Source organism: Armigeres subalbatus, chromosome 3 (assembly GCF_024139115.2).
Source record: "Armigeres subalbatus isolate Guangzhou_Male chromosome 3, GZ_Asu_2, whole genome shotgun sequence".
NCBI classification, from domain to species: Eukaryota; Metazoa; Arthropoda; class Insecta; order Diptera; family Culicidae; genus Armigeres; species Armigeres subalbatus.
In genome coordinates, this window is record NC_085141.1 from 76538806 (window position 1) to 76610894 (window position 72089).

General features: G+C 39.4%; 2 protein-coding genes across 2 annotated transcripts; one reads left to right on the top strand and one right to left on the bottom strand.

Annotated features, from left to right (window-relative positions):
- Window positions 1-13251: 13251 nt before the first annotated feature.
- Window positions 13252-18997, bottom strand: LOC134225511 (protein DDB_G0276689). The gene is made up of 2 exons (XM_062705672.1): window positions 17256-18997; window positions 13252-16713 (listed from the first exon to the last, which is right to left on the bottom strand). Exons 1-2 carry the CDS (start codon window positions 17558-17560, stop codon window positions 15915-15917), a joined length of 1104 nt encoding a protein of 367 aa, XP_062561656.1. The 5' UTR covers window positions 17561-18997; the 3' UTR covers window positions 13252-15914.
- Window positions 18998-40559: 21562 nt separating this feature from the next.
- LOC134221744 (uncharacterized) lies at window positions 40560-45478 on the top strand. The gene is made up of 2 exons (XM_062700930.1): window positions 40560-44207; window positions 44390-45478. The coding sequence occupies exons 1-2, from the start codon at window positions 40560-40562 to the stop codon at window positions 45476-45478; spliced, it is 4737 nt and encodes a 1578-aa protein (XP_062556914.1).
- The last annotated feature ends 26611 nt before the right edge of the window (window positions 45479-72089 follow it).

The window sequence follows — 72089 nt, forward strand, 5'->3', positions numbered from 1 at the left end:
CCAGAAAACGCGAAAATCTGACACCCTCCGTATGCTGCCAATGCACTTTTTTGGCCAACGACACTTTTTTCGTGGTTCTTGTGACGACCACCAGATGTCAAAATGATCGATGAGCTTTACTCAAATTCGCCTATTGAGCACGTGAAAGAATAACATCAATAATGAGCCGTTTTATTTTCTTTATAACTTTGCTTACGAAAATCCGATCGGTTCGCAACAACAATCGTCTTACAGATTTAGAAATATTCTACGAAGTCTTTGGGTTGATTATATTTAGGGGGAGATCCTCCAGTGCCGGACACATAAGCCATTAAACAAAAAAAACTTTAACTATCCGGATTATATTTCCTTTTATACCATACTTGCAGAACGTACCCTGCGTTGCTCGGGTATTTTCGTTTAACGTTCGAAATGTCATTTTCTGCGTTGATTGCGACGACGCCGCACTCTAGATCATTTTTCGAGTGATCGCATTAGGTTTTCTCCAAACTCGCCTATTGTATTTTGACAATTCTCCCAACTTTTCCTTTAAAATTTACTAACCTTATGCATATAGAAACACAGCTGATCCCAATATAAGGCTATCTGACGTTTAATCATCTATCTCTTGCACGCGCACGGGAAGGATAGGATTTGTTTTCATACGGAAACGCTTCGGAAGCGTTTCCGTATGAAAACAAACCGTATCCCGTCTTTGCGCTTGCAAGAGAAAGATGATAAACGTCAGATAGCCTTATGAATCAATTAGTGAGGAAATCTCGCAAATCGGTCATCCTCTTCGTGAGTTATATTGCCTCAAAGGAAGAATAGATAGAAGAAAGAAACACAAAATATGACTATTGACCATTGATGATTCATACAAACTATATTTGATCATTTGAACACGTTTTTCGACGATGAATTTTGGTGAAAAATTTTACGATTCAGAAAAATGTCTCCTAGTGCCGGACACTATTGCATCATGTTCAAATGTGACTAAGTTCCTGTAACATGAGTAAAGACATAATTCAGAATAGTAATATTATTCACATGCTTTAAGTTGTAAATATTAAAAATTGTTAGTGGAGCTTATTTGACTCTTCAGCTAAATTTTTTACATCCTAATCCAAATTCCCACCTTTTTCAATGTCCTCTTCAATTTTTGTTTCTGCTAATTTCTGTGGCTTTTCAGCAAGAAGAAACAATTGAATTGAAGTAAGTGTAGTTTTGTACAAAGTTTATCACATGAAGATATGATATTCCTTGCCGTTAGAAGCCTGTTCAATAGCTTCCTTTTGTACTTAATAAGATGAAAGAGGGACTTCTGCAAGTAGTGTCGTTTTAAGAAGTGTCCGGTATTGGGAGGTGTCCGGCGCTGGGAGATCTTCCCCTAAATAGTTAGTGATCCGCCTCACGTAACGATCTCTCACATACGGGGCGTTTTCTATAGTAATTTCCATACAAACTTCAAACTGCTCGTACTCAGTTATATTATAACCAATTCAGTTGAAAATTTAGGATGTTAACCAATTGCTGTTTTTCAATTGCTTGTTATCGTTCAAGCATAAGGGAGCGCAAAAGTCAAAACTTCAATCACTCTAGGCTCTAACCAAAATAATTATCTTATGTTTTACGTAGTTTACGTTGGGCGGTCGTATCTTGTATATAACCCTTCTGATTTTAACACTAAACGAAAGCTATGACTTTATCATTGTACGAGTTCAATTTTTTTTGCAATCGGACATTTGGTTCCAGAGATATGTGAGAAATACGAACATGAAGTGCATTTTCAGAAAACTAACAAAATAATGTCACATGAATATCTCAGCCGTCTGTAAACCAATTTGCATGATTTTATCTTTAAACGAAAGCTATGACTTTGCCATTGAACCCATTGTATTTTGTTTTTGCAATTAGACATTGGGTTCCGGAGATATCTCTGAAATACGAACATAAAGCATTAGACGTATCAACTTCACACATTGGTAAAATATGTCCCATCAAGATCTCAGTCGTCCTTGGACCGATTTGTGCGATTTTATCTTTAAACGAAAGCTATGTTTTTGTCATTGGACCCATTCATTTTTTTCTGCAATTGGAAATTCGGTTTCAGAGATATCTGTGAAATACGAATATGAGATATATTTTCAGACTACTAATGAAGAATTGTCACACCAATATCTCAGCCGTCTATGACCCGATTTGAACTCTTTTGGGCTTAAACAGAAGCTGTAATATTGCCATTTAAGGCGGCAAATCAAATCTGCAGCCTTTTTGTATTTTTTAAAAATTGTTAAATTTCCAGAAATATCCCTTTTTTTATTTTGAAATCGTTAAAAGCATGATAATATCAGTTATTTTACATTCAATTGAAGGTCATATGCATAGAAATTGTAATATGCAATGGGCACACACAACCATTCAAAAGTGTAAGAAGGGTTGCGTTCACTGTAAGTGGATTAAGTCGGGTTTTATTAAAATGGTTAGACTTTTTCTCACTAGTTAGCGCTACTGACAGAAAAAAATGTTCGCTAATGACTCGTATGGGATTTGCAAGAGTGGACTATCTTGTACTTTACTATCTTTGCTACCACGTACAGTAGGATGAAGGGGTGTCACCGATATACAAACTCTATGTGTTTCTCAAATCCAGCAGTTGCGGAGATGCTTCATGGAGAGCCAAAACCACCACGACATCTATCGCGCTGTATGTGAAGCTGTCCACGAATTCAGTGCCCTGCATCTGGTGCAGAGAGACTATCACCTGAATTGCGACATCAAAACTGTCGACGAGATGATCACATCGAGAAAGCAAAAGGAGTTGCATGGGATGCACCCCCATCAACTGGAGAGACGATCGGGCATATCGTATCCGGGTGTTCAACCATAACAAAGTAGCCAAGATTGTGCACCAACAGCTAGCTTTAAAGCACAACTTGGTTAACCAGTTTGTCGCCTACTACAAATATGTGCCTGACCCGGTTCTGGAAAATAGTGTCGTGATGCTGTACTGGGATCGGATGTCCTCATTCGTGCCAATCAGCCCGATATTGTGGTCTACGACAAAAGGATGAAGCGGGTAACCCTCATCGAAATTGCTGTACCACTAGACCATAATGTTCAAACAACATTCTCCAACAAGATAACGAAGTACCACGACTTGGCGGAGGAATTGAAGCAGATGTGGCACCTGGAGGACGTGTGCGTATAATACCGTTTGTTATCTCAGCAACCGGAATCGTCCCAAAATCTCTTCTAAGATCCTTAGGATAGCTGGATCTATCTCATAACCTCCATAGCATCCAAAAGATAGTGGTTCTTCGAACATGCAGCAATGCAGCATCGTTAGAAGATTCCTGAACCACCACAACTAATACATCCGGGGCAAACGGTTATTATAGGATTTTAAGTCAACCGGCAAATGAGATCCACAGAGCCTAATCCCCTTTGGCATTCAGATTGTCCGGGGTAGGTAAAAATTCCCAGCACGCTTGCTGAGGAAGCGGTGGAGGAAGTGCCAAAACTCTAAAACAATAATAATAAGGCCGTTACAAATATTTAATTGACTTTTTGTCCTACTAGTCTCCAAAAGGTCAAGGGGGGGCATAATCTTATATATAAAAATGAAATGGTCTGTGTTCGTATCCGCATAACTCGAAAACGACTGGATGGATTTTATTCATTCCTTCAGCAGATATTTTCGTTATCGTTTCCGACGGGTTTATATGATATTTCCCCATGCGAAAATCACGGGTAAGATGGAGTAAATCGTGAAAAACTAAAATTAAGAATCGTATTTCCCATTTTGCATGGGAAGTTCACAACGCGCATTTTCGCCTACTATGCAGGACAACGTCTGCCGGGTCAACTAGTGAAAAATAAATATTAACATGAAAAAAATCAAAAAACTCCTCGGATTTGTTAAAGAATGTTTTGAAAATCCTCAAAATTATCCGAATTTTATTTTGTTGCCCCCTCAAAATATCATTTTTTGTCAAAAAAAAATCCGAGGGGAGTGAGACAAAATGGATTTTAAATATTTGTATCGGCCTAATGAAGGAACAATAATAATTAAGGAATTAGGAAATTGAGGAAATAAGGAATTAAAATATGAAATTAAAAAATTAAGAAATTGAGAAAGTAGGAAATACAGAAATTATGAAATTAGGGATTAAGTAATTGAGCAATTAGGGATTAAAGAACCAGGGAAATAAGAAATATAAGAATTAAGAAATTGAGAAATTAAGAAATGAGGAAATTAAGGAATTAAGGAATTAAGGAAATAAGGAATCAAGGAATTAAGGAATTGAGGATTAAGGAATTAAGGAATTGAGGAATTAAGGAATTAAGGAATAAAGAAATTCAGGATTTAAGGAATTAACGAATTAACGAATTAAAGAATTAAGGAATTAAGATTCCTAATTTCCTAAGGAATTAAGAGAATAAAGAATTAAGGAATTTGGGAATTGAGGAATTAAGGAATTAAGGAATTAACGAATTAACGAATTAAAGAATTAAGGAATTAAGATTCCTAATTTCCTAAGGAATTAGGAAATTGAGAAATTAAGGAATTAAAGAATTAAGGAAATAAAAAATTAAGGAATTTAGGAATTGAGGAATTAAGGAATTAAGGAATTAAGGAATTAGGGAATTAAGGAATTAAAGAATTAAGGAATTAGGGAACTAAGGACTTAAGGAATTAAGGTATTGAGGAATGAAGAAATTGAGAAATTAAGGAATTAAATTAAGGAATTAAGGAAATAAATAATTAAGGAGTTTATGAATTGAGGTATTAAGGAATTAAGGAATTAAGGAATTAAGGAATTAGCGAATTAAGGAATTAAGGAATTAAGGAATTAAAGAATTAAGGAATTCAGGAATTAAGGAATTAGGGATCTAAGGACTTAAGGAATTAAGGTATTGAGGAATTAAGAAATTGAGAAATTAAGGAATTAAGGAAATAAATAATTAAGGAGTTTAGAAATTGAGGTATTAAGGAATTAAGGAATTAAGAAATTGAGAAAATAAGGAATTAAGGAAATAAATAATTAAGGAATTAAGGAATTTAGGAATTAGGGAATTGAGAAATTAAGGAGATAAGGAATGAAGGAAATGAAGAATTAAGGAATTTAGGAATTGAGGAATTAAGGAATTAAGGAGTTAAGAAATTAAGGAATTAAGGAATTTAGGGAATTAAAGAATTAAGGAATTAAGGAATTTATGAGTTAAGGAGCTAAGGAATTAAGGAATTAAGTAATTAAGAAATTAAAGAATTAAGGAATTAAGGAATTGATACTTTTTATACCGGAAATTTCGAATTAGAGGGATCTGGACTAACAGGTCGGCAGATTAGCGTGGTCCGGATAAGCGGAGGGATACTGCTTACTTGTTCCGAAGTAATTTCCTTTAGGAAAGCAGTCAAAGATTCCTACGAAAATTACTGAAATTTTGTACTAGAATTTTTTCCGTCTCTGTCCAGAACATCTTTTGCTGGGAATAGGGTACTAAATGTCAATGAAGGAAAAATATACTCACTCCAGTTGAAACCCGAAATTGGGTGCTAGCGAAGTTGGATTTTTCTCACGATCCTTACGTTAAACCTAACTTCGGAAGTGGTGCGCTGAATAGCGCTTCGCGATATGAAAACAGCGCACCACTTCCGAAGTTAGGTTTAACGTACGGATTGTGAGAAAAATCCAACTTCGCTATCCCCCAATTCCGGTTTTCTACTGGATTGAGAATATATACGATTCGGTACCCAACATGCTCCGGACAGCAGAACAAAGGGAACCGAAGCGACAATCTTTATCTTGTAACTAAAATATCTTTTATTCAAACCCATAGAATTTTGAAAGAAATTGCCGGAAGAATGACTGACTCAAGGGGTTTCATAGGGTTTACTTGAAGAAAAATCCGAAGGAATTCGCGAAGGAAGATCCGAAGAAATTCCCGAGAGAAATTTCAAAGACATTTTATGGAGACATTCTTGAAGGAATTTTTGGATTCATGTACGTAGGATTTTTTGAAGGAATTCTTGGGAGAATTTTAGATTAAATTACTGGAGGATTTTTTGATGGAAAATCTGAAAAAAATATCTAGAAAGAATTTTTGAAGATATACCTAAAGATATTTCCTAAACAATTATTTAATGTGTTTACAAAAAATGTCCGAAATTTTAAACGAATAAATTTATGAAATAACACTTGAATGAATATTTCAAGAAACTTTTGGAGAAATATCAGAATATATCCCTGAAGTAAATTCTCTAAGAATTATCGAGCATATCCGAGGAAGTATGGTATTCGATCGACTGATATTTTGGGTTCTTTTTTGCCAGCAGTCCTAACTGCAGAGTCAAAACAGGATGTTGTTTTACTATTATCTTGGACAGTACTAAAATCCTGTTTTGATTCTGGAATTGAGACTGTATCCCCGAAAAATCCTACAAGAATATAGATAACATTTGATTCATTATCATACGTTCCAGGATATTATTAGGAGTTCCAGGTTTTGGAAGTTTTTGGATAAACATTTCAAAGAATTCCTTAATGCTTGTTTAATGAATTACTCAACGACTTCTAGACGATAAAATACAATGAAAATTTCATAATATTTAAAACCACCTGACATTTAAAAAATAGCATAGAGAAACGGACGTCTCACTTAGAACAAAATGCAATCAAAATCAACATTACAGCAGCTGGAAGTGGCACTCCCAACCGAAGAGCGGCTAGGCGCAGCGTCTCTTGAAGATGGCTGGAGAGATATTCGATCCGCCATTGGTAGCACCGCAACCGCTGCACTTGGCACGGTGCCCCCGGATCAGAGAAACGACTGGTATGACGGCGAATGTGAGCAGTTAGTAGAAGAGAAGAATGCAGCATGGGCGAGATTGCTGCAACACCGCACGAGGGCGAACGAGGCACGATATAAACGGGCGCGGAACAGACAAAACTCGATTTTCCGGAGGAAAAAGCGTCAGCAGGAAGATCGAGACCGTGAAGAGACGGAGAAACTGTACCGCGCTAATAACACACGGAAGTTCTATGAGAAGTTGAACCGTTTACGCAATGGCCACGTTCCACAGCCTGATATGTGTAAGGACATAAACGGGAACCTTCTTACGAACGAGTGTGAGGTGATCCAAAGGTGGCGGCAGTACGAAGAGCACCTGAATGGCGATGTGGTAGACGAAGATGGCGGTATGGTGGTGGACCTGGGGGAACGCGCGCAGGACATAATTCTACCGGCTCCGGATTTCCAGGAAATCCAGGAGGAGATTGGCCGGCTGAAAAACAACAGAGCCCCTGGGGTTGACCAACTACCAGGAGAGCTATTTAAACACCTTGGTGAGGCACTGGCTAGAGCGCTGCACTGGGTGATTACCAAGATTTGGGAGGAGGAAGTTTTGCCGCAGGAGTGGATGGAAGGTGTCGTGTGTCCCATCTACAAAAAGGGTGATAAGCTGGATTGTAGCAACTACCGCACAATCACATTGCTGAACGCGGACGGACACGGGCCAGGTGTTCGCCATTCGCCAAGTACTGCAGAAATGCCGCGAATACAACGTGCCCACTAGAGTGATTCAAATTTTGACTTTTTTGCTCCCCGGTGCTTAAACGATTGCATTTGCCTTTTTATTAACCCACCCAAATTTTTAGCTAATTAGGATGTAAATTGAGTGAGCACGCGCGGTTTGAAGTTTGTATGAAAATCACTATGAAAACAGTAACTTTCATGGAAAACCGTTTCCCAACGCTTCCCTTTAAGCTCTAAAAATATATGAGTACATCGGCAACATAAGAAATTTTACAAGGAAAGAGGCCGTCTTTGTTGCGAAACGATTTGATGCTCGCAATAAAAGTTATTAAGGAAATACTGAATCGTGGAAATTCAATTTAACACGTAAAAGAATAACATCAATATCAATAATGAGCATTTTTTATTTCTTCATAACTTTGCTTCCAAACGAGAAATCGTTTCGCAACAACAACTGCCTTTCAGCTTGAGAAGTATTCTGTGTAGGCAATTTGTTGATTATATTAAAATAGTTCATGGGCCACCACACGGAACGGTCTTCCACATAAGGGTCAGTTTTCATAGTAATTTCCATACAAACTTCAAATGACGTGTGCACAGTCAAATTACATCCAAAATTGCTAAAAATTTGGGGGGATTTTTAAAATGGCAAATGCAATCGTTTAAGCATGGGGGGCAAAAAAGTCAAAATTTGAATCACTCTAGTGCCCACACATCATCTATTCATCGACTTCAAAGCCGCATATGATACAATCGATCGGGACCAGCTATGGCAGCTAATGCACGAAAACGGATTTTCGGATAAACTGACACGGTTGATCAAAGCGACGATGGATCGGGTGATGTGCGTAGTTCGAGTTTCAGGGGCATTCTCGAGTCCCTTCGAGGGTTACGACAAGGGGTTACGCAGGGGTTACGGCAAGGTGATGGTCTTTCGTGTCTACTATTCAACATCGGTTTGGAAGGGGTAATACGAAGAGCAGGGATTAACACGAGTGGTACAATTTTCAATAAGACCGTCCAGCTATTTGGCTTCGCCGACGACATAGATATTATGGCACGTAACTTTGAGAAGATGGAGGAAGCCTACATCAGACTGAAGAGGGAAGCCAAGCGGATCGGACTAGTAGAGTAGGAAGAGGTTCAAGAGAAGACAATGTGAGCCACCCACCGCGAGTTAGTATTGGTGGTGGCGAAATCGAGGTGGTAGAAGAATTTGTGTACTTGGGCTCACTGGTGACTGCCGAAAATGTTACCAGCAGAGAAATTCGGAAACGCATAGTGGCTGGAAATCGTACGTACTTTGGACTCCGCAAGACGCTCCGATCGAATAGAGTTCACCGCCGTACCAAACTGACAATCTACAAAACGCTCATTAGACCGGTAGTCCTCTACGGACAGGAGACCTGGACGATGCTCGTGGAAGACCAACGCGCACTCGGAGTTTTCGAAAGGAAAGTGCTGCGTACCATTTATGGTGGGGTGCAGATGGCGGACGGTACGTGGAGGAGGCGAATGAACCACGAGTTGCATCAGCTGTTGGGAGAACCATCCATCGTTCACACCGTTAAAATCGGACGACTGCGGTGGACCGGGATAGTAGCCAGAATGTCGGACAATAACCCGGTGAAAATGGTTCTCGACAACGATCCGACGGGCGCAAGAAGGCGAGGTGCGCAGCGGGAAAGGTGGATCGATCAGGTGGAAGATGACTTGCGGACCCTCCGTAGACTGCGTGGTTGGCGACGTGTAGCAATGAACCGAGCCGAATGGAGAAGACTCTTATATACCGCACAGGCCACTTCGGCCTTAGTTTGAATAAATGAATAAAATAACCATTACCAAAGTCACTTTAAATGTTTTCTAACCAACCTGAAAAAATAAGAGTCAACCCAATTGATTAGTTAAGTTAGCCAAATGGTCATTTTTTTAGGAATATTAGAAAGGTTTCTAAGAATCTTTGATACTATCTTCACAGTCTATATGTTGCTCTGAGGCTAAATAGTAGTGAATTGCGCTCTCGTCTGAGTCCATGAGGAAGAAAGCAAACAATTTGACTACTCTAAGGCACGGTTGGTCATTTCTTTTTTTTTTATCTATTGTGTTTATTTGACAAGCGCAAGCCAAGAGCAATACGCAAACAACGATATTGAATTCGTTCCAGTTTGATTAGGTGGCACTCGGCTGCTGAGAGGAAGCAGAAAGAGCCATACTCTAAAACAGAGAGAATAGTCGTTATATAGAGTTTGATGAGGTCTTCCGGGTGAGCACCCCACCAGGTTCCGGAGATAAAACGTAGAAAATGGATCCTTTTCCGGCATTTTTTTTATCAAATACTCAAAATGGAGTTTCCAAGTACATTTAGAATTAAACACGACCCCAAGGTATTTAGAAGATAAAGATTGGTTGATGTCATCATTCAACAGTTTGAGTTTCAGTTGAGAAGGATACCGCTTCTTAGTAAACACAACCAACTGAGTTTTTTGCGGTGAAAACTCGAACCCTAAATGTCTGGCCCAAACAGTCAGATTATCCAGGGTACTTTGCAATGGTCCTTGCAAGACAGCTGCACATGGACCTCTTAGAGAGACCACGGCATCATCTGCAAGTTGTCTGAGCGTGCAGTGTCCTTCCAAACAATTGTCAATATGTTTAACATAGAAATTATAAAGCAAGGGACTTAAACATGATCCTTGGGGAAGGCCCATGTAACTAGTTCTGGAAGTTGTCAGAGTGCCGAGAGTAAAGTTCATGTGTTTTACTGACAGCAAATTGTACAAGAAATTATTCAAAATAACGGGTAATCCACTACTGTGCAGATTTTCCGACAGTACTTCTATGGAAACAGAATCAAAAGCGCCCTTAATATCCAAGAAAACTGAAGCCAGTTGCTCCTTGTGCACATAGGTCAGCTGTATATCTGAAGAGAGCAACGCTAGACAATCATTTGTTCCTTTACCTTTTCGGAAACCGAATTGAGTATTTGACAGTAATGCATTTTGCTCGACCCAATGGTCAATTCTTGAAAGGATCATTTTCTCCAATAATTTCCTCATGCACGATAGCATGGCAATCGGTCGGTATGAATTGTGATTGGACGCTGGTTTCCCAGGCTTTTGAATAGCTATTACTTTGATCTGTCGCGATGTTGTACTCCATGAAGCAGTTGTACAGGTCAAGTAATCGTCTTTTTGCGATATCTGGAAGATTTTTAAGAAGATTGAATTTGATGTTATCGCATCCCGGAGCAGAGTTGTTCGATGAAAGAAGAGACATAGAAAGTTCCAGCATAGAGAATGGTCCACCCAAAGAACCGGGATCATGAATTGATTCTCGGAATAGCGGTTCAGCTGGTACGGAATCTAGACAGACCTTTTTTGCGAAGTTGAATATCCATCGATTGGAGTATTCTTCACTCTCGTTCGTTGACATGCGATTCCGCATGTTGCGGGCCGTTTTCCAAAGTGTTGTCATTGAGGTTTCTCGTGATAGTCCCTCGACAAAACATCGCCAGTAGCCACGTTTTTTAGCCTTGAGGAGATTTTTGAGCTTTCTTTCAAGCTTCAAATACTCTTTGAAAAGTTCAGATCTTCCGTGTTTACGAAAGGCCTTGAAAGCATTAGATTTCTCAAAATACAACTTAGTACATTCATCATCCCATCCAGGAGTGGCTGGTCTTCTTATGACAGATGTACTTGGAACGCGTCGTTTTTGAGCTTCTAGTGCGCTTTTATGAATCAATTCGGTAAGGAATCGATATTCATCCAGTGGTGGAAGAATATCAGTTGATTCAATACCAATTTTTACCGCCAATGCAAATTTTTGCCAGTCAATGTTCCTCGTTAGGTCAAAAGGAACCTGTACTGGTTCTGATCGTTGATAGCCATTTTTGATTGTGGTGACTATCGGCATGTGGTCACTACCATGGGGATCTTGGATTACCTTCCACGTACAATCTAACGATAGTGAATTTGAACATAAAGACAGATCAATACGGCTTTGTTGACCATTTGGTCCTATTCGAGTTACTTCACCTTGGTCATTTCTCATACTTCCTCTTAAAATGTGTAGAGATGAAATGAAAAAATGAAAAAAGTGAATTTAACATGAATGCTAAAATAGTGTAATTGTTATTCGATCATCTAATGTGCGATAATAGGTAAGTCCATTACAAAAAACTACTTTATTGGGCAAAAGAAAAATCTCTTGCACTGCCTGCCTACTTAAGTAGTTGCAACAAACCGAGTCAAAGCATTTTTCCACGTAGATTTATTGCGTTTATCAATTGGAGAAGTGCATAAATCTTGCGTATTATGAATAAAGTCGGCTTGATACTCTTTTTCAAAGAAGCATTGATAAACATCTCTCTACAAAACGATGTGTTGTTGTTGATTTAATGATTAATTTGCATGATGAGCCAACGTTGCATCCAGGCCTAGCATTACCTTCCGTTACCCTATTTGAATAAATTGTAGCCGTGGACTGTTAATTAGTTTTTCTTGATTTAAATACCGGAAAAATCTGAAAATATTTGAAATTCAAAAAAATTGCCGCATCAGAACTAAAATTAGAGTCAATTTAGGAAAACATGTATAAAAAGCGTCACTCTTCATTCTTGTCAATTAGACTAATTGGCAATCAAGAACTTATTTTTCACCAAACTATTGACATACCAAGTATTTTATTAGATTATTAAGGTTTCGGAAAATATGGAAATCATATAGTGTCAAAAATTAGGTACATGAAAAATTGGTGCTCTGGTGGGCCTACCCGATAAAAGTGTCTACATGTTCAAGTAGGACGTCTTAGAACTTCTGAAGCTTCTTGAATCCGATGAGAACGTCCTGGCAACTGATACTGAAGTTCATGAATAGGTATCTTGATTTACAAGACCAAAATTAAAATATTTTATAATTTATATAGTTCGGCTCTTCTCCCTAAAATAAAATTTCATGGCATTAAAGTGTGGTTGTAAAGAGAGTAGAGTAGGAAAGGCCTGAAAAAATCTATCATGCAAAATATATCCATTCAAATAAATAATCTTACAGATTACAATTCGTCGTCAACAAAGACAACATTAAAATTGAAAGAGAAAAATCAAGACACGATAGAAAGAGAACACTTCTACTTCAAGGTGCTAAAAATATCTAACCAACGGAATCACCACCAAGCGCTACCCCACATGAGAAAGATTTCTCTCTCTCTCTCTTCCTCGGCTGTATAGGTATAGCCCGTTGTTAAATAAGCACATGCGCAGATATATTTTTATCCAATTATTTTTAGCTAAACGTCACTCTTCTTTCTCTGCTTTGCTCCTATAAATAGCAGGATCGGCTAAGCAGTGCAGAGAAGTTATTCTCGGTGGATTAATTTTACCCGCAACCTTCGAGTAGAAACATGCGTTTGGATGTGTGCGTGAGAGAGATGACTGGCGGTACATTCGCCTGGAAAATATACCCACTTTGTTGTATTATGCCCACCGTGCTGCTATGGAAATGCACCGAGAGAGTGGTAGTAAGCTATTTATAGCTGGAATAATTTTTACGACCGTGAGCGGCAGAGACGAATATAACCAGATCGGTAAAGAAGATGTGTCGTTTTACGTTTATGGAATAAGGCGAAGTTTTACTGAAAATGTGCAGAAGTGGAGCGTGAACCAAGGGAGAGATTATTGCCTAATTGGGATGAGTTCTTTTAAGTTCTAGTGGCAAATCAAGCCAACAATCGATGATATTAAGATTTTCCCAGGTACATTTATTGTGAAGATAAAATTCTACTACAACAATAAGTGTCCTTATGAGTGTATATTGTTATTTATTTACTTTTTCAATAGGTTTTATTTTCGTAAATTTACTTTAGATCAATGTAAACGGTTTGCCCGTCTGCATTTGCATTTGTTCAACACTACTAACGTATCGTATTTGTATAATAATGTAATTTTCATAAATTAACTCGTTTTAAAATTACTATAACTAATAGGAAGATGAGGAAAAATTGAACTAAAGTCAGTAAAACAAATAACAGACTAAAGAAGAGAAACAATAGAGCTAAAAACCTAAAACATTGAGTTTTTGTTTGACTTGCTGCTATCGTTGTGATGAACAGCCTTGAAAGAAAGTTTAAGTTTACCGGAGGAATTCCGTTGTACAATGTAAGTTTTGTTTTTTTTGGAAGATGGTTTTTGGTGTGGTTAACCTTATAAACAAATCCGAGAATTCGTACAACGTGAACAATGAACTAATAATAATAATCAAAAAGAAATAGCAGTTAATAGCAACAGAAGTGACACTTAAATGGCTTGGTAAACTTTGATTCCTTCGTCAACTCTCCTTTTAAGAGATGTTGCATGATGCTTATCTTGTTTCTTACAAATATAGTTTGTTTATAGTTTAGTTGTGTGTATTTTGTTTCTTTTTTCTCTTACCAGGTAAAACGGGTAATTTCAATTCAACAAATTCAAGCACTTTGGGTTTTTTTTATACATTGTTTGATGGTTCTCGCTTTGCTGATGTTGTTAGTTCTAATTCACCGATCGTACTGAGTAGATTTTTGACATTTAGAACGCGTGGCGTTATTTTGGTCCAAAAAATTGGCAAAAGTTGTTTTTTTTTAATTATCTCATTCACTTAAGTACCGATTGCGATTTAGATGCAATTTGCTACGCAAATCTGTTGCATATTTGTTGTTAATCGTCGGAATGTTTACACTTTAGCAGAGGAAAACAACAGATATCAACATATTAGAATACAGTATCGCCATGAAGCAATGCCAACTTTCACTCAATACGGTAACAAATACGAGAAAGGCTAAACTTAAAGCAATTGTCGTTTGTCATTTTCCACCAATATATTTATTTGGTTAATTTGTAATGCCTGTGTGAAGTTCTATCTAAATGGGAATTGTCATTCGATCGACTGGAAGGGTTGTTTAAACAAATTTGCTTTGGTCTTTACGTACATTTAAGCACATGTCCACTGCAGATGAAACTGTGGATGCTTTGAAACCTGACAGTTTACATGCTTGTTTTAATTGTTGATCTACACTTGGTCTTTCACTTGGCATTTCGTTATGAAATAGTTGAAATTCTACGAAATTATTATTTTGTCTTCTCCAACTAAAAAAAAATATTCAAGGAACGCGCTAATAGAACTTGCGCTTGATTTTCTCTCTTAATCTTGGAATAGTTTGATTTTTAGTTATGCACTTTGAGGTGTTCGAGAAGAAAAATAAATTCTTCATTTATTTATCACGCATCTTATTCTCTTTCAGTGTCGGACTATTGCATCTGCTTTGCGATTTTTTCATCTGCTTTGAAATTGCAATTGATTCATTTTATCTATAATGTTATTTAATTTTAAATGTGTCTGCATTAGCTTATACGCACCTTACACGACTAATATCACAGATTTTGTTTACTATTAATTTTTCTTCTTCTATTCGGGTTTAGTGTTGCGTTCATTCGGATTGTTTCCGATTTGTTGGAACATGAAAACAATCTGGTTTAAGGTCAACGTAAAAAAGAACGAACAATTCGAATGTAAGCGGTTTGTAGGTGCTCCATGAGTCTAAACGAAAGAAGTATGCGAGTTTTGCTTGCTTTTTATTTATAAATTAAAAACGTGTTAATTTTGGCAACGAGTTGATTTGAATTTGACGCGTGACGTTCAATTGACACCTCCACAAGCACTCACACAGGAACAGTTGAAATGAAGGCTCGTTCGCAACGATTACTCAACCGTGCTTTGCCAGCTGCAGGGCTGCCACTATATTCAACTGATAGTTTCTTTTATTCATTGCTGTCGCGCTTAGAAATATATGCCAAAACATCCATGATCATCACCATCGGGCAGCAATAAACCGTGCACGACGACGACGATGACGATCATGGAGTTTTTCTTGCACTTTCACTTACATTTTTCCTCATTTTTGTTGTTTTTGTTTAGCGTGGCACGCGCGTTTCTTTGGCGATCGACGCAAAATATCGACACCTACTGCGTTGCGCTGCACAGCGATGACGCCTACTATGTATGGATTTGTTTGTCTGAGTGAGCTAGTGTTGAACTGCGATTTATTAGCGTTTTTTCTCCTTTTCATCGTGATTTAAAGAATTTCATAAATATTTTCCTATATCGCTAATGTGCTATTGAAAAATTGCGTTTTTTGCGTATGAGTTTTTAAATAATGAAGCGATACGCCCAAATAAGTTAGAATCAATGCGAAGTTTTCCCTTTCCAAGCCCTCGCTATGAGAAGGTTTTTCTTTAGTACTATTGAGGATATTGCAGATCCCTATCGATCTCACCGATGTTTCGTATTGCCGTGTTGCACCAGCGAGATGCAATGGCGACAGCGTGAACGGTACTGATAGGGAATGTGTGCAGTGGCGCTGGCCTACTTTCAAGTTTCCAGTGAAGTAACCACCAGGTTGTGGAACACGCTACCAGTATCGCCGCTCATCATCATTGCTGCTTGACCGCAGGAGTCGATGTTACCGACGAGATTACAGCCGTTAGTGGTCGCACCGGTCATGGCGCTTCCAGCACCTATCCTCAGCGCATCCATGATCACTTCAAAGTCCTTTTGATGCTGATGGCTGTGGTGTGAGAGTTCGAGGGCTGCATTCAGGTCCGGCAGTGAGTGAAAGGGGTGATGATGATGATGATGGTGATGATGGATGCTGTTATCCAGGAGATCAACTTTGGTGCGCTTAACATCAATCGAAGGCGAGGAGTTGGAACCAAGTAGGTGCGAGGGACAATCATCGATACCAGACAGCAGTCTGTTGCTCGGCAGGTAGAACTGAGATAGCGCCTCTCGTACCAGGCGATCGTTGTCTTCGTCTTCCATTTGGGAGTACTTGCGTTTCCTGGACACCATGGCCTGTTCGAGCTGTTCGGCGCCTTGGGTAATTTCCGGATCCACCAGTGGCATTGCGGCATCTAATGCACACAGCTCTCGGTCTAGCGTTTCCAAGTCAGTCTCCACCGAGGAGGATTTTTGTTTTGGTATTTTTGATTCTTCGACTGCACTTGACTTGTTGCTGTTAATACTGCTGTCACTGTTGTTGCGCTTGTTCGAAAACTCATCTGGTCGCAGTTGGTGATTGCTGCTGTTAAGATTTTCATTGTTTTTGTTGTTGACACTGAGATTGTTGTTATTTGTGCTGTCACTGTTTGTCTTTCCATGGGTGTCAGATCTGAGAACAAAACAAAAAACAGAGAATAAACAAAATTAGTATGAGTATATTTTTTTTATAAAATGTAAAAACATTTTGCATTTTGCTTGTTAGAATTAAGAACGCACAGAAATGCAATAAAACGTGTAACCAGTGTGATGTGTAATCACTAAATCCCAAATCAAGTATCATATTTATCACTGGAAATTGTGTGTGACGTCAATGGCCCATATGGACGTCACAGTGATAAGGCGAATCGTTTCATTATTACGTACATGATGCCATCCCACACAAGTATTCCAGTGTTCGACAAATCGTGAGCCCCTTCCTCGCAAAATACCATTGAGAGTACTCGGTACGCTATTTTTAAATCATCTTTACTCACTTTCGCCGCTATTTATAGCGACCAGTTAATTCAAATTTTCCTCTTCCTACTGCCCACATTCATTATACACTATTTTAGTACGGCACACTCTCACTCTCACTGGTCCACACGCCTTATGCTCCAATTTCCTCGCGCCACCCTAATTCATTCCACACCCATTCGCTGAAACAATACTTACTTGGTCATTTGATTCAGCGTCATGTATTTTTGTTGCTTCTCCCGCCGGATGTCGTCCGTCAGCCGGGAGTAAGTGTTGTTGATGCAAACCGATCGTCGCAAATTCCGTTCCGAGTTCTTGATCCTTTCCAGCTTGTGGACGCACAGCTGAAGAATTCGCTTGCGTACCTCACGCATTCGCAACTGGGCCGAAATCATTGGCACCTTCGGCCGATTCCGTCGGATCGGCGGCGATGTGTGTGGTGGTCCAAACATGTCCGAATCGTCTTCGGCAATGTTCGAAGTATTGTTGCACGGCAGGGTCATAATTTGGTTTGTGGTTTTGCCCCTTTGAACTTGTTGAACAAATGCACTAATTTCCAAAAAAAATGGTTCGGTTGTCTTTGCGATTTTTTTAAAAGAATGTTTGCTCAATTTTTGCCTTTACACTCCCTACGCTGCAAGCTCGAATCACTTGCCTATTTCATATCTTCTCGTCGGCACTGCTTCTTTACTTTCGATTGGCACCGTGCGTGCACCGTACCCGTAAATAGTTTCTCTTTTGTAAAATCACAGTCTTTTGCGCGACGAGCTTCACACAAGTCTCTGGTTATTTTGATTGCGGGTCGATCCGGATAATCTTCACGAAAGATACGCCGAAAACCTCACAGCACACTTTGTAGTCCCCGTTCCAAATTAATTTGCTAGCACTTTTTCGATCATTTTTTTTTGCCAGTCAGAGTGTAGTTTCCTAATCACAATCCAATGGAAGGGAACGCAGGAGGGGCTAGTCTGTTTCGTCGCCGTTTCCTCTACACTACTTCGACTCTCCTCTCTGGTTGCTGAACGGCAATTTTCGTCTTTCCTTCACTTTTGCGCGTGCTGCTCCGCTTCGTTTCTTCTCACCGTCACCGCGAAGCAACACAGTGTGGCGAGATACGACCTTGCCGTTAGCTGTTTCTTATTAACCGTTTTAAGACACAAGATTTGCTGCTTCGGCTGCTATTACTCCTTCACTTTTCCTTGCGTTGTCTATGCTCGCTCTCGGTCTTCTCTCACTACACTCCACTTCACGCTTGGCGCACGTTTACACACTTGCTGCTGCGTGTGCCTCAGCGCCTAGGATTTGGGGCTGTTTTTCGCTCACACTTTTATTCGTTTTCAGACCATTCACTCTATTTTCTCTATTTTCGGGGAGAGCTATTTAATATTTTGCTTGATTGAGATGTTCCACCGGGAGGCTTCCGGATGATAGTTTTCACTTTCACTGACTGTTCAATATTCGTCACAATTCTGATTACTCTCCCTCTTGCGTTTTTAACTAAGGGATGAAGTCCCACACTCGGCCGGCGCGGAAATGTCACCAAAAATACTATCCTTTGTAGCCGTTGTATCAGGACATCCCTTAACCACTGACAGGATCCTCTTCCAAAAACAGACTTCCACTGTCCACACACAGTCTTTAAATATTCTAATTAATTGTTGTTGTAGTCCACTACTCTCTTGTATCAAGTTGTATATTTGAATTGACACGCGACCTCGATTGACGGAAGAACACCGCTTTTGCGTGCTGTTCGTAGATAGGCTGTTCAGAGACTGACCGACCGAGCGACTGACGAAGACGACAACACCAGTCGTTGTGCCAGAGCTAACAACATACCTATCGTGACGACCTCCATGCCAAGTGAGTGCACAAACGCTGGCACTCACAGCTTATTCGCTCAGTTCCGATAGGTACATCGATTAGTTGGCTACCCATGTCTGCCGTACGTGATTCCTTTCTTGCCCGTCAAACTAATGTTGCTTTGTCTTCATCGTCGTCAACCGCATTGCAATAGGTACGAGCGAAGCACTCACTCTCATCGTACTTGCTACGTTCTTCGCACTCCGGATGGTTTCGTATTCCTTCATTTTATTGTGTTTACGAGAGTTGCGATTGAGTTACCACTTGGCCGAACTAGCTAGCGCACAGATGGGCAACGGGAAATCGTATCCGTCGTGTCGGTCGGTACCATCATCATCAATCAGCTGAGAAGCCGACAAGTTTTCTTTTGTTTGGTTATGTAAAGTCTGTTGCTCTGTTTCATGCCGTGTTCTTCTTGCTTCTGTTGTTTGCAGCCCGTATGGTGATTCTCTCGCGCACTCATTGGCGAACGGTTTTTAATGATGTCGACGTGCTCGCGCTTAACTCGCCGACCGTAGATAGGGCACTCACATTTTATTGGGTGCCACTGCCGTCGCACAGCAGTAAAAAGGAATCGTAATAAAATTTGTGCGGAGGGGGGAATACCGTTTCGCAGCTGCTGGGAGCCAGTGTGTGAGAATTTCTATGCCACTTGGCGTTAAAGTGGAAATTTAAACGATTGGTTTCCTGATACGTTTGCGGCACCTGTGGTTGCGAATCGGAAAATGACGCTTTATTTTTTTTGTCCAGATTTAACTTTGCTTGAGGCTGCTCCAAATCGAAATCAATGGAATTTCGATAAAAATCAAAATCGCCTCGGAGCACATACACCTATTTTTCAAATAATGCAGATTAAACAAAAAATAACCAGCCGTGTCTTCGTCGATCCGGTCGGCCACCAATGCCACTAAGCAGAGTGCACTGTTGCCGTTGCTCTTGTTGTTGCTGCTATTGTTATGCATGTATAGATTGCTATTGCTATTTGCCTGTTACCTCCTTCTGGCTGTATTGACGGCGACGACAACGGGTGCGCATGGTGTTAGTATGTGCAGGTTAGGTAGGTTCGTATGTTCAATGCTGACGGCGGCTCCGACGTCGACGACAACCAGCCAGCGCGTAGTTGGATGATAGACCACTGACTTCTAGCCGCATAACGATAGGAAAATTTATGTTTTGGCATTTTTCGGCACCATGATACTAATCGAAACGTCGAGTAACTAGCTCATGGTTTCTCTTTTGCCCGCACTGCACGTCCATGTTTCCAAATAGATATTTATATCAAGTTTCAATGGAATGACTCCAGATATTTAGTTAGATTTTCAAACATCTTTGATCTAGATTTTCTATGATGAGGGAGGTGTCAAACTAAATATTGCTATACAATAATAGTTTTATCCTCAATTATTTTATAACTGGAGAATAAGAATAGACTGTTCGTACCAAGTCAAAATACAAAAGAAAACATGAATGAAAGCCGATGAACTGGCATTAAGCGCCTTAGGTGCCTGCCAGAGTAAACGCGACGAGCGATGCGACGCAACGCGACTCACGTAAAAGAATAATGCTACGTTTTGACAGGGCAAGTGAATTGAACAACTCAGTTGAATTCAATTGACTTGCCAAAAGTTGAACATGTTCAACTTTCTTTTTGTTCAAGTGAATTGAATTAAGGTGTTTACACGTTCAATTCGCGTTCGATTCAAGCGACTTGCTCAATTCACTTGCCTTGTCTAAACGTAGCATAACAATCATTATCAACAGGCTGTCAAATTGCACTGTCGCGTCGCGTCGCATCGCACGTCGCGTTTACTCTGGCTTGCCCCTTAAGGTCCACTTGCGACAATACTCATATTGGAAAATAAAATAAATATGCAGCACGATGTGGTCTGTCACTAAATCGAGCTTATTTTTTTCACTAGTGCTGTCCAATGAGAGCTTGAAGTAGCTCGAAGTTTCTCCCTGTCCTGCTCATGCCCATTTGTTGACAAAAAAGAACGAGCAGGACGGGAACAACTTCGAGCTACTTCGAGCTGCTCATTGGACAGCACTACTGACTACGTTGCTACCAGTAAAGCCCCAAACGCAATACAACGGAACGGCGACGGAAACGGCAAATTTGACAGAAAATATATGGGCTAACTGTCAAATTTTCCGTTTCCGTCGCCGTTCCGTTGTATTGCGTTTGGGGCTTAACTTGAAGTTTGGAAGTAAATTTCCATACTTTTGAACGCCGACAATGCGTTGGTGTCAAACTCAAATTTTGTTCGGAAAGTCATGATGTCGGAAGTAATCGGAAATCATTTTATCGGAAGTCGGAAATCAATTTAGTACTGAAATAAACTGTTACAAATATTATCTTACCGAACAGAAACATCATACAAAAACAAATAATCAGAACGCCGCGAAACGTATCAAAAACCTCATAAAAATATTTTAATTGGAATACCATTTGTTCCTGAAATACACCAAATAGTTTACATACTTACGTAGGGGTGGCGCAGAGGACTGACTTGAAAGATCTTTATCCTGCCTGGGTGACTAATCACTGTCGCTTTTTATTCTTCATGGAGACTATTCAAACGGACATTGCCCAGTCAAGTGAATCATTGAAAGCTTGTGAATACATCCAAGTTCAACGATCAAACAAGGAGGTAGGCTTCGGAGGAGGTAGCATTGAAGGAATGCGAGGACATGTGAATGAACTGGAATTATATTGCTATTTTTTGGTTTGGCAAAGAAGTAATATCCAATCATTTACAACAGCACTCGAACTATTATTTCTCGTCAAATTCGTTCCAGGACCTCCTTCAGAAAACAGTTATGGATTCCAAGATTTTGAATAAACATAATAATTGGTTGGAACTGTCAGAAGCTAGCCAAAAGTTCGTGACGGTTGTCGTTGCTTGGCACCATCTTCACAAAAAGAAGAAGATGACTGCAAAACAGTAGAGTATCTATGCGGAGGATATCTTGGAATTTTATAGAAAGAAGAAGCAAAGGTATAATATATTGATAGTACTACCAGGTGTACTTGTTGCAACCCGTTTCATATTTTTCTACAGGCGACATACTTCATCGCAATAAATAAAGGCAATCCTAGAGACAAGCTTTATAGCACACAATCAAAAACTAATCAAGACGTTCATGTCCAATACAAGAGTCCACTTTTTTAGTGCTCATGGAGTACCAGAATAGAAAATTGAACAACCGCATTATGCTCTCACCTTGGTGCAAGTACAGAGCTGAGTAACTAGTACATCTTCATGTGTTACTACGGCGACCTTCCAAATGTTATGGAGATCAAAACATTGGAAAAATGTAGCCGGAGCTGCTATTTTATAGAAAAATTCCATTATTAATATTCCAAGTGCCGGTTTGTTAGTCATTAGTCCTCCTGAAGCGCTTTGGCTTGCCCAATCGTAATTGTGGGCGTATTTCCACACGGTTTAACAAACATTCCGGGTAATTTCACAGCCGGTGCCGTAGACTGTCCAAACGTATTGGTTGCTCCTAGGTAAACCCGTTCTACTTTGAGGTATCGTATAATGATTGCGATTGAGATGCAGGTGAACCGCTCGATGTAGCCTTTGATGGTACTGCTCCAATAAATCGTTCAGCTTTTGGAATTGACTTGATCTTCAATTCGCAGTTCTTGAAAGGATTTATTCTCAAGCTCCTGCATGATTGAGTTGCAATGCTGCTGACACGTGAGGCCATTTGCCACCACCGTTCCATTTAAGCTTGATCGGAGCAGCGCCTTCCAAAACGGGCTCCAAACGATCCTAGACTTTTTACCAGTTGTCCAAAAACCCTCTGGTCGTAGTTTGACAGGTGATTGCCTGACCGAAAAGCGACATAATACAATATTTCTCGGGTACTTATTCAAAAGGACGTATGTGATTTTGTAAACAAAGATTCAAACGTCGATTTGTCCAATCTGATGGCACTCTACCGCAAACCAACATCACCAACAGGTAGCCGAAGGCTTCCTCTATCCGTCTGTGGTGATGATTTGCGTGGGAGTGCTATCAGATTGGACAAATCGACGTTTGAATCTTTGTTTACAACATCACACACGTCTTTTTGAATAAGTACCCGAGATTTGATTTATATATCCACATGAATAAAATTAGATATAAAAAAACTTTTTACAAACATTTTTTTTATTACTAGGTAACTATACGGTAGGTATTTCTCTTTGTTCAACAGCACTGAGGACAGAACAATCGAAGAGAACATGTATGTAGTTCGCAATACGCATCGAACTAGCTATAATTAACACTGGTTGATATCTCCCTAGTAAAACTTGTAGAACTTCAATCTGCCACTCCGGACATTTCTAGATATCAGATTACAGAAAAAGAGTAAGTACGAATTCCTGGGTGGTGACTAGCTTTTCAGTTGGTGGCCGCTAAACGTTGCGTAATTTATGAATGTTTCTTTTGATTGGTCCCAGCTAAACGTTGCGTAATTTATGAATGTTTCTTTTGATTAAATGAAATTATCATTTAGATGAAATTGTGTTTTCGTACTATGTTTAGGTGTACAACAAATCCTAATACAATTTCATTATTTCGCTTCAGTGCTTTGTTCGCTAAGTCCTTTCTAACACCGAATTACTTCAACTTATCCTGAAAACTTGTGATAATTTCGAATTCTGTCCCTTTTTTCTTAGTTGTGGGTCTTTACGCTTTGAAAGAAGTCTTATTTCGAACGGAGATACGGGTTTGACATCATAACTTGAAGATTCATATGCGTACTCTTGCCCCACCGGTTCCTGCGTACTTTTACCCCACAGTCCCAAAAGTTATTCAAGTAATGGTTTTGACTTCTTGGAAAACCAACCGGATTGGTGTTCTATACCATAAAGTACTCTATACAATAGGTTATCGAAATGGTATAATGCTCACCTGATTGAACGTATATATGGTATTGAAATACTAGTTGCGGAAATCCAATTATTTTTAGCAAAATGACCAAAAAGTTATCTAACTCCATATCTCCCTTGTTGTTTATTCAAATCGTTTACAATTACACATGATAATAGTTGGCCAGAATACCTGTCAAACTGATGCAGTGCTGCTAGTTTATCTTTTTTATTACTTCAAAAAATCGAAAACGTACTCTTACCCCACGCACACTCTTGCCCCACTCTACTCTACTGGTAGTTTTCGTGACTGTAATGTGAAAGCGAAAACAGTTGCATTTTCATTTTCAAGAGACAAAATGAAAATGTAGCCGTCTCCCGGTCACCGGTCACATTACAAGCAGTCATGATGGGAATGTTGCTTTGTTTTGAAATCTAAATTTCCAAATAGTTTTAATAGATTTGTGCAAATAATAATGACTAATCGATAAAATGATTGTATTGTTTTTAATTTTCGAGTTAGAAGTAACATTATTGATGAAGAACCAGCTTGTTTACAATAGTTTGAGACGCTTTCATGAAATAAAAGTCCTTGAAAATTTGGCAGAATTCCTTTCATTGTTTATGTTTTCTATGAAAGCGGGAGAGAATAAAGTGTAAATATCGCGTGACATCTCTCAATGAAAATGAAAATCTCAGTACTGGCTGCCACCCCGTATACGAGGTTTGGAATGTAAAACCCACCCCGGTTACAGTTCGAAGAGAACTCACTATAAATTGTTTCAGGACGGAAAAAAGCCAAGAAAAATTTTCACCCATGGCTTCACATGGAAAATATTAGAATGCTAGAAGCGCTCCATGAGTACTGCTTTTCAATTCCAGAATCGACGAGTAGATATCCTCTTTCTCGAGCGATGCCAATTCTGAAAAATAAGAAAATAAAATATGAAATAATTTTTAAATTGTATTTTACATTGCATTGCTAAACAAAACAAAATCAAAAGTGTTCTTCCAAACAAGATGTGGTTGCCATAGACTACTAGTGACTCTATTTAGTCGCAAAGCAGATAAAAACTTGGGTCTGCACAGAAACGTCAAACTTGCACACTTATTTTTTTTCGCCGAGGCCGGTAAATTAAATTATCGAGAAACCAACAGCTGATATCTCGGTAAAAATCTCGGTGAAAGTTCAGATTACCGATCGGTCGTAAAATGTGCGTAACCACAAAAGATATTTTAGTTACTAGATAAAGATTGTCGCTTCGGTTCCCTTTGTTCTGCTGTCCGAAACATGTGTGGTACATACCTGTCAAATCGTATGGATTTTCCTTCTTTGACATTTAGCTCCCCTATCCTCGCCAGCAAAAGATGTTCCGGACAGCGACGACAGCGACAATATTTATCTAGTAACTAAAATATCTTTTGTAACCACCCATCTGTCAAAAATTACCGTTCCGTTCGGTAGTTCATTGCCGAACATATCGGTAATATGCTTTACCGAAATTCAGTGAATAATTATTTTTATTAACTTTCAGACAGATCAAAATAAAAACATTTAAAAGCGTTTGTTCACATGGAAAATAAATATATATTGGGCGTTTTTTATTGTCCATATTTATAAATCGAAATAATATTCAGCGAGTTCAGCAGGAATTTTATGCGTTTTGCGCAGCCATCGAACAGCACCATTCCGACATACCACATAGGTATCTCTGCTCCTACATGGATTTAGATGTATAATATGATTAGTCCAAACTCCAATGTCCAAAGTCTTTCGCTCGTTGAGGTCGATTTTTGTCGATCTTGCTGCGTATATGACAAGCCTGTAATGTTGTATGAATCTGTTTTATATTAGTAAAAATAAGGAAATTTTAACTAATTAAAATGCTTACCAAAAGAACAGAAGATGATCACGTGTTTTTTTTATGACAAATCGCGATAGAGGTTTAAACTATTGACAGTTGAGTATGCCGAGATTCGGGTAAATTTCAGATTACCGAAAACTATGGCAAACTTGACTGCTGAGTTTCGGTATCTTATGGAAACGTCATATTTTTTAACGAGATATCAGTTAAAATTAACTTTAACGATCTTGTTCGTCAATTTATGTTACCGAGAAAAAAATTGTCGATTAAGTGTGTGGATCGAGGGATCAAATGCAGTAGTAGAACTGGTCCCTCGCATGAGCCTTACAGTTCCGTCTTAATTAGTCTTTGACACAATCTAACAGGAAAATTGAACTCTTAGAGTAAAATCAGCAGTGATTCAAATCGTTTAGGGCTGTCAGTTTGCATACGAATCTGAAACATTAATTTTCCCAGCAGCTGTTCTAGATGCATTTTTTATACCAGTAAACTGTCAAAAACATAAAACTGGTATAACGCTCCGTTCTATTTTTTGCAGATTTGAACCACGAATGAATCACGAGATTTAAATATTTTTCAATTGTTTTGGTGTTAGAACGCGTCATTTCATCTACGGATCAATCCACTTTGCAGTGACGGCGACCAGCAAGTTTGTTCTATTTTGCTCCAGATTCAAATTAGAATTGTGGTCGAAATTTTGGAATGAAACTGAATCACTACTGATTTCACTCTAAGGGTGAAATGGTTTCTCCAGCAGTGTTCCATTCACGTTTTTCAAATTTTCAATTAAATGAAATCATTATGTTGCTGCCAAGAAAAGTGCCGTAATTGCAAAGTGGATTGATCAATTTTTCAACAATCATTCAATCATTCAACAATCAACAATTGAAAAATATATGAATCTCGTGATTCAATCGTGGTTCAAATCTGCAGAAAATAGAACGGAGCGTTATACCAGTTTTATTTTTTTGACATTTGACTGGTATAAAAAATGAATCTAGTACAGCTGCTGGGCAATTAATGTTTCAGATTCATATTCAAACTGTCAGCCCCGAACGATTTGAATCACTGCTGATTTTACTCTAAGGAGACAAAATCAAAGCGCCAGAGTATAGGCATTTCCACACTTATTTGCAATATATGGCTATCAGTTTGTACATACCTGTGCTAAAACTAACAAAATACAATTCTATTTTAAATCAATCACAGTTTCCGGAGACGAGCCAGCCTAGGGCTGAAAATCTCCTCAGACAATAAATAAAAAAATCAATCACTATTTAGATGGATACAGATTATCGTCCTCTTGGGTTCTAAAAATCCGGCAATTTGTTGGATTGATAGGAAGGAAATCATCGAATCTATTTAGGTATTGTTACCCTACAAAACACTTGGGGTGTTTCTGAACATTTTTTTAGAGGGTTCGAAAAAAAATCTTTTAAAAATTTTGTTTCTGGCAGGGGGGGGGGGTTGTTATGTCCAAAACCCCCTCCGGTGGCTACGCCACTGGTGGACGTAGCTCGGTTTCCCGTAAGTAATTATTTAAAAAAAAACGATACCAATCAACTTCTTCCAGACTGACCATTCCCAGAACTCCATTTTTATTTATTGAGCTTACATCTGAACAGATAACACATAATCAACAATTTGACGTCACAATACACGGTTCGAAGCCGCATCTCTTCATCTTCGAATGCGCCCCTCGCTCACCAAGTCGTTCTGAACCTGGTAGGCCCACCTCGCTTGCTGCGCTCCACGCCGTCTCGTACCTACCGGATCGGGAGCAAACACCATTTTTGCAGGGTTGCTGTCCGGCATTCTTGTGATATGCCCTGCCTATCGTACCCTTCCGGCTTTAGCTACCTTCTGGATGCTGGGTTCGCCATAGAGCTGGGCGAGCTACTGGTTCATCCACATCCCGCCACACAACGTCTTCTTGCACACCGCCAAAGATGGTCCTAAGCACCCGTCTCTCGAATACTCCGAGTGCTTGTAAGTCCTCCTCGAGCATTGTATATGTTTCAAGTCCGTAGAGGACTACCGGTCTTATCCGCGTTATGTACATGACACATTGAATCTTTTTTGACCACAGTTGACTGGATCTGTTGAGAATCGTACTTCGGCTGTTACACCCGGCTCCCCGTATGATACTTTGGTTTTGGATAGTTTCTTGTGTGTATGTGTGTGTGTGTCATCCTCTATCCCTCACCCAGCTGGGATTGTTGGTCTAGTAGTACTACGAATAAATCGATCATATCTCATGCTCCGTAATGGTGCCCTTTATGTCACGAAGACTAGTACTACAAAAAGGATTTACCCCTGAAGCAAGTTAAGTTGCTTCAGGAAGTGTAGGGAACGGAATGTACTAGTTATTCATAACAGGTACAGCAAAACTTCACAAAGACGCCTTTATTTATTTTACTACTCAGGGAATAGAAGGTCGAGAAGAGCCACCGTTGCTAAATAAAGCGTGAACCGGATACCTGGGACTCCCACAATATCCGCAGCGATAGTAACAAACGATGTACGTATTAAGTGTTCAATTTTCAATTTTTAAATTTATAAGAAACTGATAGAAAGAAAGCAAAAATTTGGAACGTGCTCACCAGTTTATCCATTATCTTAATAGCTCTGGTTTGAACAGGACGCATCAGTAATATCCGAGACGATGCCATGATTACAAAGCGTTTAATTTCGAGAAATCAGACCCTATAGAACCCTATAGATGCCTTTCGCTATACTGATTACTGGTGATTCATGATATTTTCCTCTCCTAGTCGATTTAGAGAACACACATTGAAGAAACAAATATAAAATGAAAAAGGAAAAGAATTCGAAGAAATCAAACGATTTGGAGCATGATTGGAAATTTTAAAATGTAAAATAAGGAATAAAGAGGAAAAGAATAGCAAATTATAACAAAACAAAAAGCTTCTCTGTTAGCTTCCGCAGGAAATCTTGATCTCTTCGTCAGCAGCGGATTGAAGTTCACCGATTTGTAGCTTCCGTGTCTTTTTTTTCTTTGTATAGCAAAAATCATGCTCAAACTTAATTCTTGATAGAAAAATAAACAACTCGTATGTACAACCGTAGTGAAAACTTCTATTTTATAGACTATGCTCTATTTTTAAACTACCACAAAATTTCAGTAAAGTTTACCATGGTTTCAGAGAAATTCATCACTGTTTCAGTTCATTGAGGTCTCCAAGCAGATTTTACCAACACTATCACAGAGTGATTTTTTTTCGCTGCACACTAAATTAAAATGAAAATTTTCATTTTCACCTGATGTCTAGTTAAAATTTGCGATATTTTTCTTAGTGTATCAACGGATTGTTTGTTGTTTTCTAACAGCAAACAAGAAAATATGACAGTTCTAACAGCAAACAAAGGAAAATTTTGTAAACACGGCACCAACACTGATGGGGATGGAGAGGGCTATGCGACACCATTCCGCATGGGCCAAAGTTGAATTTTACTGCGCGCATGATAAAATCAAACTAGTTTGTTATCTGCTAAAAATCGTCGGTGCATATTCTTAAATTAACCCTCGGAAAGGTAGTTTCGATTGCATTTTTTTGCGTGTAATAATATGGGTGAATGCGAGCCTGTGACAAGCGCGGTGTCATCATCATCAATAGATATAGACCGCTGTCATCATTGAAAAGTAGTATGGAAAAAAATTTGTGCCCGGGACATCCTGGCTACGATTTGGCGATGGGCTAAACAATAGCATGACAGTAGCCTGGGTGAATGGATCAATCAATAAGCAAAAACTGCCGCTATGAAACGAGCAGATCGAGCCACCGTAGACATGTTCTGTCAAAACAACACGAATAGAAATATGCGTATACAGTACCGCCGCTGTTTTGATGCGGTGAGTGCAAAATGAGTTACCTTGATTGATCCATTGTTATAACCATTGTGTGGCCGGCTGGGTACCCGGGTATCTTTTTGGAATTCACTTTGCCATATCTAAGGGGCCCCACACACGCTCCGACGTGTTGTACAACTTTGGCTCCGCCTCCAGGAAATTTGGTTGAGTCGGAGTAAAGTCGGATCGTCTGTGGGCAAGTTGTACGACTGTCGGACGGACGGTTTCAAAGTTGTAAAGTTGGTCGGATGAAATCAAAACTGTTTGATTTTGCTCCGACTTGTGGTGGGCGGAGTCGTATGTTGTACAACCAAGTTGCATTGTGTGTGGTGTTGTTGTACAACATTGCTGCTTTCAATTCTTCTGCTGGAATATCCAGGAGCAGAAAGTGATTTTTGCGATAAAACAGAAAATAAGATAATATGCGATAATAATAAAACTAATAATAATAGAATAACAAGAAAATAATAATAGAGATGTGCGCCGCCGCCGTATGAAAATTGACCACACCGCTTGGCCACTAGGCCCCTTGTTATACAGCGTATGCTCAGTCAAACATATTTAGTTCTAAAACCGCCTGACAATTTAATTATTCATAAAATGTACATTTTTCTTCGGGAATTTATGGAAATGCGTGGAAATGCTCCTATAACGCCAATAGATATTCCTTCAAAAATTTCAGAGTCGGATATTTTATGAAAATTTCCATATGAACTTCATTTGAAAATACCTCCACTATCTGGAGATTTTTTTGGGATTTTCGGCGGGAAATTCTGTGATAGAGTAGGTAATGTTTATTGTGCTGGAGAAGTGATTTAAACAATGTTTTAAGGGATTTTCTGGAGGAACTCCAAAAAGAACTTTTGCAGAACTTCTCAGAGGAATTGATTGCGGAATTACTGATAGAATTTCCGAGGGAGCATATCATAAAAAATCCGGGGAAATTTTAGAAAGAATTCACGCTTGAAATATTTCGGAATTCCTGGAAGAACTTCGTATTTCGAAAAGGAACTTCGGAATTCGGGGAGGAACTTCCGGAGAAACTCGTAATGGATCTTCCGGAGGAATTCCTGGAGGAACTGCCAGAAGATTTCCTTGAGGAATTTGCGGAAGAACTGTGGGAGGAATTTCCGGAGGAACTCCGTGAGGAATATCTGTGAAATTCCGGAAGAATTGCTGAAGGTACTTCTGGAGGAATTCCGGGAGAAAATTCCAGAGGAATTCCGGGAGGAACTACCGGAGGAATTGCGGGAGGAACTTCCGGAGGATTTTCGGGAGGAATTGCGGGAGGAACTTCCCTGCCTTAATCTGGAAAAGTGACGTAACCGCCATTTTACAACATGCATGTTTTCCATTTTTATGTTAAAGAGCTCGATGAGTAGTACTCGTTAACAACATTTTTGGAAAATGGCGTATACGTCACTTTTTCAGATTACGGCAGTTCCGGAGGAATTTCGGGAGGAATTTCCGGAGGAATTGCGGAGGAACTTCCGGAGGAATTTTGGGAAGAACTTCCGGAGAAATTTCGGGAGAAACTTCAGTTGGATTTCCGGGAGGAATTCCAGGAGGAACTTCCGGTTGAATTCCGGGAATAACTTCCTGGAGGAATTCCGGCAAGAACTGTTGGAGGAATTCCGGAGGAATTCTTGGAGGAACTTGAACTTGGGACAATCCTATTCTATTTTCTGGAGGAACTTCCGGATCAATTGCGGATATTACGCAACTACGGAGAAATTCCTGTAGGAACTTCTGGTCAAATTCCGGAAGGAACATCTGAAGGAATTCCAAAAAAATCTTTCGAAAGAACTCCGGGAGAAACTTCTGGAAAACTTCAGGAGAAATTCCGGGATGAGCATCCGGATGAATTCCTAAAATTCCAATAATATGCCATTCACGTTCCAATAAAATTCAATTCAATCCATAACCAATCTAATTCTAACCCCATTCCAATTCAAATATAATCTAATTGCACTCCAATCCAATTTCATTCCAATTCAATTCATCCAATTCAGTATTCGTGAAAAAGCACCAAACACATCAGCATATATAGAAAGAAAATGACTAAATATTACGTTTGTTGGAGTTTTGGTTGTACCAACTGTTCGTCAGACGGTTGTACAAACTAAATTGGTCGCACAAACTTGGGGGCGGAGTCGAAGTTGTACAACATGTTGGAGCGTGTGTGGGGCCCCTAAATGATTTTTCTTAGTAGGAGGTTGAAACTCTGTCACATCCACAATAATGACGGCCTAAATCGATTGTACGGGTTAACTGAAGTTTTGAATAGTAAAGGTGGAGGGAAGGGTTCCGACATTTTTTTACCCTTTAAATCAGTGGTCCCCAGCCTGCTTACTATCGAGGGCCACACAGCAATTTTAAACTGTTGAAACGGGCCGCGGTATATTTGCAATATTGCAATCATTTCGAATTGAATTTTGAAGTATAATACAAAGTAATTAAAAAATCTGTTTAAAAAACATACTTGTAAGGGCATAACATACTACAGCGTAGCTGAGTTTTAGTTCATATTGTTACACACTTCTGCAATAGCGAACGTGAAATTTTTCTTTCGCAACAAAATCTACTCGGCTTAGTTGGCAAAACTATTTTACCAAATAAACATCTGTCGATCTGAGGTATTCAAACGGGATTAAACCTGCATTGCCCGACGTGTCGACTCGTTTATTTGATCTTTTTTCACGGAAAAAGACTCAATAACGGGCTGAAACGTCGGCCACTGCAAATGTAAACCCGTATGAATATCTCAAACTAACAAATTCAGAAAATAAGAACAATTATTCTTAGTGCGAAGTACGTTAACATAACGCATTTTCAGGAATTATAAATCAAGAAATTTTCGATCGAATTTTACTTATTTTGAAGAATGAAAGAATTCATATTATGGTGCAATGTATGACAACATTATTTTTACCTAAGAACGTTATATATTCAGCTTGGTCAAAGCGCCAAAAATGCCATCAAAGTATGTTGCCGTTAGCCTACATAGCATGTATGAAGTGAAAAATTTATTTAATATTGATGATAAAAAGATTCTTGGTTTAATATGTTTCTTGAACATCAAAATAGTGTGAACTAGACATACACACTCAGTTTTTATTTTCGCAGCTCGGCAAAATCCACACAGCCGTGTACCCAGCAAAATAAAAAAAAAACTGATCTCTCGTCGAAAATGAGGTTTTTTAGCTGGGTTTCGGCAAATTATTTGCTGATTTGAAGCAACTTTGACCGATATCTCGGCGAAAAACATGTTTGCTGGGGCTCGGCTGTTTGAATCCCAGTAAAAGTTGAACAAATTGCTGAGATCCAGGTAAAAAAAATTAAGTGTGTATGCCCAGCCCGAGTACAATGAAAAACTGGACACTATGAGAGCTTTTCCTGGATGTGATATTTGTCAATGGGCCACATGTAGTGTATATTCTGAAAACCTTCGCGGGCCGCAGGAAAACGCTTCGAGGGCCGCATGCGGCCACTTTGGGAATCATTGCTTTAAATGGACGGCAGGGTACCCGGGTATCCACGAAACTAAAATGCTTATATATTAGGCAATTTTTAACCGTTTTCAATCATTTTGGGCTCATTCGATGCAGATTTGTTTCCTTTATCGTGCTGTTTTGGGATTGGACTGGTCTGGTTCCTCGGATTATCGGGAAATCCGGATTACTAGGGACTTGTACTGGATATCCTGATCGTGGATTTCGATAGGTAATCAGGTTGGCCAAGGTTGGCCTAAAACATTTCTCATTGGAACCCCAACAATATGGCTGTTGTATAGTTGTTGTTGCGATTTCTTGTTTGGAAGCAAAGTTATAAAGAGAACAAAAATGCTCATTATTGATTTTGATGTTATTCTTTTACGTGTTAAATTGAATTTCCCACGATTCAGTATTTCCTTAATAACTTTTCTTGAGATCATCAAATCGTTTCCACAAGAAAGACGGCCTGTTTCGTTGTAAAATTGCTTATGTTGCATCGGGGGGTTGGGGGTTAAGGTTAAGTCAAAACTTGAATAACTCTAATGGTCATAAACATTTTTCAATGGAACCTCAACAATATGGGCATCAAACTTCTTGAAATTGCTTCAGCAGTTTGTTTCTGATTGTTTTAGGGCCACCAGACGTGCTGACTTTATAGATTCCATTCCAGGACAGGTTCCCGGTAGGGTATTAGTTTCCGATTCTGAAAGTTTATCATAGAAAGCTGAGACTGAGAATTTGAAGCTGCGATTTTTTATAAATCCATTATTGGCGTTATGCCAATTCTGGAGATCCGTCCTAGAAACTATTACTTGTTGTATAGCATTGTGAGAGTGAAATCATTTCATGAATAACGCATTAACCACGATTGGTCATCAAGTGGCAGTGGAGGTCTGGAACACCCGGAGTAAGGACAAATTCTTGAAAATCGTCCTAGAATACAGTGGTTTGTTATGAATGTGAGAGCAAAACTCCGCTAAATGGTCCTTCGGAAATTCCGGAACATTAAGAGAAAAGGGCCATTTTTTAAATTCATCCTCGTAAACCGTACTGATTCACAAAACGATTTATGCATCAAAATGAGAGCAATATCATTGCAAGAATCAGTAGAAGAATAAGTACTAGAACGCTGGTGGCGCTGTAATCATTTAAATTTTGACATTTGTAGTACTGGTACTTTGGCTGCCAGGTCGAAGTAACCTAGATGCTAGTCACGCGAACAGGGATGACATTAGCAATCTTATACTTTTGAATCAACTCAAGAATCAAACGTTGATCCCGGGATGCCACTAAGTGGCTGAAAAGGTAATCAATTCTAGAAACTCGCCCTAGAAAGCTGAGACTTTTGTTTGTAGCTGTGTGCGATCAAAATCAATTCGAGGATCATTCATTGACACCGTGTGGCCGTTAAGTGAACATCCGGAAGCTTCAGAATTTTCTAAGATGTGCCAATTTTTTAAATCGTCTTAGAAAGTTGTGAGTATTTAGAAATCAGTTGTTGAGAAATGTGAGAGCATAATTGATGCAATCAAAACGGATAGCCACAAGATGCTCCTTCTGAGGTTCTAGAAAATCCAAAGGAGTGGCCAATCGTTCAAATATATCCAACATTGCTGCGACTTTCAATAAATCGTTCGTTCACTTCAAGTGGTGGAATAAAATAGGATAGTTCGAAATCTTCTTATGACAAGTGAAGACATTCCACTAGAAGCTCTAAATAACCTATGACTGACGTATTGTAGAGCTTCATAACTGTCAATCTTGGGTGATGTTCCTCCAGTTTTCCTAAACGTTTAGAGTTCCCAGGTACGATTCCACCGCGTGCAGTAGCCAGCGTGTTGGTGGCCTCCCACGAAGTCGCTGGCCTCAATCCGGATCTCTGGTGAAGATTGTTTTGCTATTCTTTCTTCCGACATTTGCACTAAGTGGCCAGCCCACTGGAGTTTGCCGTATTTTATACGATTCACAAGATTTTCTTCTTTATACACTTGATACAGCTCGTGATTCATGCGTCTGCGCTACGCATCCTTTTCTAGTCTACCATCGAGAATTGTACGTAGCACTTTTTGCTTGAAATCCCCAAAAGCTTTCCTGTTCACCTCTTTTTACTTCCTTACGAATCAGAGCAAATTTTGTTTTAATATTCAAGGAAGCCCCTAATCGCAGCAGCAATACGTCTTTTCACTTTACAGGAAATGCCATTGTCACATGTCACAAGTGTTCAAAGATCAAGCACCAACACCAATAGGTCTACCTTTATCTTTACCCGCCACCATGTACTATGTCTTGATAGAGTCGATGGTTTAGCCTATCCTCGCTGGCTTCCGCTCCATTAGGGCAAAAGCCTCCACTCTGCGATCGTTACTAATGTAGTCAATGTCGTCCGCAAAGATCAGGAGCATATGCGACCATGTGATGACACGCCAGATCTTCTAATCACCCCCTCGAGGGCAATATTTACAAAAAAAAATGCTGCTTCAATCTCTCCACGGTCACAAACGTGGTTGATACGTCATCTGCAACCCGAATACTTTATTTCGAGCCATCAAGCGTTGCACGTATCATCGTAATCAGCTTCGCCGGAGAACCATGTTCAGACATTATCTGCCACAGCTAATTTCTTTTCACTGAACCGTACGCTGCTTTGAAATCAATAACCAGGCAGTGTTGTACTCCCGAAATTCACGAAGGATCATCGTCAGGCTAAATATCTAATCTGTCGTTGATCGCCCTTCCCGGACAAACAGGTAGATTTTGAAACTGGAACGACGAAACTGATTAGACTAGCCAGTTTCTTCATCTACTGAAGGAACGCATCTAGTTACAGATTTTTTTTTTTCACACCAGTGAATTCAGTGGATTCAGATTGAAGGGTTGTTACGACTACGCGGATTTCGCGATTTTCGCGGATTTGGCGCGGATTAACATAACGATTTTAGGGTTTCGCGCGGATTTAGTTTTAGGTGAAAATTTGATAAATAAAATGCTAGATCTAAGGACGTTTATTTAAAAATTGGATTTATGTCTTTCTGGATCTTTCATTAGCACATGTTGTTGAGAAAAAAAAATACGTTTGAAGGCTTTAAACATAATTTTTCGGATATGTCCAAGTCCAAGCCCTTATTGAATGACATGTATTATACTCAGGGAATCAATTTTTCTTGGATGCACACGCAAAACAAGCGACAAAAGAGAACCAACGACAAACCTTTGTTTTTATCGGAGATAATAATGAGAAAGATTCGAAAAATTTTGTCAGGAACAAAAAAGAAGACAATTTTGTTACTAACTTTTCATCCCGTTATTTTGCATTATCTCTACAGAAAATTTCGTTTTTTTTGTTATCATAGGTTCTGCTTCTATCGAAATATTCGAGAATCTAACTATGATTACAAAATTAGCATCGTATTCTCGGAAATATCAGAGCATGTCAGGCAAATGATTCTTGTCATATTGTCATATTGGTTTCTGATAATGGTTTGTTGCGAGCTGCGTTTGTCAGACAAGAACTCTGCTGACGACAAAGGGTATATTGTTAGGCGTTGCGCGGATATTGATTCCCTGATTGTAAGCATATGCGTTATTTCGAAAAATTTCGTTTCAGGTGGTTCGAAACGAAATTCCGCGGAATTTCGCGGAATTTGAGCATGGCGAAATCAGATTTCTTGATTTCGATTCGTTTCATAAAATTATAAAAAATTCGCTAGCCAAAACTAGCTTATAACGAAATTTAACGGAATTCCGCGGAATTTCGAAACAAATTTAGAGTTAAACCATACTGTCTCGTACGGTCGTGTATTATCAAAAAATTTTGCTGCGCCGCTGAACAAAATCATAAAGCTGTTTTCAAAACTTAATGTTATACAAATTTTTCTATTAAAGCCTACTACATAATCCCATTCTAAGCAGGGTTGCCACTACTTTTTGAAGAAAGTCTGGCATGCTACATCTTGAAAATATGGCAAAATCTGGCGAAGAAATTTGTCTTTATCATTTTTAAGATTAAATGATTTGAACTAAAAATATTATCTAATTATATTGACCTCTATAAAAAAATTTCTCTGTTTGACCATCTGTTTGCTTTTGATCTATGTTTATCAAAATTTCTTCTAAAAGAAGGTCTGCTTCTGCCTGAGATATTCGTCAAATCAGTTCTATATCCGTGAAGATTTTTAGTGTTCATAACAATTTAAGTATTTCAGAAAATTCAGATCGAGTTGAATGATATCTAAGCTGTAAAAGTTCTATAAATTATAAAAAGAATATAAATAATTATTGGAAAAAAATTGACAACAGAGGACTTCGATCCTCTGGAGTGTAACAAGCCCATGAGAAGGGAGTTAAGTCAATCATTTGTTACTCAGAGTACGGAAATGAAAAGCCTTGAACAAAATTGCGCTCCTCTAAGATGGGTATCATGAATTTATCCCTTTTACGGAGGTTCCGAATCTTCCCGAGATCCTCCGAAAGCCACTAATGTTCATGAGAATGGCGCACACTAATAATTCGTTATTCACTCTTTTTCGGATGCCTCGAATCTTCCGTTCTTCCAGAATGACATAGGATTGTTTAATAGCCAGGAAATGTGATAAACCATGAAAATAGACAGTGTGATTACATTATATTGGGATTCTTATTACATAACGTTGTAAGCATTTCCATAACTCCCAACGCAAGAACTTCTTCTTCAATGGCTCTACATTCCAACTGGAACTTGGCCTGCTTACCAACTTGTTTATTCAATACGCATTTCCTCAGATATTGATTGAAAGCTCTTCTATGGCCGCCTTTGGATGAGTATGTATCAGATGTGGCAAGTACAATTGGTTCACTATGCCCAGGGAGTCGAGAATGTTTAAAACCCGAAAGCATCCTAGACCGGACCGAGAAACGAACTCGCCATTTTCGGATTAGCAATCCCACGCCTTTGCTTGCAAGGCTGCTGGAGACCTCCGAAATGCACGAAATTACGCCAATAATTGGTCTTGACATCTTTGAAACCTTTAAACTGATTTCGGGGATGGCTAAACTGCAGTCCGGACCAACATCCACAGAAACCACACCTTCACTTTGGTCACAAAAGATTGAAATTGATTCAAACATTAGTTTTTTGAAGCTAGTTGAAGTGGCGGTCCTTTTTGAATTGATAATGCACTCGCATCCCGAGCAGCACACTTTTATGAGACGATTTTCTGTGACTGTTATACCCTTATACTACCGATTCTGGTCACCAAAAATCTGTCTGATATTTGAAAAGCCTGGCAGTGCCAGATATGTCTGGCATAATGGCAACCCTGATTATATGTTGACAAATACGTACTTAGTTTTTTTTTCTATAAAACGTCTTCGGTATTTTACTGGAAATGTCCAACAGAAAACGAAAAATATTTTTTACTATTCTATCCCCTAAATATTTGAGTGGCTGTGGTGATCCGACTAAATATTTGAGTGGCTTTACATTAATTACCTTTTCAACAAACCAAAGATTCCTTCCCCGTGGCGTTCACGGAGATGCAGACACTTCCTCTTATAATCTTATAATAATGAGTATCAAACTAATTTTCCTCTCCTAATCCTAAATTGACTGTAAGGGCGTAGCCGGCTCATACTGTCCATAGCAGCTGTTTCTTACACTCAATTGAAGTCGATTGAAGATAAAAATTTAACAACGATGTTTGCATGCCTCATATGAATAAACACATATACAAGGACAAACATACAATAACTTGGCTCGTCGAATTGATTGTATATAAGACTTTATTTTTCTTGATTAATGACTTGTGAGGGAAGTCAGATTCTATGGATACGGGGAATTGACTGATATCCCATTTTCATTAGCTGGTTATGGATCAACTGCTCGCAAAGGCAGCAGTTGTATAATTGGTAATACGTCCGTGTACTTAATGGAATAGGATGGGTTCAAGTCCCACCGGCAGACGAATCTTTTTTCGCAATATCTCATGAAAAACACTTCAAATGGTAAACTTAACTATGTGTATCAAAATTGAACATCTTTTCCAAAAAAAAAGTAAGACTATGGGTCTCCGAGCCTCCAATAAACAGGTTACAAGTTTTTGTAGGAGGCAGTAAAAAATATTTCTTCTTACCAGGCAAACTGCACTCGTAAAAACTTTGCGATCACATTTCTGAAACACTATCTGTTTCGTATGCGGATTACTCAGCCCTGAAATATTGTAACAACACACTCATACTTATCCTAAACATACATACTTACCTTGAACTTGAACCTAAATGAACAAACAAACAACAGATAAGACACACAAACCATATCATGTAGCAGATAGACAAACCCAGAAATAAACAGTGAATTCAGTTATCTACAAGCAATTGAACGTGTTAAACGCTTTTACACTCGGTCCGAAAGAATCCTTTTATCCGATAAAAGTGAGTCCGCAGTAGTACAGTTCGCCATCGTTTACTGCATTATCATCGTCGTGCCAGCCAGATCTGGCAATATTTGCAACATATTTGGTGCCGAAACCCGGGACCTTCCCGACATGTGCTTATGTTCCCATGGAACGAAGGATTGTGATATCACCGCGTGTCCACAGTAACTCGTACAATTGAAATTGCCTCTCCTTTGTTTCTCCACACGTTAGGCATTGATAGACTGTGTGCCATTTGTGCGTCTTTGGTGCATTTGTGTTTCAAGAGCATCGAATGAATATAATCCAGGCAGATTCGATTTCGTGGTGAAGAAATACTCAAGTTCTTAGCGGTGGTTACCTAGGAACAAACTGAACTCGTCGTTACAGTGAATGTGACTAGTCAGACTCAAATAAGTTCCGCATATTCGCGAGTGTGAAAACATAGGACCAATTCCATGCTACTGGATTTCTTTCTGTTGAAAACAATTGTTTCATACAGCGTGTCTGTGCGACTTTGTGTAAACCTGTGCCGTGTGGATTCGCTGAACATCAACAACTGCTTCACCTAGTGCGCAGTCCTAAAGGGCGTCAACGGTTAATCATCTTTAGAGATACACCGAGAAGTTTCCTTCCGCAAGCAACGCCGTAGCGATCGTTCAGGTTAAGTACGGTCAGAGCAGGTGAGTGGCCTTTCCCTTTCATTATTTGGCAAAATGGCTACTGCCACACGAAGCAAGAAGACGAAGTAGCTAAAACAATTAACCGCTAAACGGTCAAATTTGCTTCAATCGGCGCAATTAATTTGCGATTTTGATGAGCATTTCGATGCGTCACAAGCAGTCGAGATTCATTTTCGACTTGAACGATTAGATAAATTATGGGAGCAGCTGGAAAATGTTGATATGGAGCTCGAAGCAATTCGTGGTGAAGATCCCGCTGCTAATGAAACTCGAGCCACGTTTCAGAACCTCTATTATCGTTTAAAGGGTTCTTTAACAAGAAAGTTGCCAGCTCCTCCCCAAGTTAATCCCCCTGCTCCCGTACAACAACCTCAACACATTTCCATGTTTCTGGAGTACGCCTCCCGGAGTTAAAGATTCCAGAATTCGATGGGAACCCTGAAGACTGGGCTGGGTTTCATGACTTATTCAAGTCTATGATACACGACAATATCCACTTGTCCAACATTCAGAAGCTGCATTATCTGCGGGCTTCTTTAAAAGGCGATGCTGCTCGAATAATTTCATCCCTTTCAATCTCCTCATACAGTTACACTGTTGCATGGAAATTAATTACCGATCGCTACGAGGACAAAAATTTGTTAATAAAGCAGCATATTTCTTCGCTGTTTTCGGTTGCGCCGCTTCGGAAGGAATGTGCATCAGGTCTTTCCGAGTTGGCCGACGAGTTTGAGAAACACGTCAAGATTTTGGACACACTCGAAACCAAAGCTCAGCATTGGGATTCGGTGTTGGTGGAGCTCCTTTTCAGTCGTATGGATGCCGCCTCGCAAAGACAGTGGGAAAACACTCGCGACAAAACTGTTCGTCCTTCGTATGATAGCCTCATCAAGTTCATTCACGAATACTCTCGCACACTGCAGTCTCTAATGCTCTCCCAATCAGTTTGTGCATCAACATCGGAGGCTAAACTCACGAAATCGCGGCTTGTGTCAAACCACTCGGCATCGGAACAAGCACCTAAGTGCGCAGCGTGCAAACAGGATCATTTCTTGTTTCAATGCGAGGTTTTCCGTAACCAAACTCCTCATCAACGATTTGATTTGGTGAAAAGAAGTAATTTGTGCATAAACTGCATCAAGGTAACCAACCTTGCCAAAAACTGTAATAGCGGGTGCTGCAAGTATTGCCAGAAGAAGCACCACACCTTACTGCATCTCCCATCATCCGCTTCCTTGACTACGACTGGAACACCATCACACAGCCAACCCATTGAACAGACTTTCCCTGTGCATGAAACAAGCCCCTATCTACCGCTCGCTCCTTCGGTCCCTCGGTTTAATGGTGTCCCGGGCGTCACTTCGGTCGATCGTTCGTTCTCGCAATCGTCGCCGTCGGAAATCGTACCTCGCCTGCCCTCGTCGGGAATAGTCACGCCTCCATCCACATCCTGTCAAACCGTTTCACCAATCATTATTGGTGAAAGTACAGTGATTTTATTCACTGCTCTAGTGAATATTTACGACAACCTTGGGAATCGTCAAGTAGCACGTGCTCTACTAGACAGTGGATCGCAGTCAAGTTTCATTTCCGAGTCGATGTGCCAACGGCTTTCTCTTAACCGAACGAAAGTCAACATGCCAGTGAATGGTATCGGTCAAGCTATTGTCAATGTAAGATACGTAGTGTCGGTGACCGTTTCATCTCGTCTCAATAATCAACAATTCCCGTTGGAGTGCTTGGTGCTCCCTAAGCTGACAGTGAATCTCCCAACCAAGACTGTGGACATCAGAACGTGGCAAATCCCCCCACATCTGCAGTTAGCCGACCCGCAGTTTTACAAATGTCGTGGCATCGATTTAATTATCGGTGCCGAACTCTTGCCGCTCATTCTTCAACCAGAGCAGATTCCGTTCGATGATCAGCTACCACCACTTCAAAAAACAAGCTTTGGATACGTGTTCTCTGGCAAGGTTTCCACCCCAGCAGTAATCCCAGTTACTTGCCTTATTTCTACTTTGGATAGCTTGGACGCTCAAGTAAAACGGTTCTGGGAAGTTGAAAATTTTGACTTCGGCAAATGTCTCACCACCGAAGAACAACAATGCGAAGCACACTTCGCATCAACGCACTCTCGTAATAGTGAAGGTCGGTATGTAGTGCGTTTGCCAGTCAAGGAGGAGCTGCTCCCTTCAATCGGAGATACTTGGAACATAGCAGCACGTCGATTCTCCGCTGTCGAAAGGCGTTTCCGTTCCGACGAGACTCTACGCAAGAGCTATGCCGATTTTATGGAGGAATATGAGCGGCTCGGCCACATGGAGGAGGTGATGACTCGCGTCGCGTTGCCCCAATATTTCTTGCCCCATCATGCAATTCTACGTCCCGATTCGTCCACAACAAAAATCAGAGTAGTCTTCGACGGTTCATCGAAGAGCAGCAACCAACTATCACTGAACGATCTTTTGCTCACTGGACCTACTGTTCAGCCACCTATGATTTGCACCATAATAAATTCTCGTTTTCATCGATTTGTAATGAAGGCAGACGCAGAGAAAATGTTCCGGCAGATTCTTGTTCATCCAGAACACCGTAATTTACAGCAAATTGCCTGGCGACAGGAGGAATGCAAGCCGCTAAAGATCTACCGCCTCAATACTGTCACCTATGGCACATCTTGTGCCCCTTATCTATCCACACGAGTCCTAAACCAGTTAGCGGATGATGAAGGCAATGACTTTCCGTTGGCCGCATCTATCGTTAAGAACGACTTTTATGTTGATGACCTTCTCACTGGAGCCAACACCATCGAAGCTCTAGTTGAAGCCAGCACACAATTGGATGGTCTTCTGAAAAGAGGTGGTTTTACCCTCCGAAAATGGAGTTCAAATCATCCGAGTATCTTGGCCCACCTTCCAGAAAGTTTGAAGGAAGATCAAACGTCACTAGAACTCGATAGGTCGGATTCGATCAAGACGCTTGGCTTACTATGGTTTCCGGTAGCAGACGAATTCGGTTTCAAGGTTCCCGATCTCCCACCTTTGCAGCATGTTACAAAACGCATAGTACTATCGGAGATGTCACAACTATTCGACCCCTTGGGTCTCATTGGCCCCGTAGTAGCAAGCGCGAAGATGTTCGTTCAACAGTTGTGGCAGGAGAAATTAACATGGGACGAAGAGCTCCCCGAAACTCTACGATCATGGTGGCTGTCCTTTCGAGCTTCAACAAACATTATTCGAGATCTTCGAGTACCTCGATGGGTATTCGGGGAAAATACCACACGATTCGAGATGCACTGTTTTGTCGACGCCTCTTCGAAAGGGTATGGAGCATGTATATACGCAGTTTCAGATGGTCCATGCACGTCTCGAAGCTGCAACTTGTTGATAGCCAAATCACGCGTCGCGCCAGTAAGCGGTTATTCGATTCCAAGGTTGGAACTCTGTGCAGCTGTGCTGGGAAGTCAGTTGGCTGATCATATTCGGCAGAATACCAGATTCAACGCCAAGATTACCTTTTGGTCGGATTCATCGATCGTGTTACACTGGATTAGTTCTCCGCCGTCTTCTTGGAAGATTTTCGTGTCTAATCGGGTAGCAGAGGTTCAGAAGCTCAGCAATGGAGCTCAGTGGCGGCATGTCCCAACACTTGAAAATCCAGCCGATAGAATATCCCGTGGAGTACAACCGGAGGACATCATGCACGATGCACTGTGGTGGCATGGGCCGAAATTCTTGCTTGACGAACCACAATCCTGGCCAGATCCTATAATTCTGTTATCAGCTTTTGATGTTCAACAACAATCAACTGAGCAACGACAAACGGTTACGCTTTTGTGCATCACATCCGACGATTCGCTTATTCACGATTTCTCCCAGCTCTCGCATCTCCTCAGGATCGCGGCGTACTGTTTGCGTTTTCTCAGGAACTGCCAACTGCCAAAGCACGATCGCAATGTGGGATCAATCACTCCCATAGAATATGATAGCACCTTAAAATCTCTGATCCGAGTAGCGCAAGGTAAAGACTTCCAGCAGGAACTGCGCTTGCTACATAAGCACAAGGAAGATCCGCTGGCACTTCGTAAGGCTGATTATAAATCACCACTGAAGGATCTCGATGTATGGGTCGACGACTCCGGTCTTCTCCGAATCAACGGACGGCTGGCGCAATCTCGTGGTTCCTTTGACAGCCGCTTTCCAATTATCCTTCCGGCTGACCATCACCTTTCGAAGCTGATAGCCAACTCCATACATCATCAAACACTACACGCGGGGCCCACTCAATTACTTGCAACCATCAGGCAGCGTTTTTGGCCGATTCGTGGCAGAATTTTAGCTCGAAGGACAGTTCACCATTGCATGATATGTACTCGATTTCGTCCACCAGAAAGCAACCAGTTCATGGCACCACTACCGACAAACCTTGTTATAGCAACGAAAGTATTCGAAATCATGGGGTTGAATTATTGTGGGCCTACCGTTCGACAGGGAGAGGTGCTTCGGTAAAGGTCTGGGTCGCAGTGTACGTTTGTTTCGCCGTAAAAGCCGTAGTCCTTGACATTGTCGTCGGTTTATCAACGGCGTCGTGCGTCAATTCGTTGAGGCGCTTCGTGAGTCGTGTCGGGCGCGTCCGTACAATACACTGTGACAACAGCACCACGTTCGTTGGCGCGTCGCGCGAAGTTAAGGAGTTGCGGCAAGTTTTAGTTAATCAACTGAAGGGCACCGCCTGGACGACAGAATGTTTGGAGAGAGGCATCGAATTTCAATTCATCCCACCCCGTGCACCACACTTTGGCGGGCTTTGGGAGGCCGCAGTTAAGTCGTTTAAGCGGATTTTTCAGAAGATCATCGGGGTATCCACACATCACTATGACGACATGCGTACACTGGTAGCGCAAGCGGAGTGCATCATGAACTCCAGGCCATTGACGCCTCTTTCCAACGATCCGCAGGACCTCTCCGTCCTGACTCCTGGACATTTTCTACTAGGAGAGTCCATTTATCAATTGCCCGAACCAGATTTTTCCCAGGTGCCGACTAATCGTCTAAACCACTTCCAGGCCACACAACGTACCATCGCTGATCTTTGGAAGCGTTGGTCCAAGGAATACATCGGGCTTCTCCACCAACGACCAGCCAAGTGGAGGAAGACACCCACTGAGTTCCGTGTTGGCTCAATGGTTCTAATAAAGAACGACAACGTTCCTTCGAAGCAATGGCCCCTCGGTAGGGTTGTGGCTACCTATCCTGGCAAGGACAACATCGTGCGCGTAGTGGACGTGCGTACGCAACTTGGTATCCGACGTCGAGCTACGTCAGAGCTTTGCGTTCTTCCTATCGATGCCGACCAAGAACTACCTAAGATTGTCCCTACTACATCTTCTTGAAGGCTACGCTTCAATGGGGCCCTGGATGTTTCGTATGCGGATTACTCAGCCCTGAAATATTGTAACAACACACTCATACTTATCCTAAACATACATACTTACCTTGAACTTGAACCTAAATGAACAAACAAACAACAGATAAAGACACACAAACCATATCATGTAGCAGATAGACAAACCCAGAAATAAACAGTGAATTCAGTTATCTACAAGCAATTGAACGTGTTAAACGCTTTTACACTCGGTCCGAAAGAATCCTTTTATCCGATAAAAGTGAGTCCGCAGTAGTACAGTTCGCCATCGTTTACTGCATTATCATCGTCGTGCCAGCCAGATCTGGCAATATTTGCAACACTATCTGAAAGACATATCTTTGTGCATTTTATAAAGGTGCTAAAGATTCGTCTAGCGAGCAAATGTATGCTATTAACAATTCTCTATCTGCGTATATTATATTCGTATATTCTGGTTTTGATTTAGCCACGCTGATAAATGAATATGAAGTTTTTCGTTTCGTTTCGTTTCGAAAAATTTCGAATTAAATGGACATTAATTTCGTATCGTTTCGAAGTTTCAAAAGTAAATACATACTTCGTCTCGTTTCATTTCGAATCAACACAGACATTTTAAATTTCGTTTCGTTTCGTTAGGAAAAAGTTTCTTATCGCATACCCTTACCTGATTGTACCACTTGTTGGCTATTTTTAATCTATTCTGAAACATACGGGAAACAAATCATGTCTATTGAAGGACATGAACACCCATTTTCACCTTGTCAATTTCCTTTGTAATTCCGAGATATCTGTCAGTTTCTGATTGATTATTTCCTTTACGATGAATCATTTAGCATGATACTTATATCATCATATTTCCACAGCCTAAAAAGATTTTTGTAGCATTTAAAATCCGAAAAGTTATAAAAATATTTCTGGGGAAATATTCGCGGAATTTCTTCAATTTCTATAAACATTTCTCAAGCGGTTCCCGCAGTAATTTATTAGCAGATTTCTGCAAGGCTCTGAGATTTTCCGCAGGTTGTGAATTTCTGCAGGAATTCTCAGAGAAGTTTTCGCAGATATTCTCAGAGATTTTGGCTAAAATTCCAGTACGGTCAAAATAAAAAAAAACGGTAAATCAATTTCCACTAAAAATGTTGTCGGAATTTATGCATGAACTCTTAGAGAAACTTGCTACAAGAATTGAAGGAGAAATAACATACTAATAACGAACTAATTTTTGCTAAAGTTTACGCAAATTATTCTGCCAAATTACCAACAAATGTATGCTGAAATTTCTGAAAATATTTCTCTGTAATTTCCGAAGGAACTTACGCTACAAATCAGGATTCTGACTGGCAAATCAACGGAGCATCTAAGAGCATAAGCAACCATGAATTCAAATAATTGTTTTTACAGAAGTTTTGTTTAAAACCGGAGCTGTAATGTCTAATTCCTTAATCTCTACGCAAGTTTGTCTTGTGATCATTAATTACAACAAAGTTGCATAATAACAAGTTTATCTATGATCAATTTTGATCAAATCTGACCTGAACATTATTTGTATATCAATGTATCTTGTGCCAAACTTTATAAAGTTTGATCAACAAAAAAAAAACAACTGACAATAACGGAGCAAAACATGCCAAAACCATCATTTCATTTAAAAAGTGGTGCGTATTTAAATAGTTTTGGCTGTTTAGTTCTTGTTCACTTAGCTTCAGTACTTCTAGTGGTGATTAGGCCATCTAGAGTGGTTGTAATACTAACTGCGGGTTACTTAGTATGTAGAGAAAATGCTAATATAATATTAAGTTGAAAAGCAGGCTAAGTTCCAGTTGGAATGTATTGCCATTAAAAAATAAGAATATTATAAAAAACGAACTTGAAGAGATGACTTTCAGTAAAAAAAATGACATTTCACGGGTATTGGGTTAGAATTTATATCTAAATCGCTCGGATTTCGCGCGGAATGGATTTCATATCGCGTGGAAATGGCGCGGATTTGATTTTAGTCTGCGCGGATTTGGCGCGGAAAATATTTCAGGATCTCCGTAACAACCCTGAGATTGCTATTAAAAAAAATCAAAAGTCGAACGCTTTTTCGGATGTTCCGGAATTTCCAAAGGTCCACATGGTGGCTACCCGGAATCAATTAGTGGTCCTTGCATTGTTATAAATTCAAATCGACGAAGGTAATTAATTTGTATATAATTTTAAAATGATCCACATTGATTATATTAACATAGTTCATTTCAACAGCTTCCGTCAGGGGGATGTAGCTCAGATGGTAGAGCGCTCGCTTAGCATGTGAGAGGTACGGGGATCGATGCCCCGCATCTCCAAAAATATTTTTTAGATAAATGATGTAAAAGAAACCTTGTTGACGTTAATCACTCCATGTAAGTAAACAAGGTCCGTGTAGAACGACTTTTATGACGTTAGCATATCTTTTTCTCCAAAAAAGTTCTTATTCCGGTTTTCCAAATGCAACAGAAATTCATGTTTTAATGACTGTATATTTTTCACTAATCATCATCAGTTTGTCCCGTGCTGGCAAGGCGAACCAGGGAAGAAGCACGAGTCAGTCCGCGGTTCAGCTGCCTGAACGATAGCCGCGGATCAGGTCACCGCACTTGGCACCTTGAAGGTAGCAAAACAGGATTGTGAGCGACTCTACACACTGCCCGAAGTGTTCGCCTCGCCACTAAAAGTAATTTTTCGCGATAGCATCGAACTGCGGTCGCCCCAACTTCTGTGTGCACGCATACACACGTATGAGTGCATATTTCGTATTGGAACTCGAGTTACTCGAATTCTGTTGTTCCTCGCGAGCCATTTGGATGCAGTTGTCTTTTTTTTTATTCGAACGGTGACCGCAAGCCACATCCAAGAACCAGTGTGATTAATTGCCTTCTTCGTCGCGGGCGCACGTTCCCACCGAGACACATCTCGAATACCTGTACCTACATTACTTCTACATTTACGTGCAATGGACACGCGCGACAAGTCCCAAACCAAGTCGTCTTCCGCGTGAACCGAGCAGCAACAAGCGGGACGCAACGCATGCTATACGAAGCAATGTGCAAAACAGATCCACGCAAGCAACTTCTGGGGCTTGTTGTGTCGGGCTGACGAACGAGAAGGACACGGACACGGCAGCGTGGGTCTGAGTCTCGGGCTAGTCGGGTCGATCAAAATGTGACTCCTGCCTGCTCCTGAACCCAAGAGACCCGAAATGAAACGGTTTCTATAGTGCAAAGCGAAACACCGCTCACCGTCCGTGCTGGCGTGGTTCGAGCGCGAGACAAGAAATCCTGCATTATCACTCATTTATTCATCACCTTCTTGTTTTATTAGGTCGAAGACTGAATAATATCGTTCAGGTGGCCCGGTAGTCAGGAAATCTTACCTACATATATGGTGCATGTGAAATGTTATGTACATAACAACTAGGCGGAAGATACAAGTCAATCCTAAAAGTTTTTAGAATGTATTTACATATGTTTGAACTGTGTTCACTACCGTCGTCGGAGGTGACAGTGGGTCAAACTCTCGTGGATTGGTAATCGACGTCGGAAGTCAAGTCCGTTTAAATGGGCATTATTTAGTTCAGTATTGTTATTCTCAAGTACATTAAATCCGTATCCCAACTTAGAGCTTATTTTAAGTCCATTCCATTTATTTTGTTAGAGGTCAACAAAAATATTTAAGTTTTATTTTTTCCGTTTTAGTTTGGTTTTCATATTATCCCAATAAGACTAATTTAGGAAAAAATGGAGCTTAATGTTGTACGTATTTTTTTTTAAATTACTTTATTAGAGTAATTTTCTACAAATAAAATAAGTTCATCCCTAATTTCCATGTAAAAGACTTTGATTGCGATTGGATGAGGCGAACGTTTTCCCTGGAAAAATCTGTTATAATTTAGATAAGAAGAATCGTGGAAGCCATTGTCTTGCCCCAGTGTAATAGGTAGGTCCGCACAAAAGTCCAGCTAGAACTAATCCTGTATACAAGTTTTGAGATGGATATCTTGATAGAAGGCTTGGGCGTGGGATAAGGTAGCAAGGCTATAAAACAATATCATGCTGAAGGTGGCTTGATTCGATTTCTGGTTCGGTATGTACTACGTAAGTCTTCTTCTTCAATGGCTCTACATTCCAACTGGAACTTGGCCTAGCTTTTCAACTTAGTATTCTATTAGCATTTCCTCAGTTATTAATTGAAAGCTTTTCTATGCCCGCCATTGCATGAGTATGTATGTTGTGTGGCAAGTACAATGGATACACTATGCCCAGGGTGTCGAGAATGTTTCCAACCCGAAAACATCCTAGACCGGACCAAGAATCGAACTCGCCATCTCCGGATTGGCACGTAAGTATAATTTCCATTTAATTTTAAGTGCATTTAAAAGTCACAAAACCTTGTTGTCTTTATTAAGAGATTAGCAATCAATGTGAGGAGTAGGTAGTAAATATTGTAAGTTTTGTTTCTACACGTTAAAATAATTCGATATTTCAATTTATACAAAAAAAATCATCAACCTCTATTACAGAGGCAGATTTAAACTTTTCGGCTGATATGCCATCGACCCATTCGGAGCTTTGTTACGGGTAACCATTTCTAACAATTTAGGAACTGCTAATCGGGCAGTTGCACGTGTTCTTGATTAAGTGGCGATATGTGCAGTTACACATCCCGAGCTCCCAATTCGTCTGTATTTTCTCGTTGATTTACTGATTCACTCGACAGTCAAAAAGTTTTCATGACGCCTATTTGCCGCATTTGTAGTTTACAACATCCAAATGCGACTGGTGACTGGCACTAGTTGATTGCTTGGAAATATTCCGTAATTATTTGGTCACGTCATAGGATAGGGAGGAGGGATACATGTTTTATGTTCATAGAAGTTGAAACACTAAATTTTTTTTATGTTTTCAGAAGAAGATGGACTTTGTAGGGGTTTGCGTAGATGGGGAAATTACAAAATAATCCATCTATCATGCGGTGATGATGCTTTGTACGTTCATTAAGAAATGTAAAATAGCACTTTATGTGGATAATCTCCATTGTTTCCATCAAATCAGATTTTGTTGAATACATTTATACGCATTGTCACTGTTCCTAACGAAATTCTAAAGGAGACCCTTCATAAAAAAATATATGCTAGACCACATTCCTCGTCCAGTGCAACTTTGCCATGAACAAAAAAATGTGTTACCCATTGGTGAACAAGAACATAAATAAGCAGACATAAAGCATCACTGAAATTCAACAATCATAAGTATTGGCTGCTTTTCAAAAGAAAAAAATAAATAAAATCGAGATATGTGTATTTTGTGTGCTTTAAAATTTAAAAAACCAAGATTTCTTTTTAAAAACATCCTTAATTTTTGTTTTATAGCAAAAATATACTTCATTTCCCATACCACACCGTGTGAAATTTTCATGATTCTACTTTTTCTCTCGATGACAGCTGACAGTCTTCTCCTTCCCTAATGCGGTTTGCAGAATTTGGAGATGCTGACGCTCACTAACACCTGTATGAAACGGAAATTTTCGCTGCTATTTATATAATTTACATTTTCAGTAATTGAAACAGGGCAGACAAATTCAGGTCTTGATGATAACTAGGGAAGGGTCGATTGGCCGAAAACCCATTAGGCCGAAAGTCATTTGGCTGAATTTCACTAGGCCGAACAAACTATTAGGCCGAAACCCATCTGGCCTATAGTCATTTGGCCGTACGGGTCATCCGGCCGAATAGGTCATTTGGTCGAAAAGATCATATTGTCGGATAAAACATTTGGCCGAATATGATATTTGGCCGAATATGACATTTGGCCGAATAGGGCATTTGGTCGAATAGGACATTTAGCCGAATAGGTCATTTGGCCGAATAGGACATTTGTTCGAATAGGTCGTTTGGCCGAACAGGTCATTTGGCAGAATAGGTCTTTTGGCTGAATAGCCATTGGCTTAGCTTTAGCTTAGCTTTGACTGACATATCTATGGTTGCTACTCCGTGATTAACCAGAGTCAGTGAAATTGCACAAAGAATCAACTGAATGATAGACTAGGATTGTTCAAGCATTCTCAATGTGTAAGTTTCGTAGACTCAAATATTCAAATGATCAATAACGGCGCCGGCCACGTCCTTGCAGTCAGTTAGGAAGAGGGAAGGAATATTAGAAGGTGGTTTTTGCTGTTTAAAGACCGTGTTTACCTCTGCGTCTCCACAAAAACCACAGGAAAGGTTATCAGTTAGTTGGTTTGGTAGGCATCGTTGGATCTGGATTCACTCTGATAAGCGATACGACCGTGCCATTCTTTATACACAATGATTTTAACTAACCATGATTCGGCCGCACAAAGCAGAAAAAACTAACTACCTGCACACCGAGCAGGAACACGATCAAACGCATATCAATTGATTTACTTCTCGACCACACAAAGTACAACGTTACCAGATCGTTCGACGTGTCTACGAACCGAACATGGACAATAGTCACCATGCATGCCCGATGGCATATGTGGAAGATCGCGTTTTGGACCGAACCGACGTGCAGTATTCTGTACTTGTTTGCCCTCACTTGACCGGAGCAAAGCGCAATACAAGCGCATGATTAACCGAATATCAAATAGTGGAAACCGCCAAATGTTGAATGGCTAATTTCATCACCTTTTGTTGAACTTCCATAAGAAATGAACGTGCGTTCAACAATAGGCGATTTATCCTAGATTCTTCCTCTCACGACGAATAACACAAGCACTGTACTTACTTCCCCGATGGCTACACACTCAATACAAATTTTTACTTTCTGATTAATTTACTCACCCGCACAAAGCAGAACAAAATTTTGTTGACCGGACGATCGTTCTGCTTACTGGAGAAAACACGACCGAACTCAATACAATTTTTTACTTTCTCTCATTTGGCCGAATAACCTATCCGTGAGACTTTTCACTTTTCGTACACGTTTTTCAACTCTTTTGAACTCAAGAGAAAAGCATCATCAAATAGAATAACGCTATCAAAAAAAAATTTTTTTTTGCTCAATAGATTTTTCTCCACTGAATTCAGCTCGGGGAGAATGCTCCAAAACTGACCCCCTGAATAGCAGTGGCCAATGGCCATAATGGTGCGATTGATTTTCTGGCAAAGTTTCGCGATCCACTTCGTAGAGGGGACATTTTTCTATATTTCGATGCTCTATTGTGTGGGGCTGTGGAAAAAAAGGGTTGTGTCTACCGCAAGGTAGACGTTGAACGTAAGGCCATCGTTGTTGTGATTGACTTTTTTGCCGTCACTAGGCGACTGTGCTTAGTACTCCGATCTGCTTTATTTTGTATAGAAAAATGATCTTAAATATAATTGATTTATTTTCAATGATGCACCTTGACAATCATAATAAGCAAAAACCAAATCAGAATCTAGAGAAAAAATTTCACTTGACAGCTACCCATTTCCATCCATGCGAATACCTTTTTCCAGTGTTTCCTTCGGACGCGTGCTCGTGATTCCGCTACCGACGACGGGAATTTTTTGCCGTCACCAAGATTATGATTTGCTTTTTGAAGAAACATTTCATTCGGCTCAACCTTCTCTTCTATAAAATTTTGTACATATAAAAAAATAATCACAAACGATAGATACAGTGAACTCTCTAACTCGATGTACTGTAACTCGATATTTTCTCTTACTCGATGAAATTCAAAGTCCCTTGAATTTTGCATACTGCGCTACCTCCGTAAGTCGATAGCTCCCTTACTCGATATTCTCTAAATCGAAGTAATTTCCTAAAGCATTTTCACCTTGCTAACTTGATGTTGTCAGAATCAGTTCAAATGCACAATATATACGATGTCGGTCCATTCGTTGTATATGAATAAAAAATGATTTGTATATGGGAAAAATCTTACATGGAGGGAAGGGGGGGGGGTTGAAAAACCCAGAAAAATGCTTACGTAATTAGTGTACGGCCCCTAAGTGAAAAGTGAAGTGAGAAGTGAAAAGTGAAAAATTAGAAGTGAAAACTAACGAATTCTGAGTGAGAAGTGAGAAATAAGAAGCGAGAAAAGAAAAGTAAAAAGGGAAAAGTAAATTGAGGGGGTCAAACGCAAAGGGGTGTAAGTGACAAAAAACTAGTTTTGAGAAAAACGGGTGCAAAAATTTTCAATATTTTTTCGTCCCATACAAATCGTATGGAAGTTAAAAAAATTACTAATTTTCTGTGAATTTTCACATTTTTTACAAATAACATACAAACTATATCAATATGTTGCCGCAAAGCTCTAAAACCATTTTTTTGCTATAGTCATCTCAAATTTGACAAAAATGTCACTTACACCCCTCTGCTTCTAACCCCCTCAATTGTGAAAAGATAGAAGTAAGAAGTATAAAATAAGAATTGAGAAATGAAAAGTGAAAAGTGAGAAGGGAAAAGTGAGAAGAAGAAATTTGAGAAGTGAGAACTGTGGAGTGAGGAGTGAGAAGGGTTAAGTAAGAAGTCAGAAGTGAGAAGTAAGAAGTTAAAGATAAGAAGTGAGAAGTGACAAACTCGAAGTGAGAATTGTAAAGAAAGATAGAAGTAAGAATTGATAGTGAAGTGAAAAGTTTGAGAAGTGAGAAGTGAAAAGTGAGAATAGAAAAGTGAGAATAAAAAAGTGAGAAGTAAAGCCCGAAAAGTGTGAAGTGAGAAATGGAAGTGAGAAGTAAAAAGCGAGGAACAAAAAGTGCGAAGTGAATGGTGAGAAATGAAATGTACAAATGAATGAGAAGTGAAAAGTGAGGTGTAAATTGGATTTTTTTGACGTAAACTAAGTCTAAAGGGAAAGAGCAGAGCAGAATGGATACGTTTGCGTGCGTTTTGACAGTTTTTCCATGGCAAAACTGTCAAAACGCACGCAAACGTATCCATTCTGCTCTGCTCTGAAGACTCTTATACAGGGTGTCAAATGAAAATTTCAAAACTGGGGACCGTCACGAAATCATGTAAGATTTGTAACATTAATAGGTTTTTATCTTTCAATGGATTTTAATGATTTATATATCAATCGGTTCGTAAACTCTCCACCAATTTGCCAGTAGTATTGAAACTATTGATTATCAACGCTAATCTATTGAAAATTTTAGTTCATTCATGTATCATGCATCCCCCATACAGCGCGTTCTAATCCTTAGTAATTGCCTACTTTTAGGGTATTACCTATTATTTAACTGGGTTGTATAATGGGGTGGATTAGCCGCTAGACAGCGAAGTCGGTGTATTTTAGCTGGTTCACGAATTTGGGAACGCTTTTTTTTGCGTGCGTCATTAAGATGGCCGTAATAAAACTAGATCAACTAGATCTAAAATTATGTAGGTTAGGCGAAAAAAGTTTCAAAATAGTGTATGGGAAGGTCGGAAAAAACCGAAAATTTCCACATTTTAAAGAAACATCTAACATTTTGGCGAGGCAAAACGCCCTAGCGGCACTAACCTACAATGTACTTGCGTCACCACATACTATCCATACCAGAATGCTGATTCGCCGACGCGTGGTGCTTTGTTCCCTAGGAGCTGCCAGCTAAAAGGCGTTTTGCCTCATGAGTTTTCCGGCAACAGAATAAATATCACCACTTTTTTGAAATGTGAATATTATCAATATGATTGAGATTTTTGACCATTTTTGAATGGCATCAACTAGCTATCTTGTTTAACTGTTGCATAGTGTAAAAATACCCATGAATAGCGTTACAAATAAGACAATAAAGTAGTGTTTGCTTAGCTAGAGCATATTGCCCCCCCTCCCCTTCCCATAGTTTACGTCGAGCGGTCGTGTCTTGTATACAACTCAAATTTTTTTTTAACTTAATCTTTATTCCTTCCCATCATTCCTTCACCTTCCTTTCTGCTTTTAAGAGCTGCGAAATAAGAAGTGAAAAGTGAGAACTAAAAGGTAAAAGATAAGAAGTGAGAAGTGCTGATTCCGAACATTTCGTTTCTCCCTTCTCAATTCTCACTTTTCACTATTAATTTCGAGCATCTTCACTTAATAAGGAAATCAATTTTAACTTTTCGACCAAATGACATTCTTTCAAATGACCCTTAACCATATTTCTACATGTTATGAAAAGTGTTAGATTTTTTGGAAGAAAAATATAAATGTGTTCTCTATCTCGATACCTCGTACGGGAAAAGGCCCCAAAACGCAAATCAAATTATCAAAATGATTGAGATTTTTTTTCAATTTTTGAATGGCATCAACTAGCATTCTTGTTTAACTGTTGCACAATGTGACCAACAAGCGTCATGCGAAACGCGGGCCGCCTATCTGGATTGCGTCACTGGCTTGAAAATAGATCCTCCAAATTTCGCATAGATTTTGGCCCTTTGGCCCGAATTTCGCATAGATTAGATTCACACCAACGTGAATTCGAATGCTTTCCCGGGCACGGTCCGCATGATGTCCGAAAAAGGCTCGATCAAACTCTGTCGCCATATGTCACACATTTGAATAGCACTCCGCCCTTTGATATAAAATTGTGATTTCGTATAAAGGATCTATGATTTTTTTACAAAATTTATAAGAGTACGTATTCTCAAAAAAAAAAAAAAATACTTTCTCTGCTCTGCTAAGCTGAACAGCTTCTTATTTCGAGAACACATTTCACAGAATAGGCCTTGCAGAAAGCAGATGAGCCAAGATATGAGCTGTTGAATTTTATTTAGCACGTTCATGGAAATTTGGTTTCACTGTTTCGCAAAGCTGAATTTCGGCTTCTCGCTTTGACAATAAAGTTTAAATTTCAAAAAATGAAACTCAAACTTCATTGTAGAGATGAGAAGCCGAAATTCTGCTTTGTAGAACAGAGAAATTAAACTTCCATGAAAACACATACTTTTGTGAATTTATTTCCGTTTTTCCAGGCATTTCAAACCATCCCATCATTCGATCTTCTCAGCAAAGGTACTGATGAAAATATGATGGTAGGTATATTGATAGTTATCAATCGTCTTAGTAAACAAAGTGCAATGTTCGTCATGGAGAAACATTTTTTCACAGTTTTTGTAGTAGCAACACTTTCGCAACGTGGTCAAACCCGGAACAGCACCGGCTACCAAGGTCATAATCAAATGCTCAAATGATAATATCCCTTCAAACTCAAAGTGCGTGCCTTATAAAATCCTACAACTCATATGCATTCTGCAAGGCATATTCTTTGAAATTCAAACTCCATTTTCAAAGTGAAAAGTCGAAATTCAACTTCGCAGTATAGTGAATCAAAACATCCGTGAAAATACGCACTATTGTGAATTTAGTTTCGTTATTTACAACAAATGAACGTGCTAAATAATATCTTAAAAATTATATGTATGTTGCAAGATCCATTCTATGAAATTCAAACTTCAAAAAAAGAAAAACTTCAAATTCAAAGAATTTTGTTTAACTAATTTTATTTGCCAATTATCTAATACATGTATTCATCTCTTAGACTAGGTGTTCCGTGTTTTCTTAACACTATCATACTTATTTGCTATGTTATTTTTTAGTTATTATTAATACATTTCAATTGCCTCTGGCAGTTAGAATTTTTCCTCTGGTTGAATTGAACCATGTAGGAATTACAATGATTTCAACTTAAACTAAACTTAACCTATTTTATATTAAGAGTACAAGGAGCTAATCGTCGCAATAGAAGATTGCAACGATTTTTGTCTAAAATTGGAAATTATTTTGTTGGACATTTGTTGCAATGTCTCAATATTAGAAATTCTATGAAGTTCATTGGTACTATACCACGGAGGCAACTTCAGAATTATTTTCAGAATTTTATTTAGAATCCTCTGAAGTGCCTTCTTTCTGGTATTGCAGCAACTAGTCCATATTGGCACAGCATACAACATGGCAGGTCTAAAAATTTGTTTGTAAATCATAAGTTTGTTCTTAAGACAAAGTTTTGATTTTCTATTTGTAAGTGGATATAGACACTTAATATATTTGTTACATTTGGCTTGAAGACCTTCAATGTGATTTTTAAAAGTTAATTCTTGATCTAGCAGAAGTCCTAAATATTTTGCTTCGCTAGACCAATTAATTGGAACCCCATTCATAGTGACAATATGTCTGCTAGAAGGTTTCAAATAAGAAGCTCTCGGCTTATGTGGGAAAATTATAAGCTGAGTTTTGGAAGCATTCGGGGAAATTTTCCATTTTTGCAAGTAAGTGGAGGAAATATCGAAACTTTTTTGCAATCTACTACAAATGACACGAAGGCTTCGCCCTTTGGCTAAGAGACCTGTGTCATCTGCAAACAAAGATTTTTGACACCCTGGTGGTAAATCAGGAAAGTCAGAAGTAAAAATGTTATACAAAATGGGCCCCAGTATGCTGCATTGAGGGACACCAGCCCTTAGTTTACCTGCAGTGAGCGATCTGATAAATAATTTTGGATCAGTTTAATAATGTACAGAGGAAAATTAAAATTAATAAATTCTACAATTAAACCTTCATGCCAAACACTGTCAAATGCTTCTCTATATCAAGAAGAGCAACTCCAGTCGAATATCCTTCAGATTTGTTGAGCCGAATTAAATTCATAACTCTTAATAACTGATGGGTGGTTGAATGCCCATGGCGAAAACCAAATTGCTCATCAGCAAAAATAGTATTGTCATTAATATGAACCATCATTCTATTTAAAATAATCTTTTCAAACAGTTTGCTTATTGAAGAAAGCAAACTGATTGGGCGATAACTAGAAGCCTCAGCTGGATTTTTGTCCGGCTTCAAAATTGGAACAACTTTGGCGTTTTTCCATTTATCTGGGAAGTATGCCAATTGAAAACATTTGTTAAATAAATTAACCAAAAAGGATAAAGAGCTCTCAGGAAGTTTTTTGATAAGTATATAGAAAATACCATCATCACCCGGGGCTTTCATATTTTTAAATTTTCTAGTAATAGATCTCACTTCATCAGAATTATTTCCCAACCAAGGGTCAAAAACATTAACTTGGTTGAGAATGTCTTCGAAGCTCCATGTAACCTGATCCTCAATTGGAGTAGTGAGACCTAGACTAAAATTATGGGCACTCTCGAACTGCTGAGCAAGTTTTTGAGCCTTTTCGCCATTTGTTAATAAAAATTTATTTCCCTCTTTAAGCGCTGGAATTGGCTTTTGAAGTTTTTTTTAAAAGAATTTTCGTTAATTTCCAAAAGGGTTTCGAACTGGGATCCAACTTCGAGACATTATTCTCAGAGTTGGTATTTCTCAGAATAGCGAAACCTTTTTTAATTTCATTTTGCAAATCTCGCCAAATAACTTTCAACGCGGGATCGCGAGTTCTTTGGTATTGCCTTCGCTTCACATTTTTAAAACGGATCAGTAGCTGAAGATCGTCGTCAATAATAATGGAGTTGAATTTAATTTCACATTTAGGAATTGCAATGCCTCTGGCTTCGACAATTAAATGTGTCAAAGATACGAGAGCATTGTCAATATCACTTTTGGTATCCAAAGGAATATTAACATCAAAATTCCTATCGATATATGTTTTATATAAATCCCAATCAGCTCTATGATAATTAAAAGTAGAGCTGATTGGATTATAAATGGCTTCTTGTGAGATTTCAAATGTCACAGGAAGGTGATCAGAGTCAAAGTCAGCATGAGTTACCAATTGGCCACACAGCTGACTTGAATCCGTTAAAACCAAATCAATTGTCGAAGGATTTCGAGTGGAGGAAAAACAAGTTGGTCCATTGGGATATTGAATAGTATAATATTCCGCAGAACAATCTTCAAATAAAATTTTGCAGTTGGAATTGCTTGGAGCATTATTCCATGAACGGTGTTTGGCATTGAAGTCACCAATTACGAAGAATTTTGATTTGTTGTGAGTCAGAATTTGAAGATCAGCTTTCTTTTGCTGCCCATTGCATTGAAAAGGCAAGTAGGCTGCAATGAAGGAAAATTGTCCAAAATTTGTTTCAACAGAAACTCCCAAGGTTTCAAAAACTTTGGTTTCGAACGAAGAAAATAATTTATGTTTGATACGTCTATTAATGACGATGCAATGGCGACCCCACCACACGCGCTGTCAAGACGATCATTTCTGTAGATAAAATAATTTGGATCTCTTTTAATGGAGAGTCCTGGTTTTAAATACGTTTCAGTTATAATGGCAATATGCACATTATGAACTGAAGGAAGTTGAATAATTCATCTTCCTTACCCTTTAGAGAGCGGGCATTCCAATTTAGAACTTTCACACAATTATTTGGATCCATTAAAACGGAGTCCGATAACAATTTTGTGTGTGTACTTTATACCAACCTGAACAGCTTCTGGTATGGTATTTGCTTTGAACTTTGCATCAATCATGTGATGCAATTGTTTAGTTAAAAAATCAAAATCGGAAGAAGACTTGCTACCTGAATCGGCAACATGCCCGTTATTTTCCGTTGGGACATATAGGTATAAACCTCATTTTGAGAAGAGAAATTTTGTCTACCAGCAGCGATGTATTCAAATGACATGATAAAAAGTATCTTGATGGCAAAGTTCACTCGTTTTATTTTTTCATATGATATCACATCAAATACCTCGTAAATGGTCGTACTCTCAAAGCATGATGTGAAAAATCAACCTTGCAGAACAGATAAACCAAATCTCCATGAAAATACGTACTTTTGTGAATTAAAAGCCGTTTTTCTCAAAAACTGAACACGTCCAGTTTTAACAAAAAATATAAATACATTTCTGATTAAGCGAAGGGAAATCTATTAGGTAGGTACATTGGAAATTGTTGAAGGGAATGAAGCACTGGTGACCAGCGTAATTAGAGGTTTTAACCAAAAAGAATGCAGATGCATAATTTCAGTCAATTAAAAATATGAAATTAAAATCGTCTTTCCGTGAGACCGCTCTCTACTAGCAAACCTCATCAGTCCTCTAAATATGCCACGTTTACCAACCTTACTGGCTATGTTATTATAATTCTCCAGAAGGTATACATACAAAACAAAGTTTATGAAACAAATGCCATACAATTCAACTTCATAACAGACTAATTACTTTTCTTCAACTGGTTACGCCTCTTCTCTGCAACGGGATTCATTGTTTGAGTGACCATTCACTAACGTTTCATTTTTCACTCTGGTTACGATTCTACTAGGCCCAATAAATCCGTCAAGATGCCACTCTGTACCTGGCGGGACTGGGAGTAGCAAGTTCGAACAAGTCGGACGCGGTTATCCCATTATTGCTTCACCACCACCACCATTTCGGTGTATTTAGCAAGTGGGCGCAGAATGCTTGAGGGGGGCTGTACGACGGGCGTCAAAATCCGTTTTTCAAAAGGGATAAACTAATCAGCCGGGTCGTTACTGCTGGCAAGAATGCCGAGGACGTGCAGGTTTTCGTTCACTTTGATCCTTCCATTTTGATTTTTGTTTGTCGTATGGTTTTTTTCTGCAAGGATTTAATTGTTTAACTTGCATTTTGAAATGAAGGGGTGTCACCAAGTTGTCTCAATTGGAGTTACTTATAGACAAATAAAGGGAGGTCCCCCAGCGCCGGAAAAATAACTTAACGACACTCATATAAATTTCTCTAACAACTGCTTTGTTTAGAAAGCTGATAAAATGGCAATACTAGCGGCACATTTAGGACTTCAAAAGCCTTATACTGAAATAATGTAGTTCGCAAAATAAACACCACAACTGTTGGAGCAGTGTAACATTATTAGGAGTAGAAATATTAGAACGAATGACTATTTATTTTGTAATGAAAACGTGTATCCACTACAATTTGAAAGTGAGTCAAGATTTTCATTAATGTTGAGAAAGCAATTATAATGTTTGAAGGAGCTCAATTTGTTGGCCAATGTATTTCCCCATGTGTATAATTTTCGGAAAGATACGGACTTTCCCATTAATGGGAAGTTGATCGATATTGACTTTTTAAAGGAATTAAAGCTATCAATAACAGCTTACCATATATTTTACTATCTTGCGTACCCTTTGAACCATTATTAATGTCTTTTCTTGTCTTGTCTTGTCTTAGCACATGTACCACCAGTATTGAAAAGCATCCTGGAAATGTTGATTGTATTTGTCAGCATTAGTACCCTTTGAACCATTATTAATGTTTTAAAATACTCAAAAAAAAGCTCATCATTTGTAAAATTACTTCGATTACACGTACGAATTAACATACAACAATAGATACGAGGAATCAGTCATTCGTTTGTTGCACAAACCCCCAGATGCGCTTGGATTTCTCTTGCATGGCTCACTCCACCAGCAGCGCGAAACCGCGCACCACAGACGAGCTCCAGCCATCACCAGGCAGACCCTCGCCAAACGATTAGACTCGTTTCGCTGCACGTTTATCTCCTTGGCGGACGAATCCGCACAATTCCTCCATCCCCCGCTTCATTATAAGACTGGGTTCTCCAGTAGGTAGCGTACAGAGCCAAGTTTTGTGCTGCTTCGGACCCATGAACCGCCACAGACGACATCGCTTGGGCTCTCTTCTGGTTCGCTCGGTGAACGGTGCTCAGTGCCTGACCTGGCTGGCAGTGTGTCTGCAAAAACGGCAAAAAAAACATTTTGCCACATCGACCAGCTCCGCTCCCGACGTTTCCCAAACTGCAACCTTAGCACAGTTTCGCTGAGGCCCACACACACCGCTCTCCGTCTCTTCATCATATTGGTTCGCAGTTCCTATATTCCCAGCTGATGCAGTCGGTAATAGGGGCCTCAACCGTTCGTTTTTTGTTTTCGCATCTTCCAGCCATCCGTCCATCGCACCCCCGAGGCTTGCTTTGCTTCAGGTTCTTGTTGAAATCCGCGCGCTGTCCGCACAGAGCAACCTGGCGCGGCAGAGGATCCGTTCGACGAACTTGTGGCACAGCTCGACGATGATGATGCGCTCCGCACACTCACACCCAACCGGGCGCGGTGGCGCGGACTCCGACGAGGGAGATGAATGGCTTGTTATATGGGATGTAGTCCTCCGCATCGTGTGTGCATCTGTTCGTTCGCAGATCAGGGGAGAAATTTTGGTTGGTTCCAAAATTGCACGACGACTTGGAGGAATCTGGCACTCGTCTCGAACGTCGTGGTCGTTATCCCTGGGATGGTTCCCCGAAAAAAGTGGAATTGAACTCTTTCAAGGTTGATGCTCGGACGAACATACACGGTAGAGAGTGGCATTCTACTGCTTGCCCTTATAAATAAGTTTCATGCGTAAAAGGGACAGTTTTTGCTGAGGCGAGGAAAGGTGGGATTTTTGTAAATCTATCACGAATTGTTCCAGTTCTTCATCTTATTTCTCCAATATTACGAAGTAAAAAAAATAGACCGTAAGGTAAAATAGGTTCAATGCTTATATGTGTGATATTTTCGGGTCTGGGTCATTTGGCATAAAGTCATTTGGCATAACGCCATTTGGCATAAGGTCATTTGGCATAAAAGCCATTTGGCATAATGGTCATTTGGCATAACGGACATTTGGCATAATTTTGAACTGTAAGAAAAGAGTGGGTCATTTGGCATAACGGACATTTGGCATAATTTCGAGCTGTGAAAGCGAAAGGGATATTTCATGTAATGTTTAGCGTAGACAAAGTAGGTCAAGGCTGTTTTCTGTTAAATTTAGATTGATGGTAGACATTTTCCGGAAGAAATAACAAAACGGCAGAATTACTTCCAAGAGAGGGATCACATCCATCATTGACTTTTTCCGGCCACATGCCTACTTTTAAAGTAGGGATTCGCCCACCATTGCTTCAATCCGAGCATGCGCCGTAAGACCAGATCAAATCCACCATTGCCTTAATCCGGGTAAGCGCTTAACTTTAAAAACTCAAGCAACACACTTGTCGTAGACGAGTTACTAAAACCAATCAAGTCACATATGAGTTACTGCAACCAAATCAATCTGAATTGTGCTTTTCGGGGAAGAGATCACATCTACCATTGATTTATTCCCGACAAGCGCCTACCTATAAAGAAGGAGTCACATCTACCATTGCCATAATCCGGGCAGGGCCTACTTTTAAAGAAGGGATCACATCCACTATTGCATTGCCACAATTCAGGCCACACACCTACTTTTAAAGAAGGGATTACATCCACCATTGCTTCAATCCGGACAAGCGCCTATTTTTAAAGAACGAATCAATTCCTCCATTGCCATAATCCGTGCAAACGCCTATTTTTAAAGAAGGGATCACATCCACCATTGCCTCAATCCGGGCAAGCACCTTCTTTTAAAGAAGGAATCACATCAACAATCAAAATCCGGGCAAGTGCCTACTTTTAAAGAAGGGATCACATCCACCATTGCCTCAATCCGGGCAAGCGTCTTCTTTTAAAGAAGGAATCACATCCACCATTGCCTCAATCCGGGCAAGTGCCTTCTTTTAAAGAAGGAATCACGTCCACCATTGTAATAATCCGGGCAAGCGCCTTCTTTCAAAGAAGGAATCACATCCACCATTGTCATAATCCGGGCAAGCGCCTTCTTTTGAAGAAGGAATCACATCCACCATTGCCTCAATCCGGGCAAGCGCCTTCTTTTAAAGAAGGAATCACATCCACCATTGTCATAATCCGGCAAAGTGCCTACTTTTAAAGAAGGGATCGCATCCACCATGGCCTTAATCCGGGCATGCGCCTACTTTTAAAGAAGGGATCACTTCCACCATTGCCTCAATCCGGGCAAGCGCCTTCTTTTAAAGAAGGAATCACATCCACCATTGTCATAATCCGGACAAGCGCCTAATTTTAAAGAAGGGATCACATCATCCATTGCCATAATCCATGCAAGCGCCTACCTTTAAAGAATGGATCGGATCCACCATGACCTTAATCCGGGCAAGCACCTACTTTTAAAGAAGGGATCTCATCCTTCATTGCCATAATCCGGCAACACGCCTTCTTTTAAAGAGGGGATTATATCCACCACTGCTCTAGTCCGGGCATGCGCCTACTTTTGCATTGCATTGCAAATGCATTCTTTCCACGAGAGGACAATGTCTTTTTAATATTGTTATTGACGGGTGTTATATTTACTATTCCGGGGTGTTTCTCGCACCACTTAGTCACCATTTAGCGAACGCAAAGAAAAATTATGCCAAATGTCCGTTATGCCAAAAGACCCTCACTTTTGACGTTGGTTACAATTATGCCAAATGTCCGTTATGCCAAATGACCGTTATGCCAAATGGCCTTTATGCCAAATGACCTTATGCCAAATGGCGTTATGCCAAATGACTTTATGCCAAATGGCCCGCTCCCGATATTTTCAGCGATTAGTAGTGAATGTTGATAAAAAAACTCACGAAATTGATGGGTTTCCGACTAGAAGGGCATAAACTATTATTTAACTCATTCTGATAACATTTTGATCTAAGAAGCGATTATCATTCAAATATTTTAGAAAGATTTTGTGAAAATATGATTTAAAAATCAGAATAATCACGTACATGACACGACCTAGACCTGTGCGCCGGTCATATAATTGGCGGCGGCGGCGTAGTGGTCACTTTTGCCGCGGCGGCTGCGGCGTCACGGTGGCGCGCCGTTGGCTTTTATCGGCGGCGGCGGCGTGAATCGGCGTGTATAAAAAAATCAATGGCTAAAAAATCAATTTGAACGCGAATTTTTGAATTCACGTGGTTTTGATTCGAACGGTACGAATCACCCGTATATAAATCGAGGAATAAAATTGTAATATTCTATTTTTGCCGATCATCAAACAGCACATTCCATAGTAAATTACCAGCGACACTAATAGGTACCTGATCTCAAAATGTTATTTAAATTATAACTATTTTATTATTCTCTGATTCTGATTAATCAAAATTTAACGAATCCTGCTTCACTTTTCGTAACCCTTGAGCAGTATTGAGAATTAGACCTCGGTGTCATAGGACGCTAGAAGGTGTCATGCGGAGAGCCGGGTGTAACAGCCGGGGAACGATTTTCAACAGATCCAGTCAATTTATTTGCTTCGCGGATGACATGGACATTGTCAGCCGAACATTTGCAAAGGTGGCAGAACTGTACACCCGCCTGAAACGTGAAGCAACAAAAGTTGGACTGGTGGTGAATGCGTCAAAGACAAAGTACATGCTTGTGGGTGGAACCGAGCGCGACAGGGTCCGCCTGGGAAGCAGTGTTACGATAGACGGGGATACCTTCGAGGTGGTCGAGGAATTCGTCTACCTCGGATCCTTGCTAACGGCTGACAACAACGTTAGTCGTGAAATACGAAGGCGCATCATCTGTGGAAGTCGGGCCTACTACGGGCTCCAGAAGAAACTGCGGTCGAAAAAGATTCGCCACCGCACCAAATGTGTCATGTACAAGACGTTAATAAGACCGGTAGTCCTCTACGGACATGAAACATGGACAATGCTCGAGGAGGACTTGCAAGCACTCGGAGTATTCGAGAGACGGGTGCTTAGGACCATCTTTGGCGGTGTACAAGAAGACGGTGTGTGGCGGCGAAGAATAAACCATGAGCTCGCCCAGCTCTACGGCGAACCCAGTATCCAGAAGGTAGCTAAAGCCGGAAGGGTACGATGGGCAGGGCATGTTGCAAGAATGCCGGACAGCAACCCTGCAAAGATGGTGTTCGCTTCCGATCCGGCAGGTACGAGACGGCGTGGAGCGCAGCGAGCGAGATGGGCAGACCAGGTGCAGAACGACTTGGCGAGCGTGGGGCGTATTCGAGGATGGAGAGATGCGGCCTCGAACCGTGTATTGTGGCGTCAAATTGTTGATTCAGTGTTATCTGTATAGATGTAGACTAAATAAATGAAAATAAAATGAATGAATGTCATAGGACTAATTTGTTAATATTTTTCCAAAAGTTTTCCCAATTCAGGATTTTGGTAAACTTCAGTCGATTTACTTCTCAATATATCTAAATTTTAGAAAAAAAAACTAACTAGGGGCTGTCCATAAACCACGTAGACTCTTGAGGGGGAGGGAGGGGTTTCGTTAGTTACGTTAGTCTACGAAGGGGGACTGGGGGGGTATGCCAAAAGTCTACGTAGACTTTTTTAGTTTTTTTTGGAAAACAATTTATACAGAAGCTATATGTGCAAAGTTCACTTGTTTGTTTTTTTAGGATTTTCCCAGATTTTTTTGCAAGACTTTATCGAAATAATCTAATGAATTTCACTGAAGTAGTTTGAACTACGGCTTAAAACTATATGGATATTATCAGGAAATTATTTTGTGTTGAGCAGAAAAATTCTGCGAAGTTTTCTATAAAAACTTTTGAAAATTTTTCAAAATTTCCGCTTGGATTTTATTGCAGATTCTACTAGATTTTTTTTTATTCTCGTGGGGAACTCTTTTGGAAACTACAAGTGATTCTATATAATTTTCCCGAGAAAATAGCACGTCAACCGGGAATTCCGCGAAATTACGGCGAAAGTCCCCGTATATTTCACAGAAATTTCTTCGTGAGTACTAATGCGAATTCTTTAGAATAATCGATGGAATATCTCAAGAATTTCTAAAACTGTTGAAAATTTCCACGAGAAATTATTTGAATTTCTTTGACCAAAAACTCTTTATTATTATTGTCTTTATTGATGAGGTTTTCGGCCCTGGGCCGGTTCACCTCGCAGGCAAAAACTCTTTGAGTTTCCGCAAAAAAAATATTTGCAATTTTTGTAAGAAAGCCTTTGTAATTTTCATGAAAAATTATTCGAAATTTTTACGAGAAATTCACCAAAATTTCAACTGAAAATTCAATTCATTCAAAATCCACAGCAAGTTATTCGGAAAAGTCTTTGGAATGTCCTTAGGATTAAAAAAAAATCCTCAGGAAATTGCTCCAAATCTGCAAGAACATAGGAAACCATTCCAAAATTCCACGGGAAATATTTTGGAATGTCAGGTCAGATTTTAAGCAGCGCCGATGCAAAAGTGTTGGCAGCGGTGATGCACACCTCTAGGAGAAATCGAATTCAACAGAAATTAAATTAATTGACTTGGAGATTTGGTTTCAGGAGCTGTGGACAGAGGATTAAATTTGATTTCGATTTTGATTGTCCAATCACATATGATATTTTGTAAAATTTAGAAAAGTCTACGTAGTCTACGAAAGTCTACTAGGGGGGGAGGGGGGTTTGAAAATGTGAAATTTCAGTCTACGTGGTTTGTGGACAGCCCCCTATTATTCTTTGAGTTACATATACGATTGGGCAAGGTTTGAGCGGCTGAATATCTAGTATATTTAGAGAATTTGCAGTGCTGCTTCGTTCACCTGCTGTGACCCTTGGATCCTGGAAGGACATTCACGATTGAATCCACTAATGACAACCACAATGGGCAGTTTACTCCCCACATCGCGTTATTGTAGCACAAATCTCAATAGATGATCAACATAACTTAAATGAGCTCGGCTGAGTAAGACTGGGGCACGATGACCAACCAAATTGAATATTTTCCTTAAAAGTTGGTAAAATATGCCAAACAAGTTCTTGGTGGAGTTCCTGAAGGAATTTCCAGAGGAAACTACGATTTTTTTTCTAAGTTTCATTAGAAAAGGTTCTCGTTGGGAAATTCCTTTAGTAAAACCACAGGTGAAACTATAAAATATTCTTCCAGGATTAATTCGGAAATTTATTCAGGAATGAAATAGTTTCCGCAAGAATTCCTAAAACAATTTCCGAAGAAATTGTTGAAAAAATCTTCGAAGGGGTTCAGAAAGGACTCCCCGAGGGAATAGCGAAAAGAGTTTATAAAGACATTTCTGACAAAATTTCTGAAGGAATTTTCGAAAGAAGTTAGTGTAAAAATATTTCGTCCGAACTTGGCCAACTTCACTCTTGATCCCACGACTGACTTCCCACAAATCACACCGAAGAAATACAAAACCGAACTAGCTTGTTTGCTTGCTAAATGTAGACTCGTTTATTCGTCATAAGGAACGAAGGTTTGAGCGGGAGGGAGGGGGTCAAGCCGAGCGTTACGATCCATACACAAAAATAAACCTTCCATACAAAAAGTGTTACGAGGGGGAGGGTGGGGGTCCAAAATTACCATATTTAGCGTTACGTAATTTTAGAAAGAACCCTTGGGGGAAAATGTTCAAGAGCTTCTTCCTAAAGATACCAAAGAATTACCGGTAGAAATTCCCAAGGAATTGTTTAAGGTAGCACTGAAAGAATTTCTATGAGAATTTGAGTTGTCATAAACATGAATAAGTTGTCAAAAACATGCTAAAGAACCCCTAGGGGAATTTCTAAAAAAATTTCAACGTTTTTTTCTAAAAAAAATCCGAAGGAATTCTTAAAATAATCCTCCGTATTAATTTCCGAAGAAGTTCCAAAGCAAACTTTCAAATTCTAAACATATTTCCGATGGAATCTGTGAATTAAATTCTGAAGGAATTTTTAGAGGAATTCTAAAATATTTTCTGTCGAAATTTGCGAATGATTTTCGGAAGGTATATCCGAAAGAATTTCTAAGAGAATTACGAAAGAATTCCTGAAGGATTTTATGAAGCAATTCCTAAAGCAATTTCCTACGAAATTTTCAAAGGAATTTCCAAAAGAACGAAACTTAACGAATTTCCTAAGGTTCTTTTAAACAAAGGAATACGTGGAGGAAATTCTGACGTAATTCCTGAGGTAAATTTTAAGGAATATCCGAAAAAAAATCCGAAGAACTTTCTGGAATTCGTTTCAGGAGAAGTTTTTACAGAACTTTTTGAGGCAATTTCCTAGGGAATTCTGGACGAATTTTCAAAGGAATCTCTGGAGGAAATTGCGAATAAATTACTGGGAAAAATTCCAAAAGAATTCTTGAAGAAACTAAGGAATTACATCAGAAATACCAGTTGGCATTTTCTCTGAAATTCTATTAGGAATTTCTTCGTAATTCTTTTTGAGAATTCCTTCGGAAATTCCATCATAAAATCCTTCAAAAATAGCTTTATCGATCCCTCTAGAAGCATTTTACCTTCAAAACTCAAAAGTTCTTTTAGGAATTATTTTCGAAAATCCATTCAGGTTCTCTTTTGGGAATGCCTTCGAAAATTTATTTGGAAATTTCTGCATAAACCCAACACAAATTTCTTAAAAAACGCCTGCAAAAATTTATTTGGAAAATCCTCTAGAATTTTATTTCCTTAATAATCAAGAAAATACCGCCCGGAATTCCTTCGGATATTTCTCCAGGGACTTCTTTAAAAGATTATTCGAAAAACCGATTTCTCCAGATTTTTTTTTCGGGAGATTTTCCAGAAAAATTTATTGAAAATGAAGTTGCTTGCAATGTAGTTAGTTATTGAATTTCCGAAAAAAAATCCAAAAATAAACAACAAACACTAAAAGACTTTCGGGAAAATGAAGGCATTTTCGAAGAAATTCCTGCAGGAAGTTCCGGAAGAATTCCCGGAGAATGTTTTAAAGGAATTGCTGGAAGAAGTTCTGAAGAAATTCCTTTGGCAAATTTTGAATGTAGTCCTTGTGTATATCTAGTAGATTTTCTTTCCAGCGATTCAAGAAATAATTGCTGAAACAATTTCAAAAGGAAAAATTTCGGAAGAAATTCTCAAAATAACGAATTGAATTTTTTAAGGAATTCCTTAAGAAATTTCCGCAGGAATTGCTAAAAAAACCACTAAAGATATTCCTCAAGGAATCTCCGAAGGAGAATGTAGGAATTCAAGCATTCCTTAAGCAATTTCCGAAAAAAAATCCTAGAGGATTTTCTGAAGAAATCCGTAATGGAAATTCTTAAGGAATTTTCGGAGAAATTTTGTAAGGAATACCCAAACAAATTTTAGGAAGAATTCCTAAAATAATCTTCTAAGGTTTTTTAAAAGAAACTTTTCGGAGGAATATCTGGAGGAATTATTAAATACATTTCTTGATTTATTTCCGAACTTATTTCTGGGGTATTTTTCGAAGGAATTTATAAATGAATGGTTAAAAGATACTTCTTCGAATATTCTCAGAAATTCCAGGAATTTTACAATAAGGCTTTTACAATACAGTATTAAGTTATTTCAAGAAATAAAAATTAAATTTTCGTAACGTTTGAAAATACCTGACGTTTTAACTAATTAAGTTAACTAAATGCTATACAGCGAGGCGACACCGCCCCGGTTCTGGGTTACAATGGCTGTGAATAAGAAAATAAGCAACGTTTAAACTGATGCTTGTAATATTTGCTCAACAATATTTGCTTTGCTGATGCTCAGCAAGTGGTTTTGTCAGTTATATTTAGAAATTGATTTCAAAATATAAAATACTTACTCGGGAGTCGGAACAAAAAAATCGGTAAAGCATTCACAGTTGGGATTTATTTAGTTTGCTAAATCAGTTTTCCTTATAAGCCAACTGTCTTAATAGCACATATCAAAATACAAAGAAAACTATAAAAACTATAAAACAAGATAAAAAAATAAATATGTGTTGTCAAAATAACTAATGTGCAACTTAACTTGAAATTTCTAAACTGCAATAATTTTCCTGTACAATGCCAGATCCTTTAAGAATGGGGAAGCTTTGGTCATGCATCCAGGCCCCACAAAAGCTTAACCATAAGAAACCCATTTTGCGAGTCACCTATAAGTTTTCAAAAGATCAGTTTAACAATTTATGTATTATTATACTAGATAAAGTTCAAACTCTCAAACTAATCAACCAACCTATTAATTAACCAGGACAATGTATGTCACTTCACCGACTTAGAGACACACACCATCGCTTGAGGTAGATTTGAAATTGAATTTTGACGAGATCCACCTTAACAACATTTATAAACTGCCATAAGACTAGTTTAGTACTATTCCAATTAAGTATCAAGTATCAAGTATTAGGCCGTTTTCAGTGTCTCGTGCTTGGCTCGACTCGACTTAAGTTAATTGATTTTTTTATTGCGATTAGTCATCGACATGGTAAGATTATGATCGGCGGCGCGCCGACCCAAAATCGTCGGCGGCGGCGGCGCGAGTAAAACCACCGGCGGCGGCGGCGCACAGGTCTAACGACCGCATGATATAAACTACGTGGAACAGTTTACAGGGTGTCTGCAAATTATCCGTACAGATTTTGGCAGTTTGCTTCTATAAAGCAAAAAAAATAATAATAATGGACTCACTCAGTAGTTCTGTGGGTTCTACAGCTCAGCAAGTTATAACAAATGTATTTTCTGACAATACTGGGTGCTGGCTTATGGGCAATAAGGACTATTAGTATTTGTGGATGCTTTATCCAGGATTTTTGAACAAAACAGACAAGACCTTCCAAATCGCCGGATTTGAAGCAAATTTATCATTCCCGACATGGCCCATCTTGAAAACAAGAGCCAACAGAATATCGAATACGTCACTGAGACATTCGCAATCATCTTATAGTTATCAGAATTATCTCAAGAGTATCGGTATGAAAACGTGCGGCCATCGTGATAACTTTTCGACACGTTCAAAGATGTTTAACTCAGGATATGGTGGTCATTTTGATATGATCAAATGCAGCTTGTTTCATGCAAACCTATTATAATAACATGCAATGCATGTTGGTTTTCTATTTTTTTCGATCCTGGGCCAATCGCTTCCAGTCGCCCTGAGCATTGAGCGCC

Coding starts and splice junctions, on each gene's coding strand:
- LOC134225511 (XM_062705672.1), bottom strand. CDS start 17,560: ATGACCCTGCCGTGCAACAATACTTCGAACATTGCCGAAGACGATTCG. Junction 16,714..17,255: donor ACGCTGAATCAAATGACCAA/GTAAGTATTGTT, acceptor TTTTGTTCTCAG/ATCTGACACCCATGGAAAGA.
- LOC134221744 (XM_062700930.1), top strand. CDS start 40,560: ATGATACACGACAATATCCACTTGTCCAACATTCAGAAGCTGCATTAT. Junction 44,208..44,389: donor CACCACTGAAGGATCTCGAT/GTATGGGTCGAC, acceptor TGCAACCATCAG/GCAGCGTTTTTGGCCGATTC.